Raw genomic sequence first — 50,653 nt, forward strand, 5'->3', positions numbered from 1 at the left:
TCTGACAAGATTCTGCTTGAATCCTAGTCGTTCTCATTTCTGCATCCATATTATCAAATGTCAATGTCATCAAGAAAAAATAAATGTAGCAAGACTTGGCAACTGGGAGATAACATCCTGTTGGTATGGTGATGTTCTAGACTTCATAAACTGAAGGATTTAATATACTGAAAAGCAGAGCACCAAGGTTTGTTCATGTTTGTTATGACAAAGGCATAAATAAGGCATAAATAAGGCATAAATGCAGATTCCTTTCACAGATTAAGAACGTGCTTCTTCCCCCCCTTCCCCCCCAGCTTGTCAAAACATTTTTTTCAGAGATTAAAACAGTGGTGCTACCTCGGAGTGTTTAGTACAGTGTCAGGGTGTTCTGGGACTTCAATACCAACTTCTGACACTGGGTGGATCTCTGAAGCCAGAAGAACAAGAAAATAAATCTTTAATTGACACTGTTTTGGCATGAGAAGAGTGGATTGGACTCCACCCTGTTTGTTACCGTCTTGATTTCTCCATTTTTAATCTGCTTCAGGACAGAATGATTTCTTGTGGCATCACTTTACTGTTGTTGTCTGAAAGAATGGGAATAAATTATGATGGAAAAACAGCAGAATAGGCAGTGCAATATTCTTTCTGATGACATACTTCAGTTGCTGAAAACATTGGGAATCTGCAATTCTTTGTCATAGGACTTCAACTCATCTTACTTTTTAAATACTTTTTTCTGCACCAGTTCTGCTGAATCTGGACTGAAGAGAAAAAGGTAAGGGATATTTCTGCTTAACTTTTGTACACATGTAGCCACCTCTTTTAGGTAAAACTTTCCTTACATATTCTGTAGTTTTAGTTTTCCAGGATGTTTCCACATTTCATACTTGATTACCCAGTTTCTAAACTGAAAAAGTCTTCAGTTCCTTAGCAGTGTTTGAAGTTGGATGTCTGGGTATTTGCCCTGGGAGAACCAGGACCAAAATTCTGTACTGCCAAAGTCAAAATATTGTATTTGCATGAGTAAATGTATCAATTTAATAAATATTCAATTATACAAAATACATTCTTTATTAAAAAGTAAATTTCCCAAAATCCAGTTACAGGTCACAGAGTACTTGCTGCTTTTGTCTATCTGCAAAATGCAGCCAAATCTGTAGCGCACTTTGCAAGTGCATTATCCTCTAATATTTATCTCTTTGAGGAAATAATATTTATCTGATTTAACAAAAAACTGAACATCTGCCCAGGTAAGACACAACATATAATTTTTCAGATACAACCTTACAAATACAAATTTACAATCTACAGTAAATCTAAGAATTATGAGTTTTAATTTATATTATAAACTTCATGATAATGCTGCAGTGTATGTAAGAAAAATAATTATCTTCGTAAACATGAGACACCACTGCTGTCTGTAGTAGTTTTTAATAAGCTACTACTAAAGTATAGGGTCTTCTGTGACACAAGACCAAATCAATACAAGGTTTCTACACTGTATGACATGTGGAAGGTCCCATTGAGCTGTGGATTTGAATTTGCATTCATCCCACAGCTGGATTTTTCCCTCATGAACTTTCCTTACAACTCCTTTGGTAGTTCTATGGGTAACCACTGAAGAATAATTTTATAATTTATTTTATTACAGGATCCAGAGACTCTGATTAGGGCTCAAGGCAACTTTTACAAATGTTCAATAAAACGTTTAATACAATGTTTCAGAATGTATTAAAAAAAAAAAGGCAGATCGTCTGTTTTTGATTAATCAATCTGTTGTTGGTTAAGTTTTTCATGTGATCTGGAACAAGGCATTGACCAATATTACTTCCTTTCCTTAAACTTTGCCCATTTGTGAAGTTTTTTTAACTTCTTATGATTAACTGCTATAGAAACACAAAGTACTTGCTAATTCAGAAAGACACAATATCCTCAGTATTTAAGCTGTGTCTTCATAGTTGATGCTTCTGCCTTTCATCTGTACATAACACCCAGCCATGGGTAACACTAATAGCGCCTTTATTCAGTTTAAAATTTGTATTAATTTTGATGCTTCACTTTCAACTATTCCATGCTTTCAGTGACATAAAAAGATGAAATCAAGTTGAAGGTGATTTAAGAGGCATTTTACATGCTTTAGTAGATTTTATATAATGGATTATAAATTTAATCTAATAAATATAACTGCAGAACAGAGGTGTGACAACTATTTTTCTATACTTTCTATACTTCTATACTTCTAGTCAGAACTGAATTAAGTACACGTGCACTAACCTCTATTGTGCTTCTAGTCTTAATCAACTGAAACAGTCATAAATGAGGACTACAGTCAAGAGTGGACGAAGTGAAGTGATGGTTACTGTATTTTTTCTATCAGGATTCATCATATGGTTTTATTCATGCATTTGATGGTGTTGATATCATCTCCCTTGAGTTTTTGGGTCAGTCTTCACATAGTATCACCATATCTTCCCTGACTTGCATGGCATCGCAGCATTGTACAGCCTCAAAGGGTTCATGCCAGAGTCCATGAAGTCTGCTTTTTTTACAAAAACATCCCACCCTCTTCACATGGAAAAGGCAGAGAACTGGAGTCACCATAGCTTAGAGCAACTGAAAACAATGTTGGCAAAAGGCAATGGGGAAGATACAAACTCATATCCGGACTGGAGACGTGACAGATGAAACACTATCACCCATTGATTACACTGGCAGAGTTTACCTTTCAAGCAGCCATTGTGTAGTTTAGTGCCCTTTTATTTCAGATCCAGATAAAGACATGATGAGCAACTGCTTGAAAAGTCTCAGTCCAAAACTATTTACATAGACACAGCATTTTGGTACTCGAGCCACTGTTCAAAGAAAGCATAATTTACCATCCTATTCAGGAGATTATTTTTGCAATGAGCCACACATTTCCATTTCTCTTCATCTTCCAGTGACTCACAGAGTGGTCTACATTTTGAACCTCTACAATGAAACATAAATTCACAAATAGTTGGACTTGATAGCCTGTTAATGTGGTTTCTCTATTAGGAATAAATGTTTAGGAATACTGTAATTTTTTTTCCTTTTGCTAAGTGCTACTGCGCTAATATCAAAACATACCTGTTGTGACTGATTTTGTTTGGTTTTGTTTGTTTGTTTGTTTGTTTTGTTGGAAAGCTTCTGAAGTCAGTACAGAATGTGAACAAAACTTGTAACAGGGACATCCCCTAGAAAAGCCATTAGTCTGCTGGTTGGAATAGTTTAAAATAGTAAATTTCCATCCTTGTTCTGCTTAGTTCTGACAAGTGAAGACTGGTAAACATTGGTCTTTTACATGCCCAGCGATTCCCAAGTTGTAGATAAAACTGTCATGTCTGCAGTCAGACGTCTTTTTGAGCTCATTACATTTGATCTTGCTAACAAGAAGACCAAAAAAATTAAAAATGCTTGGCAAGCCTGTAAGAATCCAGGCCAGGTCACTGGAGGTGATATTTTTTAATTAAGATTTTATTCCATATCTAGATTTAGCTTTGGTTGACCCCTTCACCTCCCAATATCTCTTACAAATTATTTTAAGCACAATGAAAGTTAGTAATCTTAAATCTTCAGCAGTATTTACCAGAATTGTCTGCTAAACACCCTAAAGGTAAATGTGACAGAGTTCTTGAGCTGAAGATCTGTCCTGGTTTAGGCTGGGATAGAGTTAATTTTTTTCTTGGTAGCTGGTATGTTGCTGTGTTTTGGATTCGGTATGAGAATAACGTTGATAACACCCTGGTGTTTTGGTTGTTGCTAAGTTGTGTTTATCCAAGGACTTTCTTGGTCACATGCTCTGCCAGTGAGGAGGTACACAACCAAAAAAAACAAAAACAAAAAGAAAACCCAAAAAAACCCCAGCCCCAAAACAACTGTGAGTGAACATAGCTTGGACAGCTTACCTGAACTGGCAAAAGGGATACTGCAAACCATAGACCATCATGCCCTGTTGTATAAGCTAAGGGAGTTACCTCTACTGGGGGCTAATTGGGGTTCGGGGATGGTGTCTGGCATCGGTCAGCAGATGGTGAGCAATTGCTTTGTGCATCACTTGTTTTTCCTTTTTATTGACATTATTATTACTTACTATTTTTTTAAACTTTATTTCAATTATTAAACTGTTCTTATCTTAACCTACAAGTTTTGGCTTTGATTTTCCTCCTCATTCCACCAGGGTGGGGAGGAGGTAAGTGAGCGACTACAGAGTTATTAGTTGCCATGTGGGTTTAAACCCCAACGAGATCCTAAAATCTAACTATGACCAGTGTGGGAAAAATATATATGTGCATAGTTCCATCACTGCTTCTCAGTCTACTTAAACAAGTTGAACTGCTGATTTGAATCATTATGTATGATAAGCTACACCTACTTGCTGTGCAGATGTGGAGGGCATGAGTTTTCACAGGATAAAAATGTAACTTAATGATTCTGAATCACTTAAATGTTTTCTCAATCTTAAAGCCAGCCAGTCCTGTTCCTTGCATAGCTATAATTCTGTCAGCATAGACTGTGCTTTACATCATACAGCAGAGATGCAGCTCTGATGTCAGTCAGTGGTACTCTACCAAGCAGATCCTTGAAGAGACCCCTCTCCTCTCCTGAAGTCCAGGGCAGTGAGCTTGCTCTGCACTGTCCTCACTGCCCTAAGTATCTTGAAAGCCACCATTCCATGGTCACTTGCAGCCAAAGCTGCCCTTGAGCTTCACGTGCCTCAGCAGCCCCTCCCTGTTGGTGAGACCAAGGCCCAGCAAAGAACCTCTTCTTGTTGTCTTCCGTGTCACTTGGAGAAGGAAGTTATCATCAACACACTTCAGGAACCTCCTGTATTGCTTATGCTCTGCTGTGTTGCCCTTCCAATAGATATTGTAATGGTTGAAGTCCCTTGTAAAGGTGAGGGCTTGTGAATGTGAGGATGCTCCTACCTGTCTCTGAAGAGATGCATCCTTCTGATACGTCCGAGAGTCTGTATCCTTCCATTCTAACACTCCAGTATTAGGAGCCATCCCACCATGTGTCCATGATTCCAGTAAGATTGTAGCCCTGCAGGCATGTGCACATCTCTAACTCCTGTTGTTTATTCCCCATGCTGTGTGCGTTTGCTTAGAGCCATTTAAGTGGGACCCCCTGATGAAGCCAACTCACTGGCTGGAGTAGCTGGAACTCCTTTGTGCTGCTCTTCAGGTGCTCTCCTGCTAACTTCTTGTTGCCTAAAAGCAGAAGAAAAACAATATTAGAATGGCTAACATAAAGAGCAGTCTTTTAATGAAAGCTTTCAGGTTCACAGATTATCCCTATGTCCACACACAGCATTAAATTTTCACAATTTTTATAAGTTCAACTAATTAGTACATCCAATAGGAGACTGGTTGCCCTGGTAACCCACCCTTGGACCTGGCCCGCTGGAGTGTCTCCAAGGGGTTCCTAGCGCTGTATCTTGTTATGTCTCCCAGGCACTGGTGCAAAGCAAGATGTCCTTGTTAGAAGTTCTTTTCCTTGAAAATAAGACCAAACAGCATTTCAAGAATGTGACATAATATGTAAGAAAGGATAACTACTGTTCTAAAGTGTAAGAAAGTGCTAGAAACTATACAGCTATATATTAAAAATCCACAAAGCTACAAATATATAAAAAAGCTAAAAATATTTAGGCATCACTGTGATCCTTCCTCCAGATTCTGGGCATCTCTTGCGGCGGCACTGGCATCAAACCAGTGGGACTGGGATGGAAGGAAGTTCTCCTCCCCTGGCAGCATCAGTTTAAAGCCTCTTTACCATCTTGGCAAGTCTATGACTGAAGATGGTCATTTCTTGCACATAGTCCTTTTAGACCTTTACCTGCCTTACTTACTGTTACCCTTCCCCATTACTGAATTACCCACTGCTGAAACCTTCATTTTTTCATTGCCTTATTTTTGCACTCTAGTTTAATTCTTTAAGTTTCACCTCTGTAAAATGCAAATTATACTAGAGATATCACAATCCTGAACACATGCTACTTTCAACATGTTGATTCTTTCCTGAATTACTTGATAAAGTAGAAAAACACAGCATAAACACACAGTAAAAAGGTGGGTAATTTGTAATAAATGACTAGAAAAAGGACACTATGAATAAATTTAATTGGTGTCATTGTCCTTGGATAAACTCATTTAACACAAAGCTAAAGCCTATCCACACATATTTAGTACATTTAATACTTAAAGCTTCATTCTAGGTTCTGCTATTTTTTGGTAAGCCATTTGGATATTTATTCATCATTTGCTGCTTTATAGTTCACAATCAAAATTCTGGTATGTATAGTTTTGCTATAGTGTTAAGCACTGACATTTTTAACTGCTTCAAAAATGTTAAGAATTCGTCTCTAAAGCAAATCCTTTGTATGAAATCTACTGTTTGCAATTGGGTTGGTATTTCCACAGGCAACTACTAATTATGAATGCTCTACTTAAGATAAATATTTATCTGCAGTATTACTTTTCCCTTCCTGCAGTATAACTTGTTCCTGTCTGTTTTCTGTAACTAAAGACATTATCAGCATAAAATTTTACAGTCTTACTATGCTGTCTTTTCTAAGAGTGTGAATATTATTCAAGGCTTGTGACCAGCTATACTTAATACAATGTTAACAATGTTTACAGGTATTTAATTTCATGTATTGAAGAGTATTTTGTCTTCAATCAGTTTTTGGTTATTGAGAAAACAAGATTAACAATGGAGAATAGAAGATGTTTAAATTAGTATTTAACTTTCAAGCTGTATTATTCATAATGCATGCTATCAAGCATAAATATGAATAATGTTTTAAACAGTGAAGAGAAATGGAAAGTTCTATCTCAGAGATACAAAAAAATAAGGCAGAAACTCTACTTCTAAAATCTTGTTGAAAATTTAGAAATGTTATGCTGTATCATGGCAAATCTACTAAATTCCTAGGAAAAGAATGAATGTAAAAGAATTATTAGCAAGCTATGTACAATAACATGTTATTACCTTCTTTCTGTTGTGCTGCTTTTAATCATCTCACATTCCTGCCTCTTTTTAAATCATACTTATTTTTACTTCTAGACTCTGCACTGGCTGTGCTTTGCATCCTACACATTTAGGTAAAAGGTAAGAAGAAACTCTTCTAAATATTGGGTAGTGCAGTTTATAATTCTAACTCTTTTTAATTTAGACTTCTCAGATTTTTCTTATTCTAAGTATGAATTTGGATGGAAAGTGTGAGGAAAACCTTTCAGGTCTATTTGTCATAAGCAACTGTTACTTGCCGTTTTTTTAATTCTCAAGCTTATCACTACTATTAGGTGTGAATAAGGAAAGGGGGGGTGTTATAAGTAAAAATTGATTGTGAAATGAATGTATTGCATGTATTAAATATACATGATACTTTTGTGATGGATTCAGGATTAATTAATTAATTCTGAATTCACAATATTGTAAGCATCCAGATGGCAATTTAAGTTTTTTAAAAACCCAGCTTTTAGTAATTTAAAGTGGTGTTGGTATTGGTGGTGGTGGTGTTGTTATTATGATTATTATCATTACTACAGGGCCTAGTGAAAAAAGGGCAACATCTAGAAAAGAGGAGTTTAAACACAATATATGGGCCAATTACAGAACTGTTGTAGACATTACTTTCAAAACTGTAACTACTTCTTTCAGCTTCCAAATGTAGAAAGAAGTCTAATTTTGTGTTCCTTTCTTTCTTGTTTTCTAATCTACTTGTAACATTTAATGTGTACCAAGCTACTGCAGGAAATTTGTTGGCAATCAGAAACTTTGGAAGAGGGATGTATGAAACCACATTTAACAAAAGACTCAGAGCTGCAAAGGGAGTCAAAGCCAACATTATTTATGCACTGGTTGTTAAGACATTTCCTGACCAGAACCACCTTTGTCACACCAGGGGTGGAAAGCTGTGCTCCCCTTTTTCTGTTCAGGTAAACTCCAGCAGCAGCAGCACCTTTGGCTTTAAGCCAAGATGCGAGGTCTGTAGATAAACCAGTGCAATAGTCTCGTATGTGCCTAAATCAGCACCAAGTGCTACTTCACATGGGTATGGGATCTATGAAGGAAGCTGAAGACTCCTTTAGAGCTTCACAAACCTGCCCCCTCTTCACACCAGCTTATGTATTACCATTAATCACAATCCCACAGTTTTACAGAACCACAGATAACAGCCAGGGCTCTAGGATTCCTGCAGGAATGTTTGTTTCTCCACCAGAAATTCCAGTATCAGTCTGTTACAGTTTAGAAAACAAAAAGTAAGCAATAAATTAACTAAAACAATTTATTACAGTTAAGGATGTATTTGAATGAGTAAGTTTATGGGAGTTGGTTATACCAGAACAAGCAGCTGCTTGTTCAGCCTCCAGTTTGAGTTGATCTTGTTCTGGTTGAAAATCTCAGGTGCTTAGATTTTGGCAGAAGAACCTAAGCAATGTCATGTCAGTGTTATACTTGAAAGTTATACTTGAAAGGTGTCTTGTTCTTACAAAGCAGCCCAGCTACTGAGTCCCTGATTCTTAGATCTCAAATTCAGACCTCAGATGGAGGTTTAATAAAAATTTGGGAGGTAAGAAGGAAGACTAGATATACTAAAATCAGTACTCCTACATTAGTATTACTGTTTTAGGTATCTCTAGTTGAGATAAATTTTGGGTATTACCAGTATTTGTTACCAATAAATATAGCAGAAAATAAGATAAAGCCTTGACTAAGGCACCTTTTCCAAATTTTGTCTCTAATTGAGAGAAAATACATTGTAAACACCCAAGTATTAACTTAAGCCTCTGGAATAAGCCTACTTTCTTCAGCTGAAAACAGGAATCTGTAAATCTTTGCAGAGTAAGTTTCTTAGCTTAGGCAACATCTGAAGAAGTAGCTCTGAGTGATAACTGAGTACTGCTTTCACAACAACACAAAAATATATCCAAGTTTCTGAGTGAAAAGAATGATGTTGGACATGTGGACTGTGTTCACACCCTGATAGAAACCTACTCCAGATGCTGAATGAAAAATAATTGAACATCCCTCAAAAATAAATGGGTATGACAAGCCAGAAATAATCTTAAACTCAGTAAGGAAATTACCATCTCTTAAATTAAGATTGCTCACTTGAATTTTCTAGCTTTAAAACGACTTCTATCAAAGTAGTTGAAACTACTGTATATCAAAGATCTTTTACTGTCCTTTTTTGTATTACTCTGCCTCTCACTGAATACTTAAATAAATACTCTGTTCTGCTGCTGCTGCTACAAGTCCATGAGAAGAAAGCACCTGAGGTTATTGGTGTTCATGAGGTGACTCATCTGTACAACTTGAAAGTTTTGGTCTATGCTCCACTGAACAAATGCTGAATACATAAATACTACTTCATCATTATCTCCTGGGATGCCTGAAGTCTTATTTATTTCATTTAGTTCTTGTTTATTTTGAGGCTGTTGCCTCAAAATGATCGGTTTTTGAAAAGTTTGAAATTTCACCTCTTCTGTGCCTTGTTGACAAAACCTCTAATGTGTGGAAGCGGGACCTGTGGAGCCCTTCCCGTAGCTAGTGTTAGCTTATTTACAACTCAAATCTTTTGGGAGTAATTCTGACGTGTCCCAAGAAAAGCCACCAGGCAGGTCTGGCATGTTTTCATCCCAAGTCAACTTTAGTAAACGTTTCAAGTCTCTTTCTTCTGCTGTTAATGAACTTCGAATCGCTCCAACAAGTTTCAAAACTCATCCAGGTACTCATTGGTCTCACTAATTATCCAGAGACTTCATGCCTTTCACAGGCGTGTCGTTCCTGTTTTATTTCGCAAACTGGAGCTACACAGGCAGCGTCGGTCGGAGGGACGCTGCCCCGTGCCAGCCCCGAGGGCTCCTCACTGACAAGCACGAGGCGCGGCTCGGCCGCAGCCGCAGCGCCCTTCGCCGCGGCGCAGGCGGGCCCGCGCGGCTGCCGGCGGAGCATGCGCGGGGAGGCCGCGGGGCGGGATGGTGGGGGTGCCCGCGGCCCCAGGGAGCAGGTCAGTGACGGGGCCCGGCCGTGCGAGCGCCTCCGGCCGCGCCGCGCAGCCGGGGTGGGCCGGCCGGGGTGGCCGCAGCAGCCTCTCCATGAGCACCTCGGTGCCTCCCGGCAGCGCCCCGGGGGCGGTGCGGGCCGGGCCCGGCCGGGGCTCCGGCCGGGCGGGAGGAGAAAGAGAAGAAGGTGGTGGCGGCGGTGGTGTCGCTGATGCCCTGCGCCTTGTGCTTTCCCAGCAGGTGTTCTCCTTCTTGCTTCCCATGTCCTATTACCAGGAGGATTTCTTCAGAGAATACCTCAAGATGATGGCGAATATGGTCATCCTGAACTTGCTCATTTGTATTTCGCTGGGGTTCTGGATCGTGTCCATGACTGCAAGTACGTACTACGGTGAGTCCAAAGGCCGGGGACAGGCTGGCATAGCACGGCCAGGGGCGAACCCTCCCCTCCGGCCTCTCCAGGCAGGAGACAAAAAATGGGAAGGGGGGTGTGCACAGCCCGTTCCTTCATCAGTAGAGCTGATAACCTCACCTCTGACAGTAGGTAATAGTGGTTTAGAAGATGCTGACAACCGCTTACTTGCAGCTCCGCCCAGGGATCACGTAGAATTTAAAATGTTGGTATCCTTTGTGATTTCTTCTCTGAAAGAAAGCAAATAAAAATTAAGACGTGAAAAGAAAGTCCAAGCTGACAGAGATCTCTCTTTATCAGGGAAAGTATGTGACAGTACTAGAGGAATGTGCTAGCTTTCAAAACTGTTTTAGGCATCAGCAACATCTGCAACATTCAGAACAGGGCATGCGAGAAGACTTCCTTAGTCGAGGAACAGAGAAACAGGAAATGGTATAAAGACAGGGATATATGCATGGAGTGGCTCGCTTAGGTGTGTACTGTCAGCTCAGCATTCTGCTCAGGCAGCTCAGGCTGGCTGTCACTTAGTTGTGTGTAGTTGCAGGGACACAAGTCCTCTCTGTTGTCTCTCTTTTTGGCTCTAGGACCATTCTTACAGCAGTGTGCAAAAGCAGCTGACACTGCCTGCAGTATCAGTTTAAGCCTCGAAGAATTTGACTGATTTTCTGGGATAGGTAACAACTTGTCATTCAGACCCCAACCAGTCTGATGCAGGAAGAGCTCTGGCGTCTTTGCAGTGTTGCTGAGAGTGCCTAGGGATGCAGTAGGAACACCTTCAACTGCCTAGTGTCACCCTGGATCCAGAAGAAGCTATAATAAATACCCCACCAGTATCAGTTGACTTTTGTAGAGGCAGTTGCATGTCTCTGCTCAGTGATTTCCAGTGCTTCATGTTTTAGGATGGGGTATTAGTTCTGGTACAGCATTAAATCTGTGTTGTCTGGACACTTCTACTTTGGCTTGTAGTGAGATGCCAGACATTTAGAAAGTATGCAGGAGCAGGCTTCACAACCAGGCCTTATTTGTGTCATTTAAACATGCAACTTCATTTATGTGTATCTGCTCTCTAAAGGTACAGCTTTTCTGACAATTAGGATATTCTAGTCCCTGTTCTCTTATGTGAGTGGGAATTTACAGTATAGTGTGGGGAGACCTGGTATCAGGTGAATCAGGATAGGGCCTGATAGAAAGGAGAAGACTGTGGACAAATCCTCCTTTTTGTATGGAATGATTATGGAACAAGAAGGACAAAATTTCTGGTGTTCATTTGCCTGAGACTGTGGAAAGACATTGGCTTTTCAAGGTGGTGAATGAAGCATATAGTAGTTAATGGGCTTAATAGGTTCAGCCCATAAAAGTGGTGAAATTCACGGTCCTTAACATAAATATAAAAATCTACAATCATACATTTATTAATATACAGTTTATAGTAATTCTTAAGCACCAAACAGTGGGCCAGATGTTAGTGACACTAGAGTGTCGAAGAACGCATTCATTGTTTTATTATAGATCCTATCTTATTCTTAACTGTTTACATTTAGTAGTAATTTAATACGAATACTTTTCTCCCCTACAAGGAAATCCAAAAAGGTTAGTTTAAAAATGACCTTGAAGAGATGACAATTCTGTTTGTTAGCCAAGCAAAAGGAACCCCTTTGTGTTCCAGTACTGCTCATACTCAAGTTTGCACCAAGAGCTGCCTTGGTTTGTGATAAGCAATACCAGGCTACAGCACTGGAGGGCTCTTCATACACAGCCAGTGCTTGTCTTCTGAATTTCTGACTCAGCCCTGGGCTGCAAGACCCCCACTATGGCTTTGTGGCTCTTCAATACACAGAAGAGAATTTTTTTCATGTGAATCTTTGCATTGCAATGAGTGTTTTACTGTGATTTCACAGACACATTTGTCCTGCTTTGCACCAGGGGGACCCGTGTTTGTGCAAAGGTGGGGGTACTGCTGACACAAAAGTTCTTTTTGAAAACCATCATGTTTATCTTTCCAGCCTATGTGCCTGTGTGAAATCTTTCTTTCAGAAGACTGAGACTTACTTTAATGCAACATTTGTGATGTCTTGTATTTGTATAAGAGATGTAATACATAGCTTCTCAAAAAAAATTTTTTTTTCATTTCAAAACCTACATTAATTATTGGCTTTAGCTTTTAGAAGTTTGTGGGTTTTTCAAACAAAAACTGTCAACTTCAAATCTTGCTGAGACAGTCATCAGCTCAAAGTATATTTTAAAGAGCCTTACATCAAGGTCAGAAGAACTGAAAGGGCTGTTGTTTCATAAAGTGGTCACGCTCACTTTCACCTAGCAGACTGCCTTAGTTGTCTTTTTTTTGGTAGTGGAATTCTGTCACAGTAAATTCAAATGTTAGTTTTTGAAGTTCATAAATCCCTTTTAGAATGGAAAGTATCACCATATTTATTTCTTGTCACATTTTGCTATTTTTTGGTAATTAATTTTAGTTCATGAAATATATTTTCTTTTGATAGCTGAATAGAAAAATTGAGTAGATAATTGCAGATATATGTTCTTCTGTTCATATGAATATCTTTCTTCTGAAGGATTAAAAGTTTTAATCTCTATTAAGATTGAAATTTAAGTATATACCAGGAAATAATGACTTTTCAGACATGAAGACATTAAAAAAAGTTTTATGAAGATCATCTGTAACCATGTTATTTGATTTATCAGGTACTTTGCGACCCATTTCTCCATGGCGCTGGCTTTTTTCAGTCTTGGTTCCACTAATTATTGTTACACAGGGTTTTAAAAAGAAGAGTCTTGATCACAGTGGTGCTTTGGGAGGTATGTTTTTTCTGAGACTTAAGCTAAACATTTAGTAAACTAGAGGCCTTTTTTATTGTTTGCAATGTAAGACTTTACCTGATCCTATTATAATAAAGTATAAACGTAAGCATATATACCCCGAATTCATACTGGGTTTTTTTTCACTTGCCTGTTTAAACAGTCAAGTTAATCCTATGCTACTGTTTGTAATTGATTTGATTAATATTATTATATTCGTATAAACCTGGAAGATTCTTTTAAACTTCAGTACAGTATACAGTTAAATCACATGGTTTGGTTTAACATACAGAAGGATTCACAGAGAAACAAAGAAATGGCAGAGGTAGTGGTAAAGAAAGACTCTAAACCGATTGTGTCAGCAACCTTCCTGCCTGGTAGGAAATCAGTTAAGAGAGCATGGTTCTCCTTTCTGTAACAGAAACAGTTTTAGGCATTTTTGGCCTGGTAAAAAAAAGAAAATTAAATCTGTACTTCACTAAAAACAAATGACTGTTCCTTCAGAGTTTTTCTTGAGCACATGATAAAAAGCCCAGCATAGTGTACAATAGTATTTATTGAAATTTGGTGCAACGTTTCTGGATGAGGTGATTCACCCTTGTCTCGTGACATTGTCTGAATTGATGTTCGGTGGAGTGGAACAGGGCCTCAAATCCTTCCTGCCCATGTCACTCATTTTGCAAATCTTCTGTCTGTGAGAGTTAAGGGAAGCATTTTCTAAACTGACAAAAATCTTTTCAACCTCTGTGTTCCTACCTCCTAACAGCTTTGCTAGCCAGTGTATACTGGCATTTGCTCTTAATTGCAGCCATTTTTCTTTCAGTCCTTTAGAACTGTAATGTCATGGTGAGGAGTGAAATTAGGCCTCCCCTGTGAAAGGGGACATAGAAATGAATCGCATCAAAGAGCTCAAATACTTAAGAAAATTACAGAAATAAAAAGGTGGCATAAAAATCAAAAACTAAAAAAGGAAAGGAAGAAAAGAATAGAAAAGTAGCATCTGCTAAGATATGGAGGAGGGTTTTACAGGTTATCTTAGAGACCTTGGATGTGGGATTTGATACCCAAACTGATTATAAACTTGCTGATAGAGCCACAGCTACAGCTATATATCTGCTTCTTATACAAATAATAATATTCTTCAGGCAGAGTACTTAAATTTCAATTACATATTCTTTGGATTCTGGGTGTTTTATTGCTTCTCTTTTATTTTTGCACAGTATTACTGATTTGTGGCAAAAGAAGGTCTTAAAAATCACATGCTTCAGCAGTTGCAATAAAATTAGCAATTTGGCAATAGAATCTCTTATTGCATGATTGTCTCAGGTTTATCAGGAAGATAACTCTTCATATTCAGAAAATTTGAAATACTTAATTGCTTTGCAAAGTGACCATTGTTATGTGAAGGAACTTTATATACTTCTTTTTCTTCGTAGGACTGGTGGTTGGATTTATCCTTACAGTTGCAAATTACAGTTTCTTCTCTTCTTTGTTTGTATTTTTTGTTACTTCCTCAAAACTTACTAAGTGGAAAAAAGATATAAAGAAGAAAATAGATTCAGAATACAAAGAAGGTAAGCCAAAATACTTTAATTCTTTAGATCTCTTGTGGAGAATAAATACTGCACATTCTTGTTCCTTTCAAAGGGTCAGATGAGAAATAACATCTAGAATAGGGAACACTGTTGTGACTGCCCTGCACCTCTGTGAATATTAGCAAGCCACTTTGCTTTTGCTTTTGTTCTGTTTAATAAATTGCCATATAGTTTCTGTTTTGTATATGTGTCTTTTTAAATTTATATGTGTGTCTTTTACTTTTGTCTCATGCTGTTGCGTGAAATAACTCAAATTCGGTTTTTATACTTTAGGTGGACAGAGGAATTGGGTTCAGGTATTCTGTAATGGTGGTGTTCCTACAGAGCTGGCTCTCTTATATATGATAGAAAATGGACCAGGTGAAATTCCTATTGACTTTTCAAAGGAATACACAGCATCGTGGATGTGCTTATCCCTTTTGGGAGCTTTGGCATGCTCTGCTGGTGATACATGGGCTTCAGAGATTGGTAGTGTTATGAGTAAAAGCAAACCAAGATTGATAACAACCTGGGAACAGGTTCCAGTAGGTAAGGTGTTACCTCTTCTACATGTTCTTAGTGTTTTGTTAATCTGTTTTGTATTACGCATCCAACTTGAAAAGTTCTGAGAAAGACGTAGAAAAACAAGTATCGAAAATCCGGGATTAGAAAAGGTTATCAGGAATGCATTCTCTGGAATGGAATACACCCAGTTGTGTTTCTCCTGCATCTTGTTGATGAGATGCTTGAGCATAGCATCCACAGATCTAAAATCATCCTGAATGCTGTCACTTCTAATCTCTGGCAATATTAAAAGTGTTTCTATTGCTAATATGAAGAATACAAGTTATCAACTGATTTTTTTCAGACATTGTTTTAATCAGTAGAATACATATATATTCAACACAGATGCTACAGAAAATTCACTTCTTAAGCAAATCACTAATTTCTTTTAATATCCTACCAAGGATGAATAAAGTGAACTTTCTGTCTGTCAAACGTCTCCACGGTGGATGTCATTGCTGCTTTAAAGCAGTGTGCTTTTTTTCAGTCTTGCTGGCAAGTTGATCAGAGGTATAAATCTTGTTGGATAGGATTTAAATGTGTGGGAATTTCTTTTTCTTTATATGCATTCTTCAGATTTTTATTCAATGAGTTGTCAAACATCTTCTGTCTATGGATTCGTTTCTTTTTAAATGTGTTGGTGAAATATGTCTTAGTATACTACTTCTGAAAGGGGACATTGCTTTAATAATATGCCCATCTCAAGGTCTGTTTTTTTTGAGCAAGTCTTTTATTAACCTACCACCTAGAGCAGACAAATACTGGGTGACACTGAGAGGTGTGCTGTCTAGTTTTATTTAACTTAATGCTGGTGAATATTTCTAGAGAACTAGTCCTAGAGACAGGAAAGGAGTAGTAACAGGCAGTAATAGTACAGATTAAGCTGCTCAACAGCATAACGGGAATTGTAGAAAGCTGCAGTTAGCGGAGCCTTGTGAATTAAGGGGAGAAAATCGCTAGGAACAGTTTTGATTTCATGTAAAACATTTCAATGAATACGAATCTTTTAAAACCAGTTTGTAAATCAGCTTTCTTTTATTTGGTTTAGGTACTAATGGAGCAGTTACTTTAGTGGGCCTGCTCTCAAGTTTGCTTGGAGGCATGGCAGTAGGCATAGCCTACTTCGTAACACAACTCATTTTTGTGACTGATCTGGAAATGTCTGCTCCACAATGGCCCATTATTGTGTTTGGTGCAGCAGCTGGCCTACTGGGATCAGTTGTTGATTCGTATTTGGGAGCTACGATGCAGTACAGTGGTAAGAGTCTTCTTGTTTTTCTTTTTTTTTTCCCCCTTCTCCCAATGTAACATAAAATTGGACTTGAATTTCAAGAAGGGCTGAGGATATGATTTTTAAATGGAAAGAATACAGAAATAGCAGCATAAAGGACAAAGGGAGCAAAAGTAATGGACCTGATAATGAAAAAGAGCAAGGATGGTTGGTCCTTTTCCATATTTTGATTTGTTTATTGTAGCTTATTGTCTTGTTGATGACTGAAAGAGACCAGAGATATCCAACAAGTTACCTTGAAAAAAGCAATTGCTGCCCTCTCCTTTTCTATATGTCTAATTATAGTAACATTTTATAAGAGAAAATGTCATGTTAATTTTATCCATTTACTTGGATTAAGCTGTCACTGCAGAAGCTCCATTCCTAACTCTGAAGTCTTAGCAACAGGCTCAGATTTAAGAATTAAATAAGAAAATGTGAACAATAGTTTACCTTCTAGTTTTTTTCACTGCTTCCTATATAAGACCTATAATGTAGAGCATTGTTTCCTGTAAGTTAAACTTACCAAAACTTGCTGTGACTTTAAATAAAAAGACTGTATGCAATTTTTTTAAAAAGTTGACTGGCTGGTTCTAAATTATTTCAGTGTTTACTCATTGCCTGTGAATTAACACTACAGACAACCTTTTAAGCCATAAACTTACCCTATGTTTCAAAATTGTTTAGAAACCATGTCTGACACTGTTGTGTTTAACAGCTTGTTTACAGTTTCCAGGTTTCATTGTTGGTATAGTTATTAATTGGAAATCAAGGTGTGAATATGCAGATGAACTGCCTGTGAGACACTAGTCCTTTAGATCTGCCATCACAGTGAGAACTACAAACTATTATTGATGCTCTGGATTTGGCTATACAGCATTTTTTATGCTCTATTTCTTGTAATTCCATGAAGGTTCAAAATACAAAGGAGCGTTTAACCATTTGATGCATTTTTAGATATTTCTGTCCTAAACCAGAAACACCTAAGCACTCAGACAATGTTTCAAGCTCCTCATGAGGCAAATGCATTAAGAGAATGGAGTAAACCTAGCTAATACATGCCTGCATTTATTAGCATCTATTTCTTCTTCATTTAATGTATTTTTTCCATGCTCAGCAACTTATTTTTTAGCTGCAGCAGGGACAGTATGCACATTCCACATTTACAAATTCATAAGCATTGCTTCAATATGTATACTATGTATACACATACATACTGTGGTATATACGTGATGTGATATAAGCAAAATTGTGCTGCTCACATGATGCATGCTCTTAGGTTTTGTGGCTCTCCTTCAACCCACTTTTTCATTCCCTTTCAATGTGGACTCAGAAGGAATACTCTAGTCTCTGCAGTGGGAATAAAGAATTGTGTCCCTTTTTTTGAAAACAGCATGCTGCTACTGCTAATTCTTTCTGTCAGTGTTTTTCCTGTTGGTAATATTCCTAGATGTGGTGTATCTAATAGCCTGTGATACCCACTGTTTCTGAAAGAAAATCCACCCCTGCTTCCACATTTACTAGTTAAAACTTTGAATAGCTGTGCAGAATAAGATGCAAATTTGCCCATGTTACCAGTCTATACCTATTGTGTAAATAACAAAGCTAATGGAAGGACTGTTACTTTACCTACTTGTTCATGCTCTGAATATACACTTTATGTACAATTGAGGGATATATTTAGAAAAAATTAATTACAGTTTTTCCCCCAAAAACTTACTACTCTTTAAAACATAGGGAGTGTTGAGAGTTATACTATTAGACCTTGAAGTTATTCTGTAGCTCTTCTGCATTATTTAAAGCCAGGTTGAAATGTGTGTTTCAAAGGTAACAGTATTACCAACTATAGACCTACCAAGGTGGTTGGTGGTGGGGGGTTTTTTAAGTTTTGTCTGAAGTGCAGAATTTTTTTTGTAATAAAGCCGCAGCTTTTTTTGAAATTTCCAGGTTGTGAGTGTTGACAGTCAAATCTAAGAAGAAGAAAAAAGGTTAATATAAAATATACTGATTTGGTTTGGAATGTTCCAACCTTAAATGCATGCATGTGCATGTACCCAGTTATACATCACTACAGTGTGAGTTAAAATCAAATGTTCTAAATTGGTGTGCTTTTATCAGCATACAGAATGCATGTCCAGGTGCAGCTGGACAAAACATAGGATAATGGTGTGTGTACAGTAATAGCTAATGAAGCACAATATTAAAGTATTAATACAGAGCAGAGCAAGAAGTTACCTAAGTACTACAGTACTTCAGCTGCCAGTACTATAAAATTGTGTGTAAATAGAATTTATAAACTAAACCTTTGTAAGTAACTTGTTTTCTGTCAGTTTAAGTAATAATGTTGTTTCCATAATTTTCCTTTTAAAACAAATGCATCATCTTGCCAGAAAACATGTTGCTAATAAGTTGTTTCTGTTCAAAACAGCATCCTTGGTGTTAGAATGGCTCTTGGAATGGCTTTTTCCTCTTCTGATTTAGCTTGTTTCATTCCTTTCTTTGCTGTGAAACTACATAAAGAGAGATTTGACAGAAGTGTAACTTCTCAAAAGAAGTAACTTCTAATGTAAAGTATTGCGTTTATACTGCAGTCATTGAAGGTACCAAATTAAACTGACTGTAACTTAGTTTAGTCTGATGATGTCTTTTTACAGAGATTTAACATTCTTACAGTAAAATACATTTAGGAAGGTGTATATACTTGGTTACTAAGTTTCTCTTCATCTTGGTTGGCTTTGTTAAATGAAGTTTTTATCTTTTCCCAGGTTTTGACCAGACACTTGGCACAGTTGTAAACCACCAAACAAAAGACTCCAAGCACATATCTGGAAAACCTATATTAGACAACAACACCGTCAATCTTTTTTCTTCTGTAATCATTGCTTTGGTGTTTCCAGGCACAGCATGGTTTTTCTGGCCAAGGGATTGAAATGGTTTCAGATTTTCTGCATGTGATTCATTTATGTTCAGTGTTGCTCAGAGACTCCAAAGAGTTGTATTTAAGCTGTCTTTAAGAGAGGGATCTGAAACTTTCAGGGAGTCGGAGGACTTTCCATCTCAGCTTGTTAAAGCTGTAAACCTCACGTGGCAATCGGCATCTCTCAGGCAGATGCTTTGTCAATAATGCTCTTGCTGCTTCTCAGATGGATGCAAGTCATTTCCAAGTGAGGTGAAGCACTTGATTCATTTATCCTCCATTTATGGAGCTGAAGTGTTAGTGTCTGTTCTCTCCAGTCTCCAGCATCTGGAAGGGCAAGAAGCTGGAAATAGAAGTCTAATCCACGTCAGTCAGTGTGATGGAGCCTTGTGGCTGTTGTCCAAGCTAGACACAAAGTACACTTCAGCTTTGTAAAGGCCATAGTAATGTGGGTGAAGTGGGTAAATTCTGGTGTTTCCCATTATCTACAGAATGTAAGGTCTTTTGGAAGTATTTGGGCTGGGAAGAGAGAATTCAGCCTTGTTGCCAATACTTTATCCTGGTACTATCTCCACTTCCCTGAGAATGGGATTGATAAAAATAATGACACATACATACATAACATTTCAAGCAAAAATCTAAATTTAAAGTAGAAACTCACTAGCTGTTCCAGTAAGAATAATAAATTTTTCTGTGCTTTTTTGACATCTTGATTTCAAAGCAAGTTATATTTATGAAGATTTGGCAATACTGTGGTACTTACCAAATTATTTAAAATTAAAGATGACAGTTGTGAATTCACATTCATCTCTTTAGAAAGAGAATGTTTTTTTCTATAAGCATAGAATTGTTCCGCAGTGTTTGGCATTCTGACCAAACCATACTCCTTGGTTATTTCTCAACAGTGGAAATGCTTCCCATTTTGTTTGGGGCTTCTATTTAGAGATGATGGCCTCAGCCAAAGAAGCTACAGATGTTATCTTTGTAGCAAATGGGAGAAATCACACTTATAAACCATTGAAAAATAGAGATTTAATTTTTGATGCTCAGGCTCCTGTATTAGGTAATTCTGTCTTCCATCATTCATTTATAAAAATTGCAGAAGTAATTTGGCCAGCACAGATTGTATTTAAACTTTAGAGATACCCTCATAATAACCTCTCACTGTTGGCATTCAGAAGCATGGGCCCATACTTTTAACTTATAAAAAGCTTTTTCTTTTATTGTTAGATGAATCTTTTGTATTGAACATCTGTTTTTTTTTACAAATGTCTTGTGTATATTGCCTGTCTTAACTCAATTGACATTTTATTTTGTCACCTTTTATGGGAATATTAAAAAATTGTGACACCTTCGGTACTGAGTTTACTCTTTTGAAATCTAGTCTATATAAGTCTGGAATTCATCACCGGAACTACTTCACTGTATTACCCAATTATAAAGATGAGATTTCAAAGTAGTAAAAGCATTCTGAAAAGAACAAATTGTGTAGCTGCTCTATGTCTGTTCCTGTGGAAGGGAACAAAATTACAGAAGTAATATATGCCCTTGAACTGTAACAGTAAACACTTGGGAATTTTATGCACTGTTTGGATTTATGCTGCTTCTAAATAAACACTCTATTAATTGTCTTCTAAGATTTTATTAATATTGTCATGGTTTCTAGAACTGATCAAGATAAAATTTACGTAAGATACCTTTTTTTTTCAATTAAATGCCTTATTTTTATATTCTTTTGTTTCCTGAAGTGTACTTCAGCCACTGAAGTGGACATGGTCAGCTTTTTCACTATTTTATAGGGGTTCGCTTGAAAACCAGCTTACCATAGTGAGAAGACATCTGGTTTCATATTCAAAGCAGCAGGAAATGCTTTGATCTGTGATCATATGGACGAATGTGATTTGACTGAACTCTTGTAGTTAGCATCTTCAAAGGCCATTATTTTGGATTTTTTGTTTGTCATGTCTTAGTGATGACACTTGAGTTGCTTTTGAATTTTCCACTCACAAGTTTCCAGTATACAGAAAGATCTGAGCACACTTAAACTCTGAAAAGGATGGTGTTAACTTTGGGTATATTGAGTATAGCTTATGCAAATATTGTTACATTTAACTACTTAGTAGCTGTAAACTGGCAAGCTTTGGGAGAAGTTGGAGGGGGGAGTAGGGGATACAGGGAAGAAGGTGCAGAATGTGACAAACTGCGTGTAAATTGGTGTGTGCCACTAAGAGCAGTTCCTGGGCTCACAAGGCAGCGGACAGAGATACCACCTGTCCAAGTGCTACTTGGAGAGACAGAAAATGCAGGAAGTAAAAACGAAAAGGATAAAAGGGGGAGTTAAGAGAAAACCAGGAAGCTGATAGATTTGAAATTGCAAAATAGGTTACTGCAGTTAACAAATTTAATTCCATTCTTTAAACACTGGAATTATTCTCTAGCTTCAGAACCATCACAGTTCCCTGGGCCAGCAAAATAAAGTGGTGTAAAAAACAAAGGGGGTATTAAGGACAAGCTGATATTCAGCAGACTGACTTTTTCTGACAATACAGGGCAGTGAAATACTGTTGGTATTTTACAGAACCAACTTGGACACTATTTATATTACAATCTGTTAGGACTGGGCATCTCAGATTTGTAAGTAGGATTTGTTTTCCCTGCATTTCTCCCAGCAGTACTTTGGTCCCCACGCAGCCTTTTCTTTACATTTCATTATCTAGCATTTTAAATTGCCATTAAGTCACTTTTCTTCAAGCAGAAGTTAACCTGTTTTACAGGTAATTTATTCCCTTAAAGCTTTGTAGGTATGTTACAGTCTCTGCTTCTGGCTATTGCTATAACTGGATAATAATTTTCAATTTAAATACTGCTTCTGTTGGGGGATAAGGTGCAGCTGTAGGATACAATTATGGGCCTGTTGTAATGCATAAGTCAGAGAAGGTACATGAATTCACTCAGACTGTGCAGGTCCCTGCAGCACTCCCAAGCCTGCAGCCACCCTCAGTAAATATTAATGCCAATACCAAATGAGGATGAATACAGAAATGTGGAAACAAAGCTGCTGAGCAAATGGCAGCTTTTACTTGGGTACTCCCAAGTCTGTAAAACTTGATTCCAAGTAAAGAAATTCCACCAGGAATATTCAGTAGCTTTTCTACAACATTCATCCCACAAAGTCAATTTTAATATCTTCCCACTACTAAATCATAGACCATACTAAACCACTGACTAAATCATAGAATCACAGAACAGCCCAGGTTGGAAGGGACTTTGGAGAGGTCGTCCAATCCAACCTTTTGTGGGAAAGGGATCTTTGGTGAGATTATCTAGCAATAATCAATTTGTCCAATCACATTTTTAAAACCTTTGATGATGGGCACTCTACTACATCCTTATATGTCACAGTTTTCCTTGAAACGCAATAACGTGGATGCACAGGAAAGTAGATGACCACCATTATGTGAGTTCTGATCAGGAAACATTTTGTGACCAATTATGGTATGAAGCAAGTGTCATACATTTTATCACTTTGAAAATATCTTTATAATAAGTATATCCTCCTATAGCAGAGCACCCAGCAGCATTGCTTGCTCTGTGCTGTTCTGGGATTTGCCATTTTAGAGCAAGGACAAGTGTTGGATGCTAATCCAGGTGAGATTCCAAAGTGAAGACTGAATTAACTGAAATGTGGAAGAACCAGCCCGACCCATGCTGAGGAAAGGGGAATACCAGCAGTATGGCAACAACTGGCAGCTTGCAGGGAGCTACCTGGCTGGACCTGCTGAGTCACCAGTGAAGCCTTGAATAACTTGTTTGCACCTCTCTGGTCTGGTGGCTGCTTTTTTGTGGCTTTGCTCACACAAGCGTAAAGCAGAATTAAACACTGCAATGTGATCACTGTCCAAATTGGTCTTGGAGGTTCAAACCCACACCATTAGCAAGGATGATAGCAGTTTGAAATAAAGAGAATGTATCCTGCAATTAGAGGAAACATCAGTAGAAAGCAGTAAGAAAAGTCTTCTGGTGCTCATGTGTTAATACCCTTTAGTACCTTCAGTAACTATTTTTGTAAGGTCTTTGCAGCTGCAGTCCCAGCTGCAAAGCTGGGCAGATAGAAGGATATCATAAAAAATCATGCAACTGTGCTCTGATGTTTCTTGGTAAAGGGCTCTTGCTGGGCTGACTTATGCAGAGTTCAGCCCAGTACTAGAAAAGCAATGACTTCTGTCATCCTGCTCATTCTGTTGCTATTTGTTTTCCTGATATTTCATTATTTCACCTGTTGACTTCCTAAGTCTTGAAATCATTCCACTATCAAAAGATGCTGCCATCAAATGCTCCCCCAAAGCAGCAGTAGTTTCAGTCTGCCTTGAACTGACAAATGCCCTGGTTATGGTGCTCCCAACATATGCACATCATCTCGTTCCATTAAGTGTCCCATCCAAATATAATTTAAAATGAAGAAGTGAAAGGAGCTGATTCATGATGCATTGGGATGAGAAGCATGAGCATTACCTCTGAATTCTTGAAATCCTGTCTTTTGGTGGGTGTCATAAGAAAACAAAGACATGGGTGTCAGCATCTGACATGGTACTCAGTGGTGTCTACCCAAGAAACTCTGTAGTGGATTTAGCTTGTACAAAGCTATGCCAGAAAAAAAAGCATCCACCATCAACCAAACCATAAAAAATGCCCGAAGATTTTATCACAAAACAAAATGGAAGTGTAATATAATTTATTGTTCTTTACAGTTTGAAGTTAAATGAACAAAAATATTCTCACATTATTTGTCTGCAAACCTGAGTAATACACCATTTACATTCAAATAGGTTTGGTTTGGAGTAGATTAACAAATGTTTTGCTTGGGTTCAGAACTCACCTGAAATAAGAATGTAATCTAGAGGTTAAAACTTATATGCCTTACCTTTTTCTTTCTTATCTTTAATGAAGACAGTTTTTTATAATATATTTTGGGCTTTTTCCCCAGTGGCAGAAAAATGGATGCATATTTATCAGTCTGTGCCCATGTCATGGTGTCTGCAAGTCCAAAAATAACTCCTGCACATATGCCATTTTGGGGTTTGTTGTCCCTAGTTCTGTGCAATTGTAATCGTTAAAGGTTTTTTACAATTGTTGAATATCCTCTCCTGTTTCTTTTCTGCCATTATTTGAAGAAAGCAGGTAGGGTTTAATTCTAGTTTCCTTTATTTCTTTCTCTGTTTTACCACCCTAGCTCCTGGACTGGAGTCTGCATCTTCCCTCTGATCCTGACTGTGAATAAGAGGAACCACAGAACAACTACTCTTTTCATAGCAGCAGATACAAAGCCAGTGTCTACTGTTCTGGGCATGATGCAGGACTGATCTGTTTTGTGCAATTATTTTTCTGTGCTAGTGCAAATAGTCATATAAAACTACTATTGATGTTCTCTGGGACCTATAATGTCTCCCTTTCCATCCAGGTTTAGGGAAAAGTGAAATGTAAACCCACAAAAACTGGCAGCTAGGGCTGAAAGTTGCAGAAATCTGAGCTCCACTTTTGCATTAAGGATTCTGAGGAGTGCTAAGGTACCCTCATATGTATGAGAGTTTAATGCAGAATTTACCTTTACATTAGAAGGCAGTTCTAAAAAAATCAGCTCAGCATCTTCCCCAGAATCATAGCATCAGCCCTGTGTGAGACCATCAGCCCTGTGTGAGACCATGCACACCAGGATTATTTTATCACTCTACCCAAGAGTACATAGAATAGGTTTCTTCCCATTTTTTTTCAGGCAGGAAAGCTGAAAAGAAAAAAGTAAATTAACTTTGCCAAACCACTTGCATTTACACTGTTCTGTCTTTAGTAAGAAATGGTCTGCTTAGTAATTTTTATAAAGACTCCTTGTCTCATTGTTTCTCAATGAGAACACTTTTATCTCTACTATGCTAAAGCAATCTTAATTTGAAGTGTCACAGGATGATCAGAACTGTTGGCAGGATTATCTACCTATACCTTGTTTTCAACACAGCATTTGTACAAATCTTTGCAGAGTTGGTAACACTTGTTTTTTGCCAAGGTCAGGGTGGCATCAGACATTCCATCACAGTTCTGCTTCATCACTGTTTGATCCCACTAAGTGGAGAGCAGCGAGATACTAGCCAGCAAAATGTTCAAGCACACAGTTAATTTTAAACACAAGAGTAGTCACACTGAAATATTAACAATCAAGGGGTGTGCTACTGTTGTTTAAAGTTAAACACTCTAAAATCCTTGCTGAACTGCAGCCAGCATTCTCCTCTGCATCACCTGCAGCAGATGGGCCCCACTCACATCAGGAAGCTTCATTAAATTCATGCACAGTTGCAGGATTGAATTAATCAGTTTTACCTTTGATGACTTGTGCTTAATCTTCAAATATCAAGTAACTAATTCAAAATTATTGTATTGTTACTGACACCAGTTCATATCCTCCCTACCCTGGAACTTATTTTCAGGCTCAGAAGAAGCATTTCAGTAGTCTTCAAAGGATGTGTTAAAGAAATTGAGGTGGACAGGCTATTTAAAATTGTGGCACCCAGAAACAAGTGTGGTAAAACTGCCATAAATTGTATAGTGCTAAAGCAATATGGGTTGAAAGCAACCCAAAAGTTCTCTAGGTGCAATGGGTATTTAAAGAGTGTAATTTCACAGTTAGAAAGCTAATATTTGCCAAAAAGATAAACTCTAATTCACATGAGAATTAGGGAAGACATAATTGTTAAATTAGACTAGAGGTGAAACTAGTTGATGGTAACAACATGTTTTAGCTTGATTCTTAGTTCTGTGAACTTTGTGAAGTGACCACTTACTTACATGAGCCTAAAAATGTGTCTGAACAAGCCGTGACTCTCAAAATGGTGTGACAGGTTTGTGAGTGACAATATTCTCATCGATATTGGTGTGGGTTAATAATGCTTAACAGCCATTTAACCATGCATTAATCATGTGGTAGACAAGTGACATGAATATTCAATTACAAAGTCTTCCAAAATGTCCCATCAACTAACTAAACTATGAAGGTAATCAATATTTCAGTTTTATATGCCACTGAAGCACTGTAAACAAGCCCTCCTTTCCTGCCTGTAATATTTCTTGAACTGAGAAAACAGAACATGGAAGGGTGGGGAGCAAAACAACCAGACCTTTCCTGTGAAATTCCCATGAGCCAACAAAGTCTCAAAGGTCTCACTCCACAAGCAAATTTCAAAGTGAGCAAATTACCAGAAAAAGAAATACCAAAGATTTGCATAATTTTTCCTTGGAAAATTGCATTAAGAAAACTGGGTTGAGGCCCAAGATCTCAACGGGTTTTGTAGTAATGGTATGAGGGCTACTACTATAGGGTTAAAGTAAAATATAAAGCCCAAAGCAAAACACAGAGAAAATGGGTGTGGGAAATGACACAGTCCCATACCATTTATCTGCAACTTCATCTTCATTGTGGGTAATGACATATTTTATATCCCCAGCACTAAGGACTGCTATCTTTGCCTCCAGACCTGTCTTCCTGGCTTTAGTTTCAGGCCTGAAGAGTCTGTAAAACCCATCCCTGGGGATGCAGCCTCAGGCACGAACCGCAGAGGAGGTGGCAGGTGCCCCCAACCAAGCAACAGCTGTAGCAGAGCAGGCTGGTGCCCACCACAGCCCCTCTGCCCTGTTTACATGATCATCCTGGTGTCCAGTCACTTGTCCTTTATGCAATATTTTAAAATGTAGGACTGAACAAGAGTGATAATTCTCAATGTAATTGTTGCTGATTTGTTTACCTGCTCATTGCCAGTATCTGCCCAGCAAAGCGCTTTAAGGAACCCTTCGCAAAGAAAAATGTCTGTAAAATTTATGTATTTTAAGAGTGCAGCAATAAATTTTGTATCAATTGTAGGAGTTGAGTGATAATGTTAAAAATTATTTATTAAGATTTTTTTCCTTGTTTTAAAGGCTACTTTAGGATAAATTGCTTCAATTTAAACCATGCAGTGTAGTCTTCAGATTTCTCCACTCATTCCCATGAAGTATAAGTTTAGAATACAAGTTTTCCTCTAAGTTTTAGAAGTCTTGGCTGAAGGCCCTACATTTTAGTGAGAGGTGGTTCTCATTTGGACCATTAATAATTCTGACTGGCTTTTCTCAGCAGTGAATATGATGAATAAAATATAAAAAAAATAAATTATTTAAAATTATTATTAGATGTGAGAGCTGGTAGAGATGGTCAATCTCCTGTGAACTGGGCCCGGAGACTGCCTGAAATACAATCTGTATCTGGCCAAACTCATGTCACCAGGCTACCCAACACCCCTCACACAAAGCTGTCAGAAAATGAGGATTTGCTTCACTTGGTAAGTGGTCATGGTTTTAAAAACTTGTGTTTCATTTTGAATGTGAATGTGTCTGGCTTTAGGTTCCTTCTATTAGTTCTTTCACTGTGCCTGTTCCTGCTATGGCACTGATGAGCTGACCAAAGTGAGCCCTTTCCTGCTCTCTGCCTTATTTTTAAGCTGTGTGCCAAATTCCAGTACAAGTTTTATCAGTGCCACTCACTGAGATGAAATAACTCCTTCATCACTTCCTTATTTCATATCCAGGAATTACCTCTGCCCTTTTGCTGCAGTCATATAGATACCTGCCAGGTTTTGACTCTCAAATTTGTTAAATTGACTAAGAGTTAACACTATTCCTTATAACATTTCTACTTTTCATTTTCAGATGACAGCTTTTTATACAGTTTTTGCTGGATACCCTATTCTTGTCACTGTTTATCACACTGACAATGTCATATCACTTCAATTGTGACAATGTCATATCAACTTCATTGGTTTTATATTTACTTTACAGGCCATTTAGGAAACCCAAAAGGCACTAAAGGAAACATCAGTTTTCAAAGACAACGGTCTCACCAATAACTACTCTGAACCACTCATCCAGTTCTTGATGCGATTAATTTGTGCTTCATTGCATTAAAAAGTAGGTTTTTTCTGATTGTTAACATGTGGGTACTAAGTCAAGCACCTGAAAAAATTAGTACAGCTATGATCTTACCTTTGAACAGCCAAAGCCTATCATCTTAGGTTTCTCTGATGAGACCTATTTTTCCATTAGATTTTGTTGACTGGCACACATAACATTTGAATGCTTCATTTAATTATTAGTCTTTCTTTTGTGTCATTGCTTTTCTTTATGTCATCATCTGCTCCTCCCCACAGCTGAAGATATGACTGCCATGGTGAAGATGGGTGTACCAGGGCTTGCCTGTGTACAAGAAGGCTGTGTGCAACAGGCAATTAACCATTACCAAAGAGTAGGTCTGTGAACAGGCTGATTGCTACTATACAGATGATGATTTGGATGAGGATGTATAGGTGATTAAGTAAGCCTTCCATGATTCAAAACAGGCTGGTTTTGCTCACAGCAGCTCATTTCTATCCTCTCCTCACTGCTTCACTGGAGCTCAGTAGTATTGAAACTGGAAGGTTTTAGGATGTCCCTGAGGAGCTCTTTTGGCACTCACACTTCCTTTCTATGTTCCCATTCCTTTACAGAACCTCTTGGAAAATCTACTGGCTTATCAGTCAATAAATGAAAACTCTTTTACTATTACTGCTGTGGCCCACAGTCAGCACACTGCAAGATGTGGGATCAGCCGGGGATCAGCTTGCACATCTTTCTCACCCTGAGCAGAGTCTGAGGAAGCTTACAGTGCCACTGATGTCCCCATCTGCTGCTGTACCACGCAGCAGCAAGTTATTCTGGTGCAAAGTTCCATTCTGTATACATCCCATGAAGTGACTACAGCCCTGTGGGTCTGTCCTTGTACCTGCCTGCTTCTGTGTTTGAAAACATTGGCATGATGTTTAAACGAGGTTTGCCGATGACTGGTATTATTCTAGGTAGTGTATGATTGCACGGGTCCCATTTTTACTTTTTAAATTTTGATCAATTCTGCCTTCTTCTGGAATTTCCCTGCCAGCATGTGTTTAAAATGAGCATTTCTGAGCTTTTTTTTTTTTAATGTTTTCATTCTTAATACCGTTATAGCATACACCTAGTAAACAGACATCTGCAGAAGGGAAGTTTTGTCTTTTGTAACTCTGACACTTTATTACCTTTATAAGCCATTGGTTTACCCCCTCTTAGAGGGTTAGGGCCTCTCATTTGGAGTTGGAACACTGCCTTTGCTCCTGAAAGTGGAAACTCCAAGAGCAAGAGGTCAGTACATGGTAGAGCAGCATGCTTGCTGTTCTCAGCACGTGTCCAGGATGCTGCTTGTCAGGAAGGGGATCTGTCATGATTGCATGGGGACGGTATTCAGCATTGTCGTGGGTGTGTGAAAACCATAATGCAAAGGGGCAAAGGATTCAGGACTGCTTATCCTGGCAGGGAATGACATTTGCAGACAATTCTGCTTCAACACGGAGAATTGAACTTCTAGAAAATAACAGTCTTTTTCTTGACAAGAAAAAAATAAATTGTTCCTTGCTGGCATTGTTTCTTAGGTAGAATACTTAATTCTAGAGATCAGAAACAAATCTCATGCTGCACAAAGCCTCCAAGGACATTACTGAACCTGTCAAGTACATCCCCATGGGTACATGGAGTCTCTCAGCAGAGAGTGAGTGGGTGAAAAATGTTCGGAAAAGTCCCTCCAGATCAGGATTCTTTCCAAATTTTTCCTTTTCCTTTTCCTTTTCCTTTTCCTTTTCCTTTTCCTTTTCCTTTTCCTTTTCCTTTTCCTTTTCCTTTTCCTTTTCCTCTTCCTTTTCCTTTTCCTTTTCCTTTTCCTCTTCCTTTTCCTTTTCTTCCTTTTCCTTTTCTTCCTTTTCCTTTTCTTCCTTTTCTTCCTTTTCCTTTTCCTTTTCCTTTTCCTTTTCCTTTTCCTTTTCCTTTTCCTTTTCCTTTTCCTTTTCCTTTTCCTTTTCCTTTCTTTTTTCTTCTTCACATGCTTCGCTCTTCACCTTTATTCTGTATCTTTTGTACCTGAATCTTTCTTTTTGACAGTATTATTAACTTCATTTTAAGTGTGTTTTTGCTGTTATTGTTGGGTTGGGGTTTTTCCCCTCTTTTGATTTCTTGCTTTTTTTGGACATCTTGTACTCTTATGGACATTGAACTTACACAACTGTACATTATTTGGCCAAGATTTTGTAATATGATTATTTTCCAAGCAATAAAATCAGAGCATTTTGCTGCAAGTATATCAAATTATGCTCAGAAATATTCTCCAAAGGAAAAAATGGAAATATAAGACTGACATTATCTGCAAATCAACTGCTACCTTTATAATATTCAATACATAATTATCCCAGAAATGAGCTGTGTGTTGTCCACAGATTGGGAGGTACCGTTTATGCTACTGTGGGTTTGACCTACTAAAGTATCTACACTGACAGCTAATGCATACACTTAAGTTCACAGCAGAATTAACACATTAAATATTTTTGTAAGGAGATCTAATAATGCAAGCACATTATTTTCACTTTTAGAGATGACACCACCTGTGAAATAAAACACTTGAGTAAAGTCTTACCAGAAATGATCAAAGGTCATGGCAGTGGATGCCGTAGTACAATTTGTTTTGGTTTAATAACATAGAGAGTATTGTAGTATCTTCATGAAATATAAAATATATCTTGAAAGGCATTTCTCATGCAGATGTAATCAGCAACACAGATGACACAGAAGGTCTGTACAAGTGTTTTTAGGGAGCTGTGTAAAAAGGGGAAGCAAAATAAATCGAAGGAAAAAGAGCTATTCTCTTCTTAAATTCTCTGAAACAAAATAAACACTTCCCAAATGAAATTAACACCATTAAAATAACTTGGTAACAGTTAGATAGTTAAACCTACAGATTTTACAAAGTTGTGTGTGAGATTACAGTGAAACATTGCACTTCAGGTAGCACTGACAGAATTTTCTGTTTTCAGACAGATCAGCCTTTTAATTTTATTTAAAACAGGTGACCGAAGTTCTGGAAAGTAAAGGACTTCTCATACAACAAAATCAGTAATCACAGGTTCCATACCAGAGAGGAGAACAGAAATGATAGAATACTGCAGTTACTTGTAGCAGTCTACTGCCAGTGGGAAATGCATTGTTTGACTCTGCACCATGGCAGAGGATTCTCTGAGAAATAGCCAACCAGAACTGAGCTTCAGTCGGTGTTTTGCTTTGGTGTGCCCTCTGTTAGAAAAACAGTGCTCACAGTTGTGCTGTCAGGTGCACTCAGCACGTGGACTTCATACTGGGCATCTCTTGTGCAGCCCTTTCCAAAGCTTCAGCTCTCTTTCTCACGGGAAGACAACCTCTATTTCCACTACAGGGTAGTAATACACTTAGGACTGATGAAAAATCACCCATGCAGAAAGTACCCTTTTAACAAATCAGATGTATCAGCATATGGAACATTTCCATGCAAAGAAGAACTGAAAAGTACAAATCAGGTGTATTCTTCAGTACAGTTCCATGTATTTTTAAAGAATGTACATGGAACCTATTTTTGTTGAAAACAGTAAAAAGCTGTAAGAACAGGAAGGTTTTTGAAAACATAGCCCTGTGTCTCAGCAGATGCATTTGCCAGCAGTTACCCAGGAAAGCCTCAACCTGCTGGGCCCTGCAAGCAGCTTGTGCTCATGAGCACTGACTTCCATTTTCTCTGGCAACCTTAATCCGAACTCCATGTTTCCTCCTTCTTCTATTCAGCCTGAAAGAATAACTAACATGCCAGTTAGTTTTATTGCCTGTCCACAGAAGGCATGACTGACAGAAGCCAGCATTGCTTTCCAGCAAGACGGTATTTTTATAGCAACTTGCTGAAAGCACTTATGTGCTAATAAAACTGGAAATTTATTTAAAGAAAAGATACACCTGATGATTGTGTCTGCATTGATCTTTTTCCCTTGTCCCACTTCCACAATTTACTCAAAAGGTTTACTTTATTTACCTCTGGAGGAAATAAAGACAATTCATTCTGTATGTAAATATAATACTGTTCAGTGACAAGGCTTCTTGCTTCAGGAAACCCAATCTTTGTTCTCCTGGAGGCATTCTCTGTTCTCTCCTCTATTCTTTCTCATACAACAGTGCATTAATACTGTCTGACAGAGAAAAAGGAAATTGCACTATGAAGCCTTTTCATAAGCATTATTTTTCTTACCACTAAATGATCACTAGAGAGAGGTTGTACTGCAGTCGTTTGGATCGGTTTGTGAGGATTGCTTTTAATTAAGGAGTGATACCCAGTTTTACAAAGCAGTTATCCAGTTCTTGTGTATGAAACTACTGGACCCCTGCAATCAAGGGACTCGACAGGAGAACGATTTTCTTGTGCCTTTTTCCTCACCTGCTCCCACGTCCCTATTTTAAACTACTTTATTACAGACTTTTATTTTGCTAACATTTAGAGACTAGTGTAGCTTAGTTCACAGAACCAAAATCGCACAAAATCCGTGCCTGTGACGTTTATGACGTTTGTTAGGGGCTTTCGGTTTCCCCGGGGAAACGCTCCGCGCCTCACAGGCAGATCCGTACGGCAGCGCGGGCCTCCCGCGGCATCCCCGCCCCCTCCGCGGGCCCCGCCCCCTCCGCGGGCCCCGCCCCCTCCGCGGGCCCCGCCCCCTCCGCGGGCCACGCCCCCTCCGCGGGCCACGCCCCCTCCGCGGGCCACGCCCCCTCCGCGGGCCACGCCCCCTCCGCGGGCCACGCCCCCTCCGCGGGCCACGCCCCCTCCATAGGTCCCGCCCCCTCCGCGGCTGCTGGGCGGGGCCTCCCGCCGCCGCCGCGTCCGCCCCTCCCATTGGCGGCGGGGGCTGCGCGTGACCGGGCGGCGCGTGACGTAGGAGGAAGAAGCCGCCATTAGGGGCAGTGGGGCCGTGGCTGCGGGGCAGGTTCGGCTGTCGTGTCCCTTTTCCGCCTCCGTCGCCTTGCCGGTGCCTCCCCATCCCCGCCAGCCGCCCCTCCCGCTCCCCCGCGGGCTCCCATTCCGGTGGGCGGCGGCGGCGCCGCGGTGCGGCCCGTTGATGTGAGGCGCGGCTCGGCGGCGGGGCGCGGATGGCGGCGGGGGCCGGCGCGGCGGCCGGGGGCCGCAGCTTCTCCTTCAAGGTGGTGCTGCTCGGGGAGGGCTGCGTGGGGAAAACCTCGCTGGTGCTGCGCTACTGCGAGAACAAGTTCAACGATAAGCACATCACCACTCTGCAGGTGCGGGCCGGGGCGGGGGGGTGGCGGCGGTGGTGGTGTAGGGGGTCCCGGTGTTGTTCTCCCCTCACCTTGCGCACCTCCTCGGACTGCTGGCAGTGCCTTGTTTACAGCTTAGTGGCAGCCGGAGTCACCGTCGCCGCTCGCTAATGGTGGCTGTCCCCTGCCGAGTTCGCTGGAAGCCAATTTTCTCGTTCTTTTCACGCCTCAGATCTAAGCCTTCAGTATGTTCAGGCCTCGTTTCTACTTTGCATACTAACTGCTCCGTTTTTTCCAATTATGTATATGAATATCTTCATTTAAATCTTGTAAAGTATAATGCAAAAGTAACGTTGTTATTGTAATCATTGTTAGTGGACTGATGACTAAGTGTTTCATACGTGCTGCGTTTCTGTTAATCATAGTCTTCCTCATGTTCTCAAATCCTAACACTAGCACTATCTAAACGTTACTGTTTAAGGAGAACAGCTTTCACAAAATGGTTTGTGAGAGTAAGGCTTATGATTTAATAACGGGAAAGATTCTTAAAGCTTAACTGCTTGTCACGACAGCTCCCTGAATTTTGGCTGGATTCTCAGTAGTACTGTCTGCCAATTTATAAAGAACTACAAAGTGAATTCCCACTGATGAAATGTGACACAGTGCCTGCTTGAAAATAGTGGGTTTTGTTCATGGCCTACTAGTTAGTGATGGATGGTACAGAATAAACTGTACTGTACGTGGTCTCAGAAAACATGTTTTGAAGTTTGTGTTGTGAGTAGTGTGTTAAGTCTTTCAGGATGTCAGCTTGCATAGGTGGAGGTGTGGATTCAGTGTACACCACTCTTAATATTTTTTTTTTTAAATAAAGAAACAAACTCTGTGACTTGGTGGACTAGTAGTGGGTTTTGAACTAATTTTCAGTTTCCTGAAGTAGGGAAGAAATAGCAGGTGATTTAAAAAAAAAAAAAGAGCTTTAAGGTAGTTATGTGCTATTCCCATGCATTTAGGGGAAAATTCTTGAGTTGTGTATCTCAGAAGTAATTAATAGTAAAACTTTCCCTTAAAACCAAAGCAGCATTATAGATGCACTAGAAATAATACAGGGAATGTTTCATAAACAGATAATGTAGGGCCATTTTTGCTGTGAATAGGTAAGAAGAATATGTTTTAGACATTGTTATGCTGTGTTCGTACTCAGGTTTTGGGTTAATCTGCTGGTAGGCTTACTAGGCAAGGTATTTACAGGAAGCTAGTTGCAGCTGCCAAGCCACAGAGGTAACTGATGCTTGGTATGCCACAGAGATGCCTGGTAACTTGTAGGTGTCAGAGGTGCAGCAGAAGTGTAGCATTGAGCAAACAATCAGTTAAAATGCATCAAAATGATCACGTGTAGCTGAATTCTCATATCCCATGTTGGAAGAGTAGGTCCAAGTAGATTGTAATATGATGAAGCTTATGTTTGTTGTTTGGGTTTTCTTGTTCTTTAAATCTGTAGTGGAAAACCTAAAATTATAAGCAGAAAGTGGGTTGCAATACAGACTTGGGTCGCAAATATCATAAACCACACCTTTAAATTGCTCTAAAATGCTGATAGGAAAGTGTCTGTAGATAGTGTGGCTCCAGAGCTTTTGGTTTTGACTGTTTGGAGAGGGGTGTATGTGGAAGCATGTGCCTGCAGTTCCTACTGAGATTTTGTTTCTCCACCATAACCATGTTTGTGGTTGCTATCTGTGTTTTTTAACTGACTGCACGTTGTTTATCAAGTTGTTTGCTTTCCTGTTGTGAGCCTCCTTGGCAACATATGCATCTTACTGATTGTAAAATATAATGTCAACTGCTCTTGAATCTTACTGTGCATCATGTACACTTGTTAAGTATTATCTTTATTATTTCCCCACATTTTACAGTTCTAGAACAAAGTTAAAGTTCTTCCACTATTAAGTTAGAAGATACCCTAGTTTCTCTTCATCTTATTTTTAAGTTATCTGATTAAGCAATACAAAGTAACATTTGCAAAGCATCCTTTGTTTTTTTTTAGATAAAAGGCTTAATCTGATGAGGTCGCTTTGTTTCATGGCAACAGTTCAAAGTATTGCACCAAATTCCTTTTTTGTTTCAATAAAGCTGAAATTAGATAAATACTTTGCTCCTGGTCCAGCAAAGCAGTGACAATGATGAATCATATGAAAAGACCACTAGATACTGAGACAAGAGGCTCTCCATCCACAATATTATCTAACTTGAAAAAAGAAAGTATGGCATAGTGCTTTATTCCAATATGTTTGCAGCAAAAAGGGTAGTGAGACCGTAGCCTTCTGGAAACTACATCTAGTGATGTTATTCTACTCTGAAGTTATTTTTTGTATATGCAAATAGCAAAGTTTCTTTTGTGCTAGTAACAGAAGACTTCGACTAAAAGGCAGCAGTTTCTCCTCTCTCCACACCCCCCTTCTCTCAATGCTAACTGGAGTGCACTGGAACCTCCTCTGATTTTGGAGGCTGCTGGGATGTGTTGCTGTAGTTGTGTTACTATCACATAATATACTTAAGATATTGATGGATCTACAGGTTGAAGTTAAGGTAGTTACTGATTCACACAAGGAAACATCTAGTTACAATATTGTGAAAAAGCTGAGGCAGGAAAAGTAGGGGTTTTTGCATACAATTAATATAATTCATAACCTGTTGTCAGACCTGGCAGGACAGTTCGAATTGGTTCCCATCGTTTGAAACATTGAAGTCAGTGCTCTCATCTTGATACAATAATTATAAGCTATAAATTGATATCAAGTGAACTGTGCTGGAATTACTCCAATAATAAACCTATTGTCAAACTATTGGGTTTTTTAATTGGGTAGAGAGAGATATATATATATAGCATATCTATCTATCTATCTATAGATAGATATATATAGCAAATGTTGCTCAGAAGAGCTTTTCTTTTGAGATTTTCAGTAGAATATTGAGTACTGTAGTACAGCAGGTCAATAAAGTATTGTCAGGTAAGCTTGGTTCATTGTGCCTAGCAATAGCTTCTCTCCATGTGGCCTGGGTGTTGGTGAATTAAAACTTCTGTACTTGCCTCTAAGCTTTTGGCTTTTAAATTGTGGTGTAGTAGAACAAATTATGAAGACTATTGATGAGTTAATCCTTAGGGACAGCTGTTTGAAAGACATCAACTGCTTTCTGTAGAGTTTTTAAAGAAGGAAAAGTTTTCTGATGCTGAAGATTTACTACTCTTCTGTTAAGCTGTTTGTTACAGTTTGGCTAGAGGGTCAAATCCATTTAACATGCTGTCTGGAAGTTTTTCCTGACTTTTGACTTACATCCCCTCACTGTAGACTAGGGGAGGGAGTGTAGTTAATGCTTTAGTTATGTTGAACACAAGGGTTGTAGTGATTAGCTCTTTGCTATCTGCTCTTGGTGTCTGAGTGTTTTTCTTCTGGTCTTTTCCCTCTCTCTCTCCTTCTGTCTGCTCTGTTCATCAGGCTTTGTGGAAAGCTTTGGGGGAAGGTACAACTTAAAGATGAGAGTTTTTTTTCATAATCTCATCTTTGGTCAATCACATGCCAGAGTCGATGTTAGGGAGGTAGCTGAAGAGCAGGAACTGCTCTAGCAACTGAATGTTGGATGACTTTAACTGTAATACAGGGAGCACTCCAGAAAGGCACTTTGACAGCAGTTTAGGCTGGTGTACACTGAACTATTGTGGTATTCTGTGTGTGTACTGGTGCTTGTATAGTTAAGCAGCAAGCTGGTTCAAGCAGCTCATCTGGCCCGTGGCACTTTCCACACATGTGATTCTTGGTTCTGTGGCTGGTCAGTGCTCATACAGAGAGCCCCTCTTGAGCTGCTACAATCCAGCCTAAAATAGTCTGTGGTGAACGTATCATAAAATACCACTCAGTACTTGTTTGAACCCAAATGCAAATTGAGGTAAAACTGAAAGGAAAACTGACTATAATTTAAGGCAGAAGACAAAAGTTAGCCCTTGGCAACTGAATTGTTTGATATTAACATGTTACTGCTAGTCTTTAGAATGGGGAGAGCGTGTTCTTAATGTATCAACACCTTGAGACCCTGTACTGGTCCATTAAACTTGTATTAAATTATATTCCCTTTGTAGCTGTCAAATTACAGACTTGGTAACAAAGGTGGTTTGAAAACGTGAATCTTGCAAGCTTGGAGAAAAACAGACCTACCTGAGTTACTGAAATTAGATTAACCTTCCAGTGTGCTCTGGTCCTGTAAAACATTTCCAGAAGTAGTGGAATTCTAAAGCAGTTTGTATGCTTATTCTCAGGCTTTTCAGCTCAAACAAACAAAACCACAGAAAAAAACAGATGAGAGTGAGTTGTGGGCTCACTTCAGCAAAAAAAGGGAAAAGTTACATACAAGGAAACTTGTGAAATACTAATGTTCCAAGATATTTAGTGATAAATTAAAACAGTTGTTTATGGTTCTAGTAGCTTACTAATAGTGAACAATTTGCCTAATTCCTGCAGATTAAAAATCCTGTTAGGTTAGTTCTTACCCAAACTTCACGTACTCTTGTGAAATGCTTTGAGTTCAGCTTAGACTTATCAGTGAGTTCAGACTCTTTCGACACAACTCATCCTTCCCAAATAATTCAAAACAACAGCAGAAAGATGTAGTAAATTATTGGCTTAACCCAAATTTATTTAGAATAGACTGCTGGCAAACTGTAGTGAAATGACTAACTGGCTTAGTATTGACTTAGCCTTCTTGCTTACAGTGTCTTTTGATCTGGAAATTTGTCTTTTATTGATTCTGATGCTTTATTAATAAATTAATCTGAACTCAAATTATGTGTTTGGTGTGTAAAACTTAACTCTAATCTGTTTTGCTTTCTAGGCATCTTTTCTTACAAAGAAACTAAATATTGGTGGAAAAAGAGTAAACCTTGCAATATGGGTATGTTTACATTCATATTTTCCTGTTATCTAATTAGAATATTTTTCTGAAAAAGAAATACTTAGTGCCTAACACTTGAGATATAATAAGCCTTCTTAATAAAGTAAAATTTCCTAAGTATTTGCAATTCCTTGAAGTACTGTTTGCTTTGTTTTAAATGCTAACAAGTGTATTTTAAATGCAGGATACAGCTGGTCAAGAAAGATTTCATGCATTGGGGCCTATCTACTACAGGGACTCTAATGGCGCTATTCTAGTATATGATATAACAGATGAAGACTCTTTTCAAAAGGTACTGGACAGCTTTTATGTCTAAACTGTAAACAGGCTGAAAGATAATCTGTGATCTATGTAAAGAGAAGTCTTCTGTTTTCAGCAATGTATATGTTATATTTGCAAATGTAGATCATGTAATGGAAGTATACACCTTATTAGTATTCTTTTGATGCCTGACTTCCCTGCTATCGGGTTATTCAAAGAACACCACAGAATTAGCTCAGTTGGCTAGAGCATGGTGCTAGTAATGCCAAAGTTGTTGGTTTGATCCCTGTATGGGCCATTCATTTAGGACTTGGACTTCGTGATCCTTGTGGGTCCCTTCCAACTCAGAATAATCTGTGATGTAGCTGTGTGAGTTACCTGTGACAGGCTGTAAATATAAACCTGTACTGTTGTCATGGTATGCCATACTGATCTTTACTATATAAACCAAATTACTAAAAGATATTAAGTGACATGACCTTTTACAGATCTGAGAACTCTGAAACTGCAATACATGATAGTGGAGACATTACCTTCTCTGTGATAAGTTATTTGTTCTTCAAATCCTCATCAAAACATGTATTTTGATGGCTAGTTATCTATGGCTGTATTAGCTGATCAGTTTGATCAGGTGAGTTTTTTCCACCCGGTGTCAATCTGTGTGACCACTCTATTGGATGTTTCAGCTGAAAACTGGTGACACTCTTTTCTAAGCAAGTTTATCTCTAGCTAGCTTTTAGCAAAACCAGTTGGACTTCTTTGGAGAGAGAGGTAAGACATTGTGGTTGTATGGGCAAGGCTTGGGTTAGCAGCAATAGAAATAGTGTAAGGGTACAGTTCCACAACAGCTTAACTTATTTAAATAGTCTGGTGTGCAGGGCAAGTAAAGAACTTGTGCTAGCAGTTAAACACTTGTCCCCACCTGCAGAATGGTGATGACTTGTGGATACTACTTCTACTTGTGCCTTTTCATGCTGAGCCCTATTTAGTAAAATGCTGTGATACCAAAACACAGATGGGTAAATCTGCAGAAAAGAGGGAAGGGTGTTTAACAGAAGTTACTGCAGAAGTACTATTGTATTATGTAGCCTAACTTATTTTTTAGATTCTTGAAGTGATTGCCTTTCTTCACAATTACTCCCTTAAAATAGCAGTTCCTGTGGTGATCATACAACTTCCAAAGCATGACAACAGATTTGATAACAGATACCTTACCATGAGCTGAGTCAACATGCTTGTCCCATCTGTTCTTTCAGGAAACAAACATCTGGTATAATCTCACCTGAAAAACTCAGTTCAGGTGCCTCTACCTTTTAAGTACCATTTGTGATCTGTCAGTAAGTGCCTGTTGATAAAAGATCTCATGTCTGACCTAAAGTGGCCCATGCAGTGAACTTGTTATATTGAGTGTGGTGAGTTATATTTCTGGAGTAATTGAACCATTTTATCTAAGTCATTTGCTCTTAATTTCACCTGCAAAGTAAAACCTGCTGAACAAGAGCTATGTGTAGCTATCTGAAGAATATTTTTCCATTTAAGTTGCTCCAAACATCTTTGCTTTAAGTTTAGAGTAGATGGTTAGTGAAGGAAGTGGGATGGTTCTGCATTGCCTAAATTAATATATATCAAGTGAAAACAAACTCACATCTGTTCTGTTTGCAGGTAAAAAACTGGGTTAAGGAATTAAGAAAAATGTTGGGAAATGAAATCTGTTTATGTATAGTAGGTAAGTCTTTTTCAACATGACTGAATTGGAATCATCTCTTTTGATTAATAACATCTTCCAAATGTTGCTTTGACAGCTTGTACATGTAAAGGGGTAAGGCTTATATTAGATATTTAAAATTAAACTGGAGCTAGATGTTTCAGATCACATTGAGGAACATAAGAGTTTGATTGAGAAAATAATTTGTTTAATTATGCACTATTAGGAGTGTGTGGTACAGACACCTGCAGGCTGTAGTTTAACAAAAAAATGTATATTATCCTTCTTTCAAGTACTCAAACTCGTGGCTTCACAGTGGCATAGACTAGGTGCTTGTCTGCTTTCATAATTAAGTGCTTGCAGGTTGGATTAAAGCTTGGATATTTCAATGCAAATTGAAAGCAACAGAAATTCTGGGTTTAGATTTAAATCAGATCTAATTATTAAAACACTTTGATGAGGTTAGATATGTGGACATTCTACAAAAAGTACCTCTGCAGCACAGGGAAGGTGCTAATAAATTGTAAAAGAAAAGCAAAAGCCTGAATCAGTTGCCTTTTATGGAGGCATTTTCCTGTCCCGATCTCTCTACAGAAGTAGCACTTAATCTTCATTGCCTGTAAATGCTTGTGTGAAAGGAGATTCTCAAATCATATTGTCCTTGAAACTGAGACCTGTGTAATAGCTGGTCTTTACTGGGACAGCTTGAGAAAATGGAGTACCATGGTTACATGTCTGCTTTCTTTTTGGGTAATTTTGGAGTGCAAAAACTTATAAGATTAACTTGTTTCCAACAGGTAACAAAATAGACTTGGAGAAAGAGAGACATGTTTCAGTGCAAGAAGCAGAAACGTAAGTCACACCTATTAGGGATAGAAGCAGTCATTGCGGAATTATGCTGGAGTAATAAACTCGTGATGCTGTTAACATAGCAGCCAGCTATGCTTATGCCTGCCAGTTGTTGAGTGTTCTGTTAGTATCTGAGTCACAGGGTGTCCTGGCTGACCAAACTGTAGCTTGAGAGTTGTATGTGATTAAAGTCAACATTTACAGTTTAAGTCCATTTCTAGACATGAAATTTTCTTAATTTCATCTAGTGTGTTGCATTAGTCCTGGCAGTTTTAAACACGTAACTCCTTTTTTGTATTAAATAAGCATGTGTAGATTAGCTCTGAAGTCAGAATAAAACCTCTTGTGATCATCTTATTCCTTCATGTGAAGTGGCTTAGAAAGAATGAGTCCTTTACTACAATGAAGCTCCCTATCTGCATTTCTACAGGTATGCTGAATCTGTTGGAGCAAAACATTATCATACGTCAGCTAAACAGAACAAAGGAATTGAAGAACTGTTTCTTGACCTTTGCAAAAGTAAGTATTAGTTTGTTGGTAAGGAGCTCATTCATAAAATGCTTCAGAAATGCTGTTAATGCCATATAGAAAAGCTTTAGTGTAAATTACTACTTAAAACTGACTTCATTTCAGTCTACTTCAAGCCACATGTGTACTGTAACAGCTCTGGAAGCTTGATGTATGGATGCCTACAATATTGCAAATCCATGCTGTACTCCAAAAATGTCTTGGTCATTTGTTGGAGCACCGACTGCTGTTCCACTTATCATAAATAAGTAGTAACCCAAATCAAGCATCATATTACTGGTCTCACCACTGCTTGCTTCAAACCCTCTGTTTCAACATCTTTCAAAAATCTTCTCAAATGATGTCAATTACAAATCATAAACTCGAAGCGGTAAGGATGCAAATTTTATACAGAAATCTAAACAAATTGTAAAGATCATGGTATGTGGGATGAAAATGCAACACAAGCAAGTCATCCTGTTAGTTGTGTTTCTGTGATAAAAGAATTTAAGGAAAAGGTCTCCTGCATTTCTGAAGAGGTAGTTGGTTGGGGGTTTTTTGGGGGGATTTTTTGGGAGGGTGGAGTTTCTTGGTTGATTGGTTCAGTAAATCTAGCTTTTGAAGTTGCTAACTCCAGGGCTTCTGAGGATCCCTAAGATCTCTCTTAGTTACCAGGAGCTGCTGGATGTTGGGTGCTTTAGAAAAGAGATTTAATATGTTCTTGCAGCTATGCCATGTGATACCTGAATACTTAGTTCTGCATAACAAATAGGGGAACCAACCACTCCTGCTGAACTTTGTGCATATTGTTCAGATAGATTAAGATAGCAGAGTCTTCTGTAAAAATGCAGTGGAATGTCATCTAATACACTTCTTTCTTTACAGGAATGATAGAAACTGCTCAAGTGGATGAAAGAGCAAGAGGCAATGGCTCCAGTCAGTCAGGAATAGCAAGGCGAGGTGTACAAATCATTGATGATGAGCCACAAGTACAGAGCAGTGGAGGGTGCTGTTCTTCTGGATAATTATAAAACTGTGCATCACTGCCCTCTCAGTATGAAGACTGCCATATTCCAAGTCACACATTCTTTACCAATGGAGTAATAGAATTAACAGTATTTAAAAATAATCACATGTAACACTGCAGAGACCTTAAGTGCTAAACTAGTGGCGTCTGTGACCAGAGAATTGGCGTTTTCTACAGTGGTTAACAAAGCAATTACCAATGGCCTTTTTACATATTTTTCTTTAATGAGGAATAATATGCATGTAGAAAAGACCTACTTAAAGGCTTCATTTATATTCTTTTAAATCAGATCATTATTTAATAACTTATATACATTGTTGTTGGAATGGTATACGTTTTTGCAGCTCTTTGTATTTTGTGGTAGATGGAATTGTATCACTTCTAAAATGCAAATTGATTTTTTTTTTAAATTAGCAGATATCTGAAGTAATATTTTTGCAGGGCCTCCACAAGCCTATAACTCAACTACTTTGATATATTCTGTTCATCTGTATGCCAAGCTGATAAAATACATTGTAAATTACATATTAAATATTTTATCTGCTTTTACAGTTGCAGGTGCAGAAATATGTACATCAGTCTTGTCAGTGATTGTGAAGTGAATAAGTCAGTGAAAGATGCAAGCTTTTCATGTGCACTGTTAAATTGTTCATTCTATTCCCCTACCTGAAAACAGCTTTGTTTTGGGTACATCCATAGCTACAGCAATTCTTTAATCCATTTCTAGCAAGCAGCAGTAAGAGTAACCCCTTACTGGAGGAGAATGCTTCTGTAGGCTGCTGTTTAACATTGAGGTGTTTGACTCCCAGCTCAAACAGTTGGTGCATGCACATACTTGTCCTCTCAAAAGATCCCCAGAAAGTCAAAGTGACTTTAGCCCTCATCTGTCTGGTAGCCAGTAAACCAGATGCATGGGAAACTCTTTAGCTGCTTTAATACATTTCTTTCCAAAGACAGCATTATAAACTATTCATGAGCATATTTTTTTTCCCTGCAGAGCTTGAGTGAACAATTAATTGGCATTAACTAAATGCTTCTAATTTGGAGTGATTAAATTGAAGTTGTGAAACTTGCCCGATGTAGCTGTAACTTTGGGATTTCTAGGCAGAATTGAACTTACTCCTAACTTGTTCTTTCTCCTGTAAAGCATTTTGGAAAAAGTCCACTTAAGTTTCAGGAGGGTTTTCAGAAAAAATGTATAAACTTCTATCACAAAAGAACACAAATGGTGGTAGCTGAAACTTCAAAATGTTTTGTGCTCTGACTTTTTTTACTTAAGTTGTCATGCTTGGAAAAACAGTAAAGGTGATGTCTATGACAAAGTAGAATATCCTTGGCCTTCCTTTTTCTGAAAGGTAGATTTAATATTGCATATGAATGCACTGAATGGTGTGGGTATGTTCTGATACACAAAAAAAAGTAGTAGTAATGAATAAGTCTGTGTAAGAAGTGTGCTGTCTTCAATCTGATTTTTATTTTCTCTGAACTTATAGATGGCTTTGATACAGACTGATCCTGGTGCATTTTCTCCCTTTTTGCCTTAACTGTGGTGTAGATACTTTTTCTTAGACTACCATTGCTGTGCTCTTCTGACGTATTTGTATGCATGATGGAGAAAGGTGGTCTGTTCGTGCTAGTGAAGATAAAGTTTCTTGGCTGTGCAGAGCTTTGGAGTGAATCTAAAATCTGTGATTATGTGTCTACATGTAGCAACACTGTTAACTTTCACATATCTAACAACAGTGAGCTCGACAAAGTTGAAAACCAGGTCAGTTTGATCTAACACTGGTATCTGACAACCAGCCTTGTAAGTGATACAATATTAATATGAAAAGTGAAATTGGCAAGTCTTGATGTTCAAGAATGGAATCTCCTCAGAATAGGAGTTTCAGGTTTTTTGATTTAAATTTAATTTTTTCCATCTCTGCAAATAAAGCCCCAAACAGCCCAACTTCAACTAGACTTGGGTAGAATGTATCTTTCTGCATGCAGCTAAAGAGTTTTTAGTGTGTTCTGTGGTAGGGGTATTGCATGTGACTTCTGACAATTACAAAACTAACAAAGGCATGTTGATACTAGCTCTTAAGTTTCTTGAAGAATTAAAACTGTTACTACTGAAAACTTAGGTGGGGATAAAGAAGTCTACAACTTTGTAATACTAAAAAGGTTCTGGTTGCTATTAGCAAAATATTTTTTTAAAATAAATTCTCAAGTTACTTTTCTTAAACTACAACATAAAAAATACTCACTGGAAACCTTCCTGTCTAAGCTGTGGTTTGGTTGGACTTTATTTATGAAACTTAAAACCTATGGTTTGCAGGGTATCATTATGTAACTGGACAGAAGTATAGCTTCGTGAAGTCAGGGAAGCTGGTTGAAGACCATACAGAGGTGAAAAGATGAATTGTTTAGACTGATTAACATAAGACTTTGGCTATTCATTGTTAGCAGACAAAATACAACAGTTCTAGGAAAAAGCATCTCTGTCAAAGATACTGAGAATGTTCTTTACACTTGATACACAGAAAAGTACAAATAGCTTGGTTTTCTATTTTTGAGCAGCATCTTACTCAAGTAACCTGGTTTTACTAGTATGTGGCTTGCTTTTCAAGGGTCTTCAATCTTGCATTTGGTCTAGATTGCCTGGTTTCTACATCTGAAGAACTATTTTCTTTTGCTGACTTCTGTGGCCATAAACAAGTAAGCTATTTTTCATTCTTCTGAGAAGTGAAAAAGAAGGCTGGCTGCCTTTAGAAAGTACCTCTGTTGTGGGGCAGATACAGTTAGGAAGACACCTGCTACAGCATGTGTAACTCAACACTGAGCACACTTCCTCAGGGTATGTCTTGACAAAGATTATTCACATACATAGTAAAATAAAATGGTCTAACTTGCTACAATACCTTTCTAAAACAACTTTTAAGTGTTTGCTCATGGTCTTGATGCTGCTACTATGAATGCACTAGCTACCTATGAAACTTTATCACTTGCTGAAATAAAATCCAACAAGCCAAAGTCCAACTGCTTTAATGCAACAGTGTATCTCTCTGCTAGGAGTTATTTAGGGACACTGTATACTGCACTTAGACTTTACTTCAGGAGCTATAAAAGATGGGGTAGACTGATTCAGACAAGGACATGCAAATCCAGATGTGTAGTACTTGGAGATGAGTCTAACTGGCTGCAAAGATTGGGAGTGATGGCTTCATCTGGTTAGCAGTGATCTTGCATGTGATTCCAAAATGGGGGTATCCAATGCCCAGATGAACTGTATGGGATGGTCTCTTGAAACAGTCAAGTGTATTACCTTGATTATATTACATGCTTTCTTCAGTGTTCACACATTGTGGACAGGTATTTTTGTATCCTACCATGTTGAAAATTGCCTACAGTTCTTAAACAACTTAGTAATTAAATTTCTACTTTAGTTTCCAAACCAGATGAAAAAAGCTTTGCAGAAAGGCATGAAATCATGGAAAGTGGTTAGATCTCAAATGGAGTTCTCCAAAAATGTTGGATGCTGTCAGGAAAAAAAGTGTTTAAATGCTGGTCAGGAATCTCCATAAGCTGAAAGCAGTTAAGTGATATGAACATAAGAATAAGAATTGGAGCCAGCCATGTCTCATTTTTCTGCTTTTAGTGGAATGAAAAGGAGAAGTAAGAAAAAAAAGGAATGTTGGAAAAACTGAGGGTGCTGGTATTAGGCTGCTGAGTGAGGTGCTGAGTTAACCTTTCCTTTGAGTTGTTAGTGATTCTCAGCAATAGCAATACCTTATTCAGGACTTGTAAGATCACTTCTTGGGTTGTTCTTCTGTGAAATACCATTTTTGCTTCATTAAAGAGAATGCAACTGACTTCGAGCAGGCTTTCAGGCACAATACTAACCTACTTAAAATTTTTTATTAGAATATACTAATTTATTAATTATTTACATTTCACTGACTTTGTTAATCTTAGTCTGCATCAAATCCTAGGATCTTTTTTCTTGAGAAGTCAGGGAGTAGGTCATGCTATGAGGATAACTTTTACTGCAGTTGTGTCAAGGAGTTGCAGACAATGACCAAGATCCTTGGCACTCCTTGCTGTGCAAACTCATCAAGGTCCCAAAACTAGCTCTTAATTGTGCTGGGCAGTTGCTCCTGCTACTCTTTGGAGAACTCTGCTCAACATCAGGATTTTCTTTCCATGTAGGCAAGCCTGTACATATCAATAATATAGCTGTCTAATAAATTTAGGCTTTTTCTATCAAATAACAATGTATACTCTTTGCTCCTGCATTTTTTTTTTTGGAGCTGTCATTGGCCCCTCTATTGAGCAGAATGAAATTGAGATGATTGTGAGAGTTGTGGAGAATCTGGAATGTTTCATGTCTTGAGATGGCTTGAAAAGTGAGAGTCTATGAAAATGTCACCATTATGACAAAGTATTATTCTGTCCAAAATAACAGAAAATAGTATGGCTCAGAGAAATTTTTACTGTAATATGGTTAAAATGATAAATTGCTTTACTTCCAAAGTGAAAACTTATTTCAAGAGGATCTCTCTAGTCTTAATTTTTTTTTTTTTAACACTTGGTTTTGCTTAACTTGGCCAAAGCCCTAAATTGATTGCCATGTTCTACAGCCGTAAACTAAAGTTTGATTGTTCGGAGGAACAGCATACTTGTTCATATTCCACTGGGCAGTTTAGATCTTAGATTGTGTTTATTCAATACCAGGATGCTGAAAGATAGATTAAAACAACTATTTTCTCAGTCTATTTCTACTGCTTTGTGAACTCAGGCAAGTAAGATGGACCTGATGCAGCTGCAGGGTCACTGAAAAGAGGGATTCTCTTTCTCTTCCTTCTCAGCTGCATTGATCCTTGTTGCTAAATTACTGCTACAGGAAGCTTTGGGTGCTGTGCAAGAAAGGAAGTGCACATTCTCTCCTTGCTTCTCTAGCTGTTCTAGACAGTAGTAGGCACTACAGCAGGAATACCCAGTTCCTCTCAGTTTGATAACTTTTTTCCTCAAGAGGATCTTTTCTTGTATCTTGACAAATTTTTTTTTTCAGTGTATCTAGTCTCACTGATCCCTTCAAGGGGTTTTAATTTTTTGTTGTGGGTTGCCCAAAAGATGTTCAATTTGAAAGCATGACAAGGAAGGATGATGAGTAGCAGTTTTACAGCAGTCTTCCCTAACAATTCACCATATCCCATCTCCAAAACAGTGAAGAGAGAATATTGAAAGTTTAATGGTGAGTCCTTGCTACCTCTGTATCTGACTCCTGATTCTTGGATATTGGAAGTGACTAGTAAGAAATCTCAGTTCAGAGGATTGGAGAGAGCAAGGACTACTTCTTCACCTGTTGCAAGTAGTTGATATTCTGTGACAGATCCAAACTCATGTTTTTGAACTGTTGAAACTGTTAAATTGCAGGCCCTTCTTCAAGTTAACCATCACTCCATTCTGAAAAGTCAACAAATTGGGACTTGCAGTGGAAGAGCACAAGCAGTTTCTTTTTCAGAACAGGAAACTTAAAATTGCCTAATCAGGCTTGTTTTAGTAGAAAAAGAAAAGCATGTGATGCCTAAATCTTTAAGTGCTGTCAGTTCTATTTGATCATACAGGCATTTTAATGATTGTCTTACTGGATTTTTCTCATCAGATAAGCTCATTGAGCTTATCAGTCTCACTCAGAAAGAAAACATTAGCAGGGAAAATCCAATGCTGAAAAGGATGCAGCATTTTTAATGTCAGGTAACTTGACATTGTCAAATCTTGTAGGAATAGGTCTATTTGGCATTAGTGGATAAAAGAAATTTTGTAAAAACACTTAAAAATATCTCTGCCAGATATTTTTTATCTCTGTTATGTTAACTTTCCCAGTGCATTTCTGCAGCTGGAGTTCTTAAATACATCTTAATACATTTTATATACCAGTGCATTTACAGGAAAATAGTCCTGTGATAAATTAATGCCAAATGGTCAATCCACTATAAAAACAAGGGGTTTTTTTATCATGACTGCTGGTTTATCAATGCCTAATATTAAAAGTGAAAATGCATGGAAATGGATCAATAGGGGGGAAAAAAGGTGTACTGAAAATCAATACAGAAAGAAAACATTATCGCTCCTTAAATATACAGAGTGTTACAGAATTTGGAACTTGATGACAGTCTATAATAAAGTGGCCCTGAAAGTTACTGGAAATTGGGAGCAGTGACTGAGAGCACAGGTTTTTTTTGTTACACATATAATATTTCTGAACCCACCTGAGTATGATGTTTCAAAAGATGGCTTTAAGATGTCAAAGCAGGCTCACTGAGGTTGCTGTAAATTATGCTAGCATATACTCCAGAGACTGTAGTGTGATCATATCCCCAGTAAAATATAGCTTTGATTCCCACCACTGGTTTTTGGCATCTCAGAACAGAGCAAGTTGCTGTTGAACCACATTTGTGTTTAACAGGAGCCTCAGGGATACTGCCTGTATGCAGCAAAGCAAAGTCAAACATGGAGCCAAAGCTAAGGTGGGAATTTTCCACCAACTATGTGTCTGTAACCTGCTGCTATCCTGTCTCCACCATGAGTGCTTGTTCATGCTTCCCTAGAGAAAACTGCTAGTCGGCTGATGCTGTGGGTTTGAACTGGGTGGACATTGTGAATGAAAACAGCAAGCAACAGGAAAAGCACAGCAAAATGAGAGCAATTTGCATATTTCTGCTTTGGGTCTCCTTAGCCCTTTCACTTACAGTTCTAAAAAAGTCAGCAACTCTATCCTACTATCTTCTTGTCACAGAAATCACTGAATGGGTCAGGTTGGCAGGGACCACAGTGGGTTACCTGGTCCAGCCTCTCTGCTCAAGCAGGGTCATCCTAGAGCACATTACATGGAATTGTTCAGGCAGTGCTTTAGTATCTCCAGTAAGGGAGACTCCACAACCTCTCTTAAAAAATGTGTATTTTCTAGTTAGTGAGATTTTTTTTGTTGTTGTTCAAGAAACTAAAATCCAGAGCTTTTTAGAGTAAATGTAGTTCCTTCACAGATACAGACTTTCCAAAATCTGTCAGTATTTCATTAAAGGGGCTACATTAAGTGGTGAAGAGCAAGTGTACTGCTTGTAGTTAACACCCTGCAATCAGAGTTCTATGGTGAATATTTCAAATAGCAAGAGGTAGCAGAGTATCTGATACACTGCTGAAGTCCATCTCCTCTCCCACTGTTTTGTGACATAGAGTAATTGCAAAATAATCCTCAACTGTAAGATGTGCCCATCCTGAAGTTGGATTGAGGCTTAAAAATACTCCAATCAATTGCCTCCAAGGAATCCTTTCAGTATGTTAATACTGCAGTGCTTAGCACCATGTACACTTATTCTTTTTCAGAGACTTGGGGATTTCAGCCTGTATGGGAAATACAGTGATCTCTGAAGTGCATTATGGTGGCAAAATAAGATCAGGAAGTAAACAGTGACTGTCCTCACCCTAAAACAATTGTTCCGTTAGTTTTCTGCTCTTTCCAGGAAATGTTGTTTTTTGCTATTATGATATATATGTAGAAGTCATAGGGTCACAGTCATTTGTGTTTCCCTTTGCATTCCTAGCTCTGGCAATACTCTTGTGCCAATTGGCA

The 50,653-nt window shown here is 38.4% G+C and overlaps 2 protein-coding genes across 8 annotated transcripts; both read left to right on the plus strand.

The window, feature by feature from the left end:
* Positions 1–491: 491 nt before the first annotated feature.
* On the plus strand, positions 492–21,214 carry TMEM19 (transmembrane protein 19). 7 transcript variants are annotated; one of them, XM_068999126.1, is made up of 8 exons: positions 492–760; positions 7,075–7,119; positions 10,257–10,410; positions 13,132–13,245; positions 14,682–14,819; positions 15,114–15,368; positions 16,432–16,641; positions 19,419–21,214. In XM_068999126.1, exons 3-8 carry the CDS (start codon positions 10,281–10,283, stop codon positions 19,580–19,582), a joined length of 1,011 nt encoding a protein of 336 aa, XP_068855227.1. In that variant the 5' UTR covers positions 492–760; positions 7,075–7,119; positions 10,257–10,280; the 3' UTR covers positions 19,583–21,214. The 7 variants fall into 7 exon arrangements, with proteins under 7 accessions (XP_068855227.1, XP_068855232.1, XP_068855234.1 ...); XM_068999131.1 differs by having other exon boundaries at positions 10,260–10,410; XM_068999133.1 differs by lacking the exon at positions 492–760 and adding an exon at positions 3,893–4,036.
* Positions 21,215–33,411: 12,197 nt separating this feature from the next.
* RAB21 (RAB21, member RAS oncogene family) lies at positions 33,412–44,366 on the plus strand. Its single transcript, XM_068999143.1, has 7 exons — positions 33,412–33,775; positions 38,630–38,689; positions 38,874–38,981; positions 40,613–40,676; positions 41,453–41,507; positions 41,935–42,023; positions 42,897–44,366. Exons 1-7 carry the CDS (start codon positions 33,629–33,631, stop codon positions 43,034–43,036), a joined length of 663 nt encoding a protein of 220 aa, XP_068855244.1. The 5' UTR covers positions 33,412–33,628; the 3' UTR covers positions 43,037–44,366.
* The last annotated feature ends 6,287 nt before the right edge of the window (positions 44,367–50,653 follow it).

This window comes from Aphelocoma coerulescens, chromosome 1A (assembly GCF_041296385.1).
Source record: "Aphelocoma coerulescens isolate FSJ_1873_10779 chromosome 1A, UR_Acoe_1.0, whole genome shotgun sequence".
NCBI classification, from domain to species: domain Eukaryota; kingdom Metazoa; phylum Chordata; class Aves; order Passeriformes; family Corvidae; genus Aphelocoma; species Aphelocoma coerulescens.

Bases quoted from the DNA above. Each gene is read 5' to 3' on its own strand.
- RAB21 (XM_068999143.1), top strand. From the start codon at position 33,629: ATGGCGGCGGGGGCCGGCGCGGCGGCCGGGGGCCGCAGCTTCTCCTTC. The intron at 38,690-38,873 runs GTATGTTTACAT...TTTTAAATGCAG, and splicing joins GAGTAAACCTTGCAATATGG to GATACAGCTGGTCAAGAAAG. The intron at 38,982-40,612 runs GTACTGGACAGC...TTCTGTTTGCAG, and splicing joins ATGAAGACTCTTTTCAAAAG to GTAAAAAACTGGGTTAAGGA.
- TMEM19 (XM_068999105.1), top strand. From the start codon at position 10,113: ATGAGCACCTCGGTGCCTCCCGGCAGCGCCCCGGGGGCGGTGCGGGCC. The intron at 13,246-14,681 runs GTATGTTTTTTC...TTTTCTTCGTAG, and splicing joins TCACAGTGGTGCTTTGGGAG to GACTGGTGGTTGGATTTATC. The intron at 14,820-15,113 runs GTAAGCCAAAAT...TTTATACTTTAG, and splicing joins AGATTCAGAATACAAAGAAG to GTGGACAGAGGAATTGGGTT.